Raw genomic sequence first — 72,089 nt, forward strand, 5'->3', positions numbered from 1 at the left:
TGCTTTAGGATTCTCTGTTTGTCTTTGATATTTGTCATGTTAATGATGATTTGTCTTGGAGTGGGCCTCATTGGGTTCCTCTTGAAAGGGACCCTCTGTGCTTCCTGAACTTGTGTGACTTTTTCTATCCTCAAATGAGGGAAGTTTTCCATCATTACCTTTTCAAACAGGCTCTCGATCCCTTTCTCATCCTCCTTTCCTTCCGGAATCCCTATTATATGGATATTATTACATTTCAGGTTGTCCTGCATTTCCCTCAATGCCTCTTCATTCTTTTTGAGTCTTTTTTCATTTTCTTGCTCTTTCTGGGAGCTTTTTTCTACCTTGTCCTCCAGTTCGCTGATTCAATCCTCAGCTTCATCTAGCCTGGTTTTGATTCCTTCTACTGTGTTCTTCAATTCAGAAATTATATTCCTCATTTCCTCTTGTCTCTTATTGATAGTTTCTATGTCGTTTTTTATGCTGGTATAGTTTGCAGTAAGTTCTTTTTAGTTTCCTTGTAGTTTTTTGTAATTCTCTGTGAGCTCACTGAGCTCACTGAAATTCCTTAGAACCATTATTTGGGACTCAATATCTGATAGTTGACTTGCTTCTATTTCATTTAATTTTCTTTGTGGGATTCCTCCTCTCCCTTCAAGTGGAGCATATTTCTTTGTCTTCTCATTATCTGTGAGACTCCTCTTTTGCTTCTGATTCTAAAGTTGATCTGTCTTGATTTCTTGACTTTGTGGTGTGAATTTCTATGGTTAGAGACTACACTTCTTTCTTTCTGGATCTGCCTCTGATGATGTCAGATGTTAACCCTGTCTGACCTTAGGCAGTCTGTTCGAGACCTCCAGTAATATACTATTTGTGGCTGTCTCCTTCAGCTGTTAATCTAGTCTGGATTCAGCAGGCTGCCTTAGACAGCTCATTGTGGGGTGGGGTTCCTCCTCGGGGGTTGGTATTGGGTCTTCTCATGGTGCTGCTGTATGGGGGAGGAGTCCGCACTTGGATCCTGCTGGCTAGTCTCTCTGTTCTCTCCCCAAAGCCTCCATCTCCCATCTCTTTTCAAGTGTCATCAGACCTCTCTGCACCCCCTTTAGCCAGGGATCTACTGTCTCTGGATGCCACTCTGCATTCAGCAAGCAGCTTAGACAACACTGGGTGGGGTGGAATCTCCCTGGGGGTGGAGCTATTGGGTCCTTTGACCCTGGTGACACTCAGGGGTGTGGTCTCTGCCTCAGGAAGATGGGTGCTGCCGCATGGGGGATGAGTCAGCATTGAGATCCCGCTGGCTACTCTCCCAGTTCTCTCCCCAAAGCTTCCTTCCCCAGTCTCTCCTCAGGCATCTCTAGCCCACTCTGCCCCCCGCCTTTGCCAGAGACCAGGGTAGGTGGCTACAAATAAAAATTTTGCATTGGCCCTTTAATAGGCTCTTTGCACCTCCAGCCACCTGTCTCTGGTGGAGAGCAACCCTCCTGCTTTTCACAGCTGGCTGTATTCTGTGTACTTTTTGGACTCTGGTGCTATAGGCTAGAGATCTCCACTTTTGGTTTAGACTCCACTCTTCTCAGGAGGATCCAACTGACCATTTCAATATCCTTCTGGTGTTGCCACCCATGGATGCCCCGCCCGCCTTCTGAGGTCTGTACCACACTCTTTACCAGTTGGATTGTGCTAAAGTCAATTCTTCTGTCTCCGATGTTACAAGGCACCCTCTCTCACCATTTTTTAGTTGTTTGTTCCAGGTGATTTCTCCACAATTTAGTTGTAATTCCAGGTTGCTCATAGGAGGAAGTCAATGTGACTTCCACTCACTCTTCTGCCATCTCAATCTCCTCCTTTTTTCTTGATGAGTCTGGTTAAAGGCTTGTCTGTTATTTTTTCAAAGAACCAGCTCCTAGATTTGTTGATCCTTTGAATTGTTCTTTTAGTCTCTATGTCATTCAATTCTGCTCCAATCCTTTTTAAAAAAATTATTTATTTATTTTTCCAAATACATTTGTCTCTGCCTTCCCCCCACCACTTTCCCTGCCCCTTCCTCCCTCTCCCTCCCTCAGTTCTTCCCCACTTTGGCTTTGTCTATGAGTCCTTGCTATATGTCCCTTGACTTGCCCCTTCCCTTACTTTCCCCCGCCTACCCCTCCCTCCTTCTCTCTAGTTTCTGTTGGTTTCTTTTTCTTTCAGTGTTGCTGGTCTTATTTTCCTTGTATCTTTGTTTTGTTGGTTAGGTCCTGCTTATAGGTGAGATCATATGGTATTTGTCTTTCACCCCCTCGCTTATTTTGCTTATCTGCTCCAATCTTGATTATTTTGTTCCTTCTTCTTGTTCCAGACTTTGTTTGTTATTGTTCCTTCTTTTCTTGTAGATTTAAGGTTAAGTTGTGTAGTTGAAATGTTTCTCTTTTTAGGTATTCTGGTATTGCTAGGAACTTCCCTCTCTGTACTACCTTCACTGTGTCCCTTTAGTTTTGAACTGTTGTATGTTCATTTTCATTTGCTTCCAGAAACTTTTTTATTTTTTCTCTTATCTCATTATTGACCCATTCATTGTTTAGTAGTATGCTATTCAGTTTCTGTGAGTTTGAATATTTTTTAGTTTTTTCTTGAGATTGGTTTCTAATGTCAAACTCTTGTGGTCCATGAAAATGTTTGTTATGATTTGAATTTTCTTGATTTTGTTGAGGCTCATATTGTTTCCCCTCATGTGGTCTATCTTTGAAAATGTTCCATATGCACTTGAAAAGAATTTGTATTTTGCTTCTTTGGGATGAAAGGTTATGGATAGATAGATAGATAGATAGATTATATTATATAGATATAAAATCTATATAATATTATATATTATATATAATATATAATTTATATATATATATATATATATAAAATCAGTTAAGTCCATTGATTCTAATTCATTATTCAGATCCACAATATCCTTGTGAAGATTTTGTTTGGAAGATCTATCCATTGTTGTCAGTAGGGTGTTAAAATCCCCTACTATCAGTGTGTTGCTGTCCATATGTTTCTTGAATTTGTCCAAGATTTTCCTTATATATTTGGGTGTTGCTTTGTAGGGTGCATGTAGTTTTACAATGTTTATGTCTTCTTTATGGATTCTTCTTTGGAATATTATGAAGTATCCTTCTTTGCCTCCTTTTATGGACTTTGTTTTAAAATCTATTTTCTCTGATATAAGTATTGCTACCCCAGCTCTTGTTTCCTCCTGTGTTCTTGGAATATTTTTTTCCAACACTTACTTTCAGGCTGTGTAGTTGTTCTCTTCCAAGGTGTGTGTCTTGTAGGAAGTATATGTGTGTGTCCTGTATTCTTATCCATTTAGCTATCCTCTGTCCTTTGATTAGAGCATTTATTCCACTTATATATAAGGTTATTATTGGGAGGTACTTATTCATTTTCCTCCTTTGTGTCTGTGTCCTTCTCTCTCACTCTTTGTCTTCCTCTTCATATAGGAGTCCCTTTTGCATCTCTTGCAATGCTGGGATGTACTCTTTTAGCCTTGTTTTGTCTGGGAAAATCCTTATTTCTCCATCAATTTTAATTGAGAACCATGCTGGGTAGAGTAGCCTTGGTTGTCAGCCTTTACTGTTCATTACTTGGAATATTTCTTGCCATTCCCTTTAGGCTTGTAGTGTTTCTCTTGAGAAATCAGCTATTAGCCTTATGGGAGCTCCATTGTATGTTACCTCCTGTTTTTACCTTGCTGCCTTTAAGGTTATAACTTTGTCTTTAAAATTTGGCATTTTAATTATAATGTGCCTTGGAACAGCACTCATGTTTCATCTTCATTGGTACCATCTGTGCTTCTATAACTTGAGTGGTTTTTCCTCTCTCCAGTTTTGGAAAGTTTTCTGTCATTTTTTCAAACAGGTTTTCTATCACTTTTTCCTTTTTTTCCCTTTTTGGTATTCCTAGAAATCAAATGTTGTGGAGTTTTATGTTGCCCGGCAGTTCCCTCAAGCTCTCTTCTTATTATTTGTGTCTTTCTTTCATGTAACTGCTCTGCATGGGTATTTCTTTCTACTTTGTCTTCCAGCTCACTAATATGGTCCTCTGCTTCACGCACCCTGCTTGTGATTCCTCCTAATGTATGTTTTTATTTCAGGTATTTTATTTTTCATTTCTTCCATTTTCATACTGTCATAGTTCCCACTTACTTCCTTGTAGTTGTTGGTGAGTTCCTTGAGCATCCTTATTACCATTCTTTTCAATCTATATCTGATAGTTTGCTTGTCTCCATTTCATTTAGCTCTTTTACTGGAAAATCTTCCATTCCTTTCATTTGTGGATTCTTTCTTTGTATCCCCATTTTAGGTGATTGTTTTTGTTTATTTGTGGGGTTATAGATGTTTTGTTTTGTCAGCTTTCTTCATAGGATGAACTTCTGTGGTAGGGGTTCTGTGGGACTCAGTGGTGCAGTTCTTTGATCTCCTTGTATGAATGTTCTAGAGTTTCCCTTTCCTACATTTGTGTAGGTTTTCTTGTTGTACTTGGGTGTTACCTGTTGGTGGCTCCTTTATTGATGGGTTCTCCCCTCTAGTGGGTTGAATGGTATTCACAACTCCCACCTTCTATTGTATGCTGTTGTACAGGTATTGGTTAACTCAGCACTATTACCAGGCAACCAAACCTACACAAAAAGATTGCTAGTAGGCCTAGCACATCAGCAGTCTCTATCACTATTGAACTAAGATTAATAAAGGTGAAGAGATATTGTGCATATTATAACATATGACAAAGAGAATATGAGATGACTAAAAGAAGAGATAATCTGTAGTAAGAGAGAGGAGAATTGATAAGAGTTGGGGTTGAACCGATGTGAAGAAAGGGAGAGAGCAAAATTTACAATGTTAGTAAAACACAAAGGGTGATGGGAACAATGGGGGTAAGAAGAGGAGAGGGTATACTATGAGGTTTGAAGTAAAATTGAAAAAGTACTGGATCAACATGAGCATTATTGCAGAAAAACCACAGAAATGTCAATAGCGGTGACTGCTGAATGAAGTTTAACAAAGGTGCAACAGGAATAAGAATATTGTAGAAAAGTAAAAAGAATATGAGATGCCTACAGTAAAGAAAAGTGATTATGAGAGGATGGAGGAAGCAAACTAATAAGAGTAAGGAGTAAAACCCAGGTTGTGAGAGGAGGAATAAAGAAAAGAAAAAGAAAAAAAGGGAAAGAGAAAACAATGAAATAAAATTCTTTACTCAACTGATTATAGGCAGGGAAAAGGCAAAATGGAGTAAAACAACAGGAAAGTATTCTATGGGATTTAAAGTACAAACAAGTAGTGAACAAATAGAAGTTTTTTTGGAGAGTACAGCAATAACCATGATATTTCACCAAACAAGCCACTGTTTATAGAATGTGAAAAAGAAAAAAGACTCTTAGTAGAAGAGAAGTAGAATGTGAGGTGACTTATGAAAGAAGAACTCTTATGAGAGGTCAGATGAGGAGAAATAGTGAGAGTAAGGGATTGAAAATTGGTGAGGGAGAAAATAAACTTAACCACAACAGTAATAAAGCTCAGTAAAATGATGAAATGGATTAAGACTAGGGACGGGTGCTGTGTGGGATTTGAATCACAATAGTATGCTAATAAATATGTAATCTGAATAAAAAAGTAGAAGACCAAGAGGAGTGTGTTATTTGGAATATGAGTGAAGTGAAAGAAGAAAAATTAAAATGCAATATAAAAGAGAGGAAAATCAAACAATAAAGACAAACAAAACAAAAAAACTATATAAATGGAAAGAAGAGAAATAAAACATGCAAGTTTTGAAAAATAGGAAAGTGAAATTTGTCTCAGCTGTTGGTGTCCTTCTGACTTCTTTCTGTATCTGTGCCTTTTTTTTTTCCACAACTCCAAGGTCTTATAGTCTTACTCTTGAAAAAATTATAATAAAATCTCTCCTGCTGATTTTACACCTGCCCAGTTTTGCAAGTGTTCTTGGATCCTGCAGAGTGGGACTGAGCTCCCTTCTTTCCTTTCTTGTGTGTCCACAAGGATGAGGGCTCAGTCTGGGCTATGATAATGACAGGTTCTGCCTTCCAACCCACACCCTCAGAGCACTGTACATCTTGCACTGTCTACTCTGCACATTTGTGCCAGACCAGCACCGATAATCCACCTTGTTTTGTGACCCTTTGATCAGTCTATGAGGTTCATTGAGTGAGAGCAAATCATGACCCCCTCCCTCTTTGTTGGCCTCGCCACTGTGTGCATGTGAGGTCCCTACACCAAGGCTCAGCTCCTCTATTAAAAGAAGTCTCTGGGAGCCAATGCCTCTCTGAACCCCTGCTGCCCCACTTAGATCAATCTTTGAGGCACTCTTAGTGTGAGTAAATCACACTCCCACTCCTCCCCCATCGCTAGACCATCTGCTGCAAGCAAGTTGCCTGCATGTGTGAGGTCCCTGCACAGCTGCAAAGTTTTCTTGTTGTATTTTGTTTCTTTGAGAAAAGTCCCCTTGGGTACCACCTGACACTCTTAAGAAGCACTCAGTTTTCCACACAGTCCAACTCTCTGACAAGCCCACAGTCTATCTAAGTCACAGCCAGTCACTGCCCATCTCTAGGTGTCACCTGGCTCCCCAATTTCTCTCATACTGTCCAGCTGGCGAACTTTGCTCCAGTCGGGGTATGACACTGGCTGTGTGCCACTTACTGCCTTTTTATCTTCCCAGCAACTTTACTCATCCAGGTGTCTGCTGGACATGGTCTGAGACTTCCCCACTCTGGGATGGAAGGGAGCAGCTTGGTTGCTATCACTGACCTGGCTCTCCTCCAGTGCTCTCATGGCAGCTTCAATCTCAGGTACACGGCCTGAGGACCTTCCTGTGGGCCTACAAAATCTCCTTACCCCCTGTTTTTAAGAAACCTGGGCACACATTGGTTTCCAAACTTCACATCAGCTGGGATTCTGTATGCTGTTCACTCCATTCTTTGGAAGATCAGCTAGCTGTCCCAGTTGGGAGCATGAGCAAGCGGGCTCAGCTCCCACCTACACTGCCACCATCTTCCTCTTCTTAAAATTTGTTTGGCTTTAGTTGATTTAGTTTTTTGTTTGTTTATAAAAAATGTATTATGTGTTTTAACAATTAATAATTTATCTGAAATTTATATAGCAAATTATTTTTTAGCTCTGATAGTTTTAATATTTTGACTTCAATGTGTTAAATGTAACGATATTTCCATATTAATTATATTTTGATATATTGACATATTTTGATATATTCATTTTAATCTATGTTTTGATACATGTGAAGTAACAAAAACTCAGTCTCTCCAAATAATTAGATGATTTCCCAACACCATTAATGAAACAATCCAATTCCCTTTAGTTTTCTTTATTACACAGATGCATATATCAGGTGGGGGGTGGGGAGAGAGAGGTTGACTCATATTTCTTTTCTTCTGTCTGTTGCAGCCAACGGTGGAACAACAATGTTTAAATATAACTGTTAAATAAGAAAAAATCTCATTTATCATAGCAACAAGAAAAACAAAGTACCTAGGAATAAATTTAAATAGGATGTTAAAGACCTGTACTTGGAAACTATAGAACACTGCAGAAAAAATCTACAACATACAAATAAATGGAAACATATACCATGTTCATGGATTAGAAGAATTGACATCATTAAAATGTTCATACTACCCAAAGCAATCTATAGATTTAATGTGTTGAAAAACACTCAGCTTGGTTTCAGGAGCTGTAACTCTGCCAACAGGCTGGAGAGCCCCAAGGCTGAAATAATCAAGAGGACTTGGAGAAACAGGCTCCTGAGGCAACATGACTTGTTCTTCCAGGCAGGGGCATAGCCCCTGCCCCTTCACTTTGCCTTGGGATGGTCCTTGCCAATGAAGGGTAAGATCCCTCAGGGGAGGAGCAACCTAAGACAGGCACTGGCTGATAAAGGCAGCAGATAAGAAATTGGGTGACACAGAGAATGGGCAAAAAGGCCCCCACACTTCTCTGCTTGGCTTGGACACGGGCAGAGTCCTCATTGCAGCCAAGAAGCAGTCTACTTATCTTTTGGTAGCTCCCTCTTCCCACCTGGCTCAGGCTTGAAACATTGCAGGAAAAACAGTCCTAAATCAGACCTAGAGGTTGCTAGGGTAATCAGGCCTAAAAGTAAATTCTTCAGAATGTGCTCTGTTCCTCCCTCAGATCTCTGGTCAGCTCATGCTGTGAAGGACCTTCACATTATTCACACCTCTTATCTTTTATCATTAAGGTGCTTGCCCTTATCTTCTTCTCTTTTGTTTAGACTGGTCTCCTCTCAGACCCATGTTAACCAGTGAATTCATGTCACTTGTTTTCTTAAAGGTATCTATTCTCTATGAAACTTAACATGCTAATGTAATGAATGAATGCATGCATGCATTCCTGTTACCTAGCCCACTGTTAAGTTTTTCAATAAAAGCCTTGGAACCAAGGGCGATGGGGCCTTCTTCATTAGGGGGATGTGCCTTGGTCTTCCCCACTGGAGGGATGTACCACGGCCTTATCCAGTGAGAGGGAGTGCCCCTGTCTGCGCTCCTGGCACAGAGAAATGTTTGAGACTTTTTGTGTTTTATCCCCCTTATCTGTGACAACCCCGGGACAGGCTTTGCAGGTTTCAGAGCCCTGATCCCACCTCATCTGGACCCAGCTGGTTTCCCTCAGGTTTCAGGGAGCACTACACTCTCTGCAGCACTATCCCACGGTGGTGTGCCCCTCTAACCACTGTGCAGTGTGACATTAATGCAATTCCTACTAAAAGACCAATGGCATATTTCACAGATCTAGAACAAATATTCCACAAATATATATGGAACCAGAAAAGACCCTGAATAGCCTCAGAAATCCTGAGAAAGAAGAACAAAGTTGGAGAGATCACAATGACTGATAAACCTTGCTACAAGGCCATTGTAATCAAGACAGTCCTGTGCTGACATAAGAACAGGCACATAGATCAATGGGACAGAATAGAGAGCACAAATATAAACCCACGTCTCTAGGGTCAATCAGTATTTGACAAAGAGGCCACAAGCATATAATGGAATAAAAACAGCCTCTCAATAAAAGATATTGGGAGAACTGGACTGGTACATGCAGAAAGAAATAAAGAGAAAGAAGAAAGAAAGAAAGAAAGAAAGAAAGAAAGAAAGAAAGAAAGAAAGAAAGAAAGAAAGAAAGAAAGAAAGAAAGAAAGAAGGGAGGGTGGGTGGGAGGAAAGGAAGGAAGGAAGGAAGGAAGGAAGGAAGGAAGGAAGGAAGGAAGGAAGGAAGGAAGGAAGGAAGGAAGGGAGAGAAAGAAAGAGAGAGAGAAAGAAAGAAAGAAACTAGACCACCAACTTCCACCATACACCAGAAAAAACTCAAAATGGATAAAGGACTTAAGTATTATTCATGACACCATAAAAGTCCTAGCAGAAAACATAAGCAGTAAAATTTCAGACATCCCATGTAGCAATATTTTTGCTGATATATCTCCCAAGGGAAGGAAATAAAGGAAAAATAATGAAATGGGACTCATCCAATTAAAAAGTTTCTAGACAGCTACAGAAACCATCATCAAAATGAAAAGGGAACTGACTGTGTAGGGGAACATATTTGCAAATGGTACACAGCACAAAGGTTTAATCTACAAAATATATAAAGAACTCATATAATTAAACACCAGCAAGACACACAATCCAATTTTAAAATGGGCAAAGGACCTGGATAGATACTCCTCCAAGGAGGACATAAAAATGGCCCATAGACATATGAAAAAAAGCTCAACAACAATGACCATCAGAGAGATGCAAATTTTAACCACAATGAGATACCACTTTACACCAGTCAGTATGGCTATCATTAATTAATCAATGAACAACAAGTGCTGGCAAGGATGTGGAGAAAACAGAACCCTAGTGCACTTATTGTGGGAATGCATACTCATGCAGCCACTGTGAAAACAGTATGGAATTTCCTTAAAAAATTAAAAATTGGCTGCTTTATGATCCAGCAATTCCACTCCTTGAAGTATACCCTAACAATCCTGAAACATGAATTCAAAAGAACTTATGCACCCTATGTTCAGAGCAGCACAATTTAAAATAGCTATGTGTTGAAAACAGCCCTAATGCCCATCAGCAGATGAGTGGATTAAAAATTGTAGTACATTTACACAGTGGAATGCTACAAAGCAAAAAGAAAGAAATCCTACCTTTGCGACAGCATGACTGGAACTGGAGACATGATGCTACATGAAGTAAGCCAGTCAGTTGGTGAAAGACAAATACCATATGACCTCACTTATAACTGGAATCTGAAGAACAAAATTAACTAATGAGAAAAATAGAACTTGAGAAATGGAAATGTGGACCAGACCAATAGCAGTAGGAGGGGAGGTTGGAAGGGGGTATGTTGGGAGAAAGGGGAAAGGATTAATCAAAGAATATATATGAATGATTCATGGAAATGGACCACAGAGAGGGGATTGACTATGGTCAAGAGGTCTGGGTGGGTGGAGGGAGGCAAAAGGGAAAAAAACTGGAGCAACTTCAATTTAATAAAGAAATCAACAGAGACAAGAGGGAAGGAGGGAAGGGGGGTCGGGGAAAAGGAAGGAAAGGGGAAAGTCAAGGAACATATAGCAAGGACTCATGGACAAAACCAAAGGGGAAGAGCTGAGGGAGGGAAGGAGGGAGAGGTCAAGGGAAAGTGGTGGGGGGTAGGCAGAGACAAATATATTTGAAAAAATAAATTAAAATAAAATTTAAAAAAATTTAAATACACACACAAGAAAGAAAGTATAGGCTTTAGCTCATTCTATAAGACTAGTATAACTTGTATGCCAAAACAAGACAAGGATTGTACAAAACAGGAAAATTATTGCTAAAATTAAATTATAAATATAGATCCATAAATTCAAACTGAATCCAGCATGTATTAAAAATTAAACCAAAAAATAAAAAATAAAAAATAAAATAAAAACATAATAGAACTAGAGGAACATATTACCAAACTTTTAGGGGAGGTATATTTATAGGAGAATTTTCCTTTCTAAATAATGCAAAGAACAAAGTAAAACTTTTGTAAGTTGTTTTAAAAAGTATATGTTAATAAAGACATGGATATATTTATTTGTTAATTAGTCAACTAGAACGCTCATCGTTTATACATATTAATTTTCTTAGAGATATATTGATTTTTAAGTTGACCATTCCTCTTATTGTTCACATGGCTGTGAATATATTTTGACAATCTTCCCATACCTCCCCCCACCAAAAAAAAAACAATAAAAACATTTTATTTATTTATTTAAAAAAAATTTTTTTCAAATACATTTGTTTCCATATACCTGCCACAACTTTCCCCTGCCCCACCCATCCCCACCTCCCTGCCTCAATCCTTGCCAACCTTGGCTTCATCCATGTGTCCTTCACAGCTGTTCCTTGATCTGACCCTTCCCCTTCTCTTCCCCGCTACCCCACTCCCTCCTTCTCTCCCATCCCTGTTGGTTTCTCCTTTCTTTCAATGTTGCTGGTCATATTTTCCTTGCCTGCTTGCTTTGCTGCTTAGGTTCCACTTATAGGAGAGATCATATGGTATTTCTCTTCCACCACGTGGTTTGTCTCGCATAGTATGATGCTCTCCAGTTCCATCCATGCTGTCACAAAGGGTAGTAGCTCTTTCTTTCTGCTGTGTAGTATTCCATTATGTAAATGTACCATACCTTTTTTATCCACTAATTTACCAATGGACAATTAGGTTGATTCCAGCACTTGTCTACTGTAAACTATGCTGCTATGAACATTGGGGTGCATAGGTTCTTCTGAATTGATGTTTTGGGATTCCTAGGGTATAATCCAGCAGTGCAATAGCTGGGTCAGATGGCAGTTCAATTTTCAACTTTTAGCTTTTTGAGGAAATTCCAAAGTCTTTTCCACAGTGGCTGCACCAGTCTGCATTCCCAACAAGAGTGTACTAGTGTTCCCTTTTCTCCACAACCTCACCAGCACTTGTTGTTTGTTGATCTGTTTATGATGGCCATTCTGACCAGTGTGAAGTGGTATTTCACTGTGGTTTTAATTTGCATTTGTCTGGTGGCTAGTGATGATGAGCAACCTATCACATGTCTCTGGACCCTGTGTATGTCCTCCTTGAAGAAGTGTCTGTTAGGGTCCTTTGAGCATTTTTTAATTGTTTGTCTTCCTGGAGTAGAGTCATGGGAATTCTTTATATATTTATAGATCAAACTCTTGTCCAAGGTATCATTGGCAAATATATTTTCCCATATGGTTGGCTCCCTTTTTATTTTGCTGATGTTTTCTTTAGCCATGCAGAAGCTTCTTATTTTGATAAAGTCCCAATTGTTTATTCTTTCCTTTATAGCCCTGGCTATAGGGAGCATATCAGTGAAAATATTGCTACATGGAATTAACTGAGATTTTCCTGCCTATGTTCTCCTCTAGGACTTTTATGGTGTTGTGACTTACATTTAAGTATTTTACCCATCTTGAGCTTGTTTTTGTGTATTTTAAGTGGGTGGCTGAGTTTCATTATTTTTCATGTAGCTGTCCAGCTCTCCCAACACCATTTATTGAAAAGGTTATTTTTACTCCATTTTATGTTTCTTTGTTGAATATTAACTGACTGTAGTGGTGACAAAGAGGCCACAAGCATATCCTTTTGTTGAATATTAATTGACCATATAGACATGGGTTTATTTCTGGGCTCTGTATTCTGTTCCATTGATCTGTGTCTGTTGTTATGCCAGTACCAGACTATTTTTATTACAGTGGCCTTGTAGTAGAGTTTTATGTAAGATATTGTGATCTCTCCTATTTCATTCTTCCTTCTCAAAATTTCTGCGGCCCAACGTGTTTATGGTTCCACACAAATTTTTGAAATATTTGTTCTATCTATGAAGACGTCACTATTTAGCATATAATAATAATGTGTTACTTTTTAAAATTATTTTTTTCTGGAGCATTATCATTAATTGTTTTTTAACTTGCATTTGTTTGCAATGTATTTTCCTATATCTTGTCTACACTGAATTTGTATTTTTCATCAATGAATTTTCCAGTGCTTGTCTACTTTGAGTTCTTTTTTTATACAAATGGAAACATTGTTTCATTCACTAACATTTTATTATAATGATCTCTTTTCTAACTTATTTCTTGTTTTTGAATGTATTATCATCATACTTTTAATTTTCTTGGTTTTATGTCAATGTTTTTATCTGACCTCTGACTGTTTGAGTTATACTTTTTATCCTTATATTTAAAGTGAAATATTTCAAAGCATAAATGTGGCTTTTCTGACTATAATACTTTTTTATCAATAACCATTTTTAATATTTTTAATAATCTACAATTTTACTCCTTGTGTCTTCTTTTGTCTCAACAGATATTTGACTTGTTTTTGTATGTTTTGGGTTTTCAAATAATTGAATACAAATTTTTCTAATTAACTTTTATGAGTTTTTACAAACTGTGGTCATAAAATAAATGTACATATTTTTGTTTATGGATTTTTTCAGTTTATGTACCCTAACAGATGATGTGTTTTTAAATGTTTTAACACTCTTGAAATGAATGTGTGTGTGCGTGTGTGTATATATATACACAAATATATATATATATGTAATACCCAAAGTTTAGTGATTTACATGAAGCCTATCAGTTGTATTATTCAAACATTTTCTTTACATATATATTTCTTTGAGTATATGCCTTACTATTGTTTTTGAATAACCTTTTTTCTTTTTTCTTTCTTCTTTTTTATTTAAAAAAATTTTTTTAATTTATTTTTCAAATACATTTGTCTCTGCCTACCCCCCACCACTTTCCCTTGCCCCCTACCTCTTTCCCTCCATCAACTCTTCCCCATATTTCTTTGAGTATATGCCTTACTATTATTTTTTTAATAACCTTTTTTCTTTTTTTCTTTCTTCTTTTTTATTTATTTAAAAAAATTTTTTAATTTATTTTTTCAAATACATTTGTCTCTGCCTACCCCCCACCACTTTCCCTTGACCCCTCCCTCTTTCCCTCCTTCAGCTCTTCCCCTTTGGTTTTGTCCATGAGTCCTTGTTATATGTTTCTTGACTCTCCCCTTCCCTTCATTTTCCATGCCCACCCTCCTTTCTTCCCTCTTGTCTCTGTTGATTTCTTTTCCTTTTAGTGTTGCTGGTCTTATTTTTCTTGCATCTTCGTATTGTTCGTTAGGTTCCATTTATAGGTTAGATCATATGGTATTTGTCTTTCACTCCCTGGCTTATTTCACTTAGCATAATGCTCTCCAGTTCCATCCATGCTGTTGTGAAGTTTAGTAGTTCTTTTTTTCTTTCTCCTGTGTACTATTCCATTGTGTATATGTACCATGACTTTTTGATCCAATCATCTACTGATGGGCATATAGGTTGCTTCCAACACTTGGCTATTGTCAATTGTGCTGCTATGAACATTGGGGTGCATAGATTCTTTGTATTGGCGTTTCGGGATTCTTAGGGAATAGTCCCAGCAGGGGAATCACTGGATCAAAAGGCAGTTCCATTTTCAGCTTTTTTAGGGAATTTCACACTGCTTTCCACAATGGCTGCACCAGTCTGAATTCCCACCAACAGTGTACTAAGGTTCCCTTTTCTCCACAGCCTCACCAGCACCTGTTGTTTGTTGATCTCTTTATGATAGTCATTCTGACCGGTGTGAGGTGGTACCTCATGGTGGTTTTGATCTGCATTTCTCTGATGACTAGTGATGCTGAGCATCCTTTCAAATGCCTCTGGACCCTCTGTATCTCCTCCTTGGAAGAGCATCTGCCCAGGTCCTTTGCCCATTTTTTGATTGGATCATTTGTCTTCTTGGTGTGGAGTTGAGTGAGTTCTTTATATATCTTGGAGATCAAACATCAATCCGATTGGCTCCCTTTTCATTCTGCTGATATTTTATTTAGCTGTGCAGAAGCTTCTTATTTTGATGAGGTCCCTCTTGTTTATTCTTTCCTTTATGTCCCTTGCTGTAGGAGACATCGGTGAAAAAAATGCTGCGTGAGATATCTGAGAGTTTCCTGCCCATTTTCTCCTCTAGGACCTTTATGGTGTAGTGACTTACATTTAAGTCTTTTATACAGCTTGAGTTTATTTTTCTGTATGGTGTCAGCTGATGATCCAATTTCAATTTTTTGCATATAGCGGTCCAGCTTCCCAACACCTTTTGTTGAAGAGGCTATTATTGCTCCATTTTATGCTTCTGCCCCCTTTTTCAAATATTAGATGCCCATAGTGACCTGGGCTTATTTCTGGACTTTCTATTCTGTTCCCTTGGATCTGTTCTTCTGCCAGTACCAGATTGTTTTGAGTATAGTGACTTTATAGTAGAGCTTGATGTCTGGTATTGTGATCCCACCCACTTTGTATTTCTTTCTCAAAATTGCTGCAGCTATTCAGGGTCATTTATGGTGCCATACAAATTTTTGAAATGTCTCTTCTGTTTCTGTGAAACACGTCATGGCTATCTTAATAGGGATTGTTTTGAATCTATAAATTGCTTTGGGTAGTATGGACATTTTGATGATATTAGTTCTTCCAATCCATGAGCACAGTATAACCTTCCATTTATTTGTGTCTTCCTTAATTTCTTTCTTCAATGTCTTAGTTTTCTGTTTACAGGTCTTTTACCTCTTTGTTTAAATTTATTCTAGGATACTCTACTTTTCTTCTTGCTATATTGAATGGTAATTTTTCTAATTTCTTCTTCTTCTATTTCTTTGCTGGTGTCCAAAAATGCCTTTGATTGCTGAATGTTGACTTTGTATCCTGCTGTTTTGCCAAATTCACTTATTAGGTTGAGGATTTTTTTGGTACAGACTACAAGATTCTCTATGTACATTATCATGTCATCGGCAAACAATGATAGCTTTACTTCCTCCTTTCCTATTTGAATGCCTTTTATTTCTTTTTCTTTTCTGACCGCTGTGGCTAGGACTTCCAATACAATGTTGAAAAGAAGCGGTGGATGTGGACATCCTTGTCGTGTTCCCAATCTTAGTGGGAAAGCTTTCAGTTTATGTCCATTGAGTATGATGTTGGCTGTAGGTTTTTCATATATGGCCTTTTTTACATTGAGGAATGCCCTATTTATTCCCGTTTTGGTGAGTGTTTTGATCATAAATGGGTGCTGTACCTTATCGAAAGCTTTTTCTGCGTCTATTTAGATGATCATGTGGTTTTTGTCTTTTCTATTATTTATGTGATGTATCATGTTTATTGACTTGCATATATCGAACCACCCCTGCATTCCTTGGATGAATCCCACTTGATCGAGGTGGATAATCTTTTTAATGTATTGCTGGACGTGAAATGCCAATATTTTATTGAGGATTTTGGCATCTATATTCATCAGCAAAATTGGCCTGTAGTTTTCTTATTGTATGGTCTTTTTCTGGTTTTGGGATAAGGATGATGCTGGCCTCATAGAAAGAGACTGGTAGTCTTCCCTCCTCTTGGATTCTTTGGAATAGTCTGAGAAGGAGAGGGGTTAGCTCTTCCTTAAGTGTTTTGTAAAATTCTCCTGTGAAACCATCCAGCCCTGGGCTTTTGTGTGCCGGCAGTTTCTTGATTACTCCTTCAATTTCCCCAGCAGTTATCGGTCTGTTCAAACTTTCTGTTTCTTCAGTGTTGGAAGATTATACTTTACCAGAAATTTGTCTGTTTCATTGAGGTTTTCAGATTTCTTGGCATATAATTGTTCATAGTAGTTTCTGACAATCCTTTGTATTTCTTTGGTATCAGTTGTTACTTCTCCTCTTTCATTTCTGATATTATTTATTTGGGTCCTCTCCCCTTTTGTCTTGATGAGTCTGCTTAAAGGCTTGTCAATTTTATTTATCTTTTCAAAGAACCAGCTTCTGGATTGGTTGATCTTTTGAAATGTTCTTTTTCTTTCTATTTCATTCAGTTCTGCTCTAATCTTGATTATTTCCTTCCTTCTACCTGCTCAGGGATTTATTTGTTGTTGTTTCTCCAATTTTTGAAGCTGTAGTGTTAGGTCTTTTATTTGAAATGTTTCTATCTTTTTTAGGAAGGCTTCTATTGCTATGAACTTCCCTCTCAGGACTGCTTTTGTTGTGTCCCTTAGGTTTTAGACTGCTGTCTGTTCATTTTCACTTGTTTTCAGAAACTTTTTGATTTCTTCTCTTATCTCATTATTGACCCATTCATTGTTTAATAGTCTACTGTTCAGTCTCCATGAGTTTGCAAGTTTTTGAAGTTTCTCTTTGAGGTTGATTTCCTGTTTCAAACCCTTGTGGTCCAAGAAAAAGTTTGGTATTATTTCAATTTTCCTGAATTTGCTGAGGTTTGCTTTGTGTCCTATCATGTGGTCTATCTTTGAAAAACTGCCATGAGCATTTGAAAAGAATGTGTATTTTTCTTCTTTGGGATGTAAGGTTCTATATATGTCAGTTAAGTCTCTTTGATTCAGTGTGTCATTCAGCTGCACAATATCTTTATTGATATTATGTTTGGAAGATCTGTTCATTTTTGACAGTGGGGTGTTGAAATCCCCTACTATCAGTGTGTTGCTGTCTATATCTTTTTTGAAGTCATCCAACAATTTCCTTATAAACTTGGGGGCTCCTATATTGGGAGCATATAAGTTTACAATGCTGATGTCTTCTTGATAAATTCCTCCTTTAAGTATTAGAAAGAGCCCCTCTGGGTCTCTTTTTATGGCCTTTGCAAATCTACTTTGTCTGATTCAAGTATGGCAACCCCAGCCTTTTTCTCTTGCCTATTTGCTTGGAATATTTTGTTCCATCCCTTTACTTTCAGTCTGTGTAGGTCTCTGGCTCTAAGGTGGGCCTCTTGTAGGCAGTATATGCACAGGTCATGTTTTCTTATCCATTCAGCTACCCTGTGTCTTTTGATTGGGGCATTTAGGCCCTTCACGTTGAGAGATATTACTGATAGAAACTACTCATGTTTTCTCTCTGTACCTGTGTTCCTCTCCCTCTCATTTTTTTCCTTCATCTGCTTAAACCAGTCCCCTGAGCATATCTCAGAGTGCTGGTTTGGTAGAGATGTATTCTTTTAGTCTTCTCTTGTCTGGGAACCTCCGTATTTCCCCTTCTATTTTAATGGAGAGCCTTGCTGGGTAGAGCAGCCTTGACTGTAGGTCCTTGCTTTTCATGGCTTGGAATATTTGTTGCCATTCCCTTCTGTCTTGTAGTGTTTTTGTTCAGAAGTCAGCTCCTAGGCGTATCGGGGAGCCCTTGTATATTACTTTCTCCTTCTCCCTTGCTGCCTTGAGGATTCTCTCTTTGTCTTTGACATTTGCCATTTTAATGATGATGTGTCTTGGAGGGGACCTCCTTGAGTCCCTCTTGAGTGGGGTCCTCTGTGCCTCCTGGATCCATGAGAGCCTTTCTCTCCTCCAATTAGGGAAATTTTCCATCATTACTTTTTCGAGGAGGTTCTCTATCCATTGCTCCCTCTTCTCCTTCTGGTATCCCTATTATATGGATATTGTTGAGTTTCAGGTTGTCCTGCATTTCCGTAAATGCCTCTTCATTCTTTTTGAGACGTTTTTCCATGTGTTGCTCTTTCTGGGAGCTTTTTTCTACCTTGTCTTCCATCTCACTGATTCGATCCTTGGCTTTATCCAGCCTGCTTTGGGTCTATCTACTGTGTTCTTCAATTCAGAAATGGTATTCTTCATATCCTCTTGTGTCTTCTTGATAGTTTCTTTGTCCTTTTCCAGGTTGATATAGTTTGTTGTAAGATCCTGATAGTTTCTCTACAGTTTCTCAGAGTTCTCTTAAAGCTGGCTGAGCTCATTGAGCTTCCTTAGAACTATTGTCTTGAATTCAATATCCGATAGTTCCCTTGCCTCTATTTCATTTAGCTCTCTCTGTTGGGAGTCCCCTTTCCACTCATTTGGGGGAAACTTCTTTTTCTTCCCATTTTTGTAAGAGTCTATTAGATAATTTACTTACTTATTTATTTATTTATTTTTGCTTCTTCCTTGATTGGGTCATCTAGATTTCCTGACTTTGTGGATTAAACTTCTATGGTAGGAGGTGGTTCTTTTTATTTATTTGTTTGTTTGTTTGTTTTTCCCAATTTTCTTTCTCTTCCTGCCTTTGATGATGTCAGTTGTTGACCCTATATGACCTTGGGTCGTTTGTTTGAGCCTTCCAGGAGTCTACTGTCTGTGTCTGACTCTTGCTTGGGGCAGCCCTGTGACCCCTTTGCTCAGGGATGGACTATTTCTTTGGATCGCTCTGCTCACTCACGCCAGCTCCTTGAGCATGTTCCCAGGCGCAGCAGGATCCCTGACCCACCTAGGCTCGCACGTGCTTGCCCCAGACCAGGGGACTTATTTGCGACCTCAGGTACTCGTCTGGCCCCCCTGACAGGTGGGCACCCTGGCACAGTCAGATTAGGTTCTTCTATTGTTTGTTTTCCCTTCTTTTGGCTCTTTTGGTGTGTTACTTGCCCTTGCCAAATGGAGACTACGGAAATGGGAGGAAGTCAGCTCCAGGACTCTCAGGTTAATCCTGTCTCTGGTCTCTCCTCCAGGTTCTCTGGGCAGCTCTGTGACTCCTTCATCCTGAGATCTAGTAATAATGTGAGCCACTCCACAATCGCGGGCCGCGTGGGTCAATTTATGCCTGCCCTTGCCACTCTGCACACTCCCTCAGAGGCCATATGGGTGCCAATCTGTGGGAGGCCCGCTCGGGTCACACACACTCTCGCCAACCCTTGCCGGCCACTCGGAGCAAGTGTGCGTGCCTAAACTGGGTGGTTTTGGGGTATCTATGTGTGCTTTTCGGCTTTTGGCTCTTTGGGGGTTTGGCCTCTTCCCACACAATGGAGATTAAGGAATAGGGAAGGAGTCAGGACTCCCTGGTTCCTCCTCCCATTCTTTCCTCAATGCCTCCATTTCCAGTCTCTCCTCAGGGTTCTCGAGGCAGTTCCATCACCCCTTCGGCCAAGGATGCACCCCCTGTGCAGACTGTGTTTTAATCGCAGGCAGTCTGGTTCATGTGCGCCCCGCTTCTGCCTCTTTGGGGTTGCGCCTTTCCAGCCCACAGTGGAGACTACAGAACGGGGAGGGAGTTGGGACTCCCCGGTTCCTCCTCCTGTTCTTTCCCAATGCCTCCATCTCCAGTCTTTCCTCAAAGCTCTCCCAGCCAGTCTGCACTCAGCCCCCCTGCTCACATGCACAAGCTGTGTGCGGAGTGCACAAAAGGCAGGTTAGTTGATTCTCTTATGCCTGAGCGAGATGGTAGCTGCAGAGTGGGAGGTGTGTTATCCCCGGGGCTCCACTGGCAGCTGTCTCAGTTCTCTTCACAAAGTTTTCCTCACAAGTCTTTTCCCAGGAACCAGCCCACACTGCTGCCACCTCTACCCAGAGATCAAGGAGGGTGGCTGCCACTGCAATTTTTGCACTGGCCCTTTAAATGTCTCTTTGCATCCCCAGCCACCTGTCTCTGGCAGAGAGCACCCCTAAGCTTTTTGGGGTGCGTTTTGTCTATATTATCGTGGCTTTAGCTGCTGTAGTTTAGGGGTCCCTGTTTATGATTCAGACCCCGTTCTTCTCGGGGGGAGCTAACTGGCCATTTCAATGTCCCTCTGGTGCTAGTGTCCATGGGCACCAAGCCTACCCTCTCCAGCCTCCACCGCACTGTGTGAGAGTCTAATCTACTGTCTGTGGCTCCAAGGCTCTGTTTTTATATATTTTATGATCTTTAAAAACCAAATAAAAATCAATGTTTCTTTTGAATTCTCTGTATTTCTGTTTTTATTTATTTTGCCAGTTTTATTGAGATATGATGTATAATAATGTGTAAGTTTAAGACACACAACATGTTGATTTGATTCATTTAAATATTTCAAAACAATTATCACCAAAACATTGGCTAACACCTCCATGTCATAATATAATCAGCATATTTATTTCTGGTAAGACCATTTAAGAACTACTCTGTTAATAACTTTCATGTATATAATATAATAATATTAGCTATAATTACCATGCTGCTTGTTAGATTCCCAAAACTTATTCCTCATATTATAATCAGAAGTTTCTACTAACAAACATCACCCCATTTCCTCCACCTCTCCTCCTCAGCAATCACTGATCTGCTTTCTCTTTCTGCAAGTTAGACTTTTTTAAGATTCCACAGATAAGTGATATCATACAATATTTGTCTTTGTCTGATTTATTTTACTTATTATAAAGTCCTCAAGGTCAACCCAAATTGCCACAAATTGCAGGATTGACCTCTTTATCAAGGCTGAATAATATTTCATTGGGTGTGTATATGTATAACACATCATCATTTTACATTGACAGAAACTTATGTCAGTCCATATCTTGGCTATTGTAAATAATTCTGCAATGGACATAGGGGTGCAGATGTCTCCTTACACTTTAGTTTTCATTTCCTTTCAATGTATGCACAGAAGTGGGATTGCTGGATCATACGGTAATTTATTTTTAATTTTTAGTGGACTTCCAAACTGTTTTCCACAGTGACTGACCCAATATACATTCCTAGTAATAGTGCATTAAGGTTTCTTCTCTACATCCTCATCAATTCTTGCTATTACTTGAATTTTTAATGATAACCATTCTAATAGGTGTGAAGTTATGTTTTATTTTGCTGTTGATTTGCATTTCCTTAATGATTAAGTATGTCAAACACCCTTTCATGTAACTTTTGTTCATTTGTATGTGTTCTTTGGAAAAATGTCTATTCAGTTTGCCCTTTTTTAAATCATGTTCTTTGTTTACTTGTTATTAAGTTATATAAGTTCCTTTTATAATTTTATTTACTTATTCTTAGAGAAGAGAAGAAATAGAGGGAAAGAAACATCAATATGTGGTTGCCTCTCACACGTCCCCCTGGTGAGGACATAGCTAGCAACCCGAGCATGTGCCCTAGATTGAGAATCTAACTGACAACCCTCCAGTTCACAAGTCAATGCTTCATCCACAAAGCACTGGTAGGATCATGAGTTCTTTACATATTTTGGATGTATCTCTTATCAGATACATGATTTAATTTTTTTTTCATTCCACGGGTTGCCTTTTCATTTTTTTTTATTGTTTCTTTTGCTGTTCCAGAAACCCTTTAGTGTGGTGTAAGAACATTTATTAATTTTTACTTTTGTTGCTTGAGTTCTTGGTGCCATATTTAGGAAATTACTTTCAAGACCAATGTCAAATAGCTTTTTCTCTTTTTATGTCTTTATTTTTAAATTATGTTTATTCTATTACAGTTTTCTCAATTTTCCCCCTTTCCCTTCCACCCTGCCCCCCCGTCAATTACCACCCTTTCACCCATGTCCATGAGTCATTCATACATGTTCTCTGTTTAGTCCCTTCTCTTCATTCCACCATTGTCCTCCTTCTCCATCCCCTCTGATCACCTTCAGTCTGCTGCATGTTCCTTTGCCTGTGGTTTATTTTGTTCATTAGTTTACTGTGTTGAATAGATTTCACTTATGGGTGAGATCATATGGTATTTGTCTTTCACCAACTGGCTTATTTCACTTAGCATAACATTCTCCAGTTCCATCCATGTTGTCACAAAAAGTAGGATATCTTTCTTTCTTTCTTTCTTTCTTTCTTTCTTTCTTTCTTCTTTCTTTCTTTCTTTCTTTCTTTCTTTCTTTCTTTCTTTCTTTCTTTTTTGTAAATGCAGATTGATTTCATTTTTTTAAATGTCAAGATCCATTACAAAATATTAAAATATTTAAATCCATTATAAAGTCTCAGCAATTAAAACAACATGACATCAGTACAGAAATAATCAACTAGAACAATGAAATAAAATGAACATAAAACAAATATATATATATATTTGTTTCTAGATATATAAAATCTGTCTAACAATGTAACATATGATAAAATTGATATTTCAAATCAATGGGGAAAATAAGACATTCAAAAACTAAGGTGCATGGGCCAGTATTACTTAAAATTAAAAAAAATATATAAAGCCCTGTTTCACAGACTATATGACAGATATTCAGGTGAGTTAAAAGTAAATATGTAAAATCTAAGGAGTTTCCTGAAAAAATTCAAAATAATAATTCTCTTACCCAGAAGTAATAGAATAACATATTCAAATCCAGAAACTATAAAGTAAAATATTGACAATATGACCATATTAAACATTTAAAACTATACAGTAATATATCTATAAAGAAAGTTAAAGGAGAAGTAAAAAAATAGAAAAATATTTCAACACATCTGTAATAGTGTACCTAGTTATTTTTTCCTTAAGGCTTAAATTCTACAAACATTTAATCAAAAAATGGATTAAGAATACTAAAAAAATAATTTAAAGCTTTTGAAATATAATAGAAATAGATAAAGATATACAAAAACAAGTACAGTTTCAACAAATAATAAAGTAACACTTAAAATAACACATCATTGTCACAATCAGATTACTAAGTATTAAAAATATTGGTAATATCAAGTGTTGGTGACTGTGAAAGGAACTGAATTTTCATAGACTCTTTTTCTTTATATTCTTAAAGAAGTCCCTTTAGCATATTTTGGAATGCTGGTTTGGTGGAGATGTATTCTTTTAGACTTCTTTTGTCTGGGAAACTCCTTATTTCACCCTCCATTTTAACTGAGAGCCTTGTTGGGTAGAGCAGTCTTGGTTGCAGGCCTTTGCTTTTCATGACTTGGAATATTTCTTGCTATTCCCTTCTGGCTTGCAGTGTTTCTGTTGAGAAGTCACCTGCTAGCTGTATTGAGGCTCCCTTATATGTTACTACCTCTTTCTCCCTTGCTTGCTTTAGAATTCTCTGTTTGTCTTTGATATTTGTCATGTTAATGATGATTTGTCTTGGAGTGGGCCTCATTGGGTTCCTCTTGAAAGGGACCCTCTGTGCTTCCTGAACTTGTGTGACTTTTTCTATCCTCAAATGAGGGAAGTTTTCCATCATTACCTTTTCAAACAGGCTCTCGATCCCTTTCTCATCCTCCTCTCCTTCTGGAATCCCTATTGTATAGATATTATTACATTTCAGGTTGTCCTGCATTTCCCTCAATGCCTCTTCATTCTTTTTTAGTCTTTTTTCATTTTCTTGCTCTTTCTGGGAGCTTTTTTCTACCTTGTCCTCCAGCTCGCTGATTCAGTCCTCAGCTTCATCTAACCTGCTTTTGATTCCTTCTACTGTGTTCTTTAATTCAGAAATTATATTCCTCATTTCCTCTTGTCTCTTATTGATAGTTTCTATGTCATTTTTCATGCTGGTATAGTTTGTGGTAAGTTCTTTGTAGTTTCCCTGTAGTTTCTGGTAATTCTCTCTGAGGACCATTGGTTTGTACTCAAAGTCTGATACTATACTTGCTTCTATTTCATTTAGTTCTCTTTCTATGGATTCCTGCTTTCCCTTTGAATGAGTAGTATTTCTTCATCTTCCCATCCTTTGTGAAGCTCTGCTTTTTTGCTCCTTCTTCTTCAGTTGATCTGTCTTGATTTTCTGACTTTGTGGCATGAACTCCTATGGCAGGAGACTGCTGGGTTTTTGTTTTGGGTTTTATTTCTCTCTTTCGGGATATGCCTCTGATGATATAGATCTTGATTTCGTCTGACTTTAAGCAATCTGTCTAAGACTTTCAGGAATCTACTGTTTGTGGCTGTCTCTTTCAGCTATTAATTATTCCCTCTGCAATCAGCTGACTGGTTTAGAGACACCACAGGGTAGGACAGAGTCCGTCTTGGGGGTGGGGTTATTGCATCTTTTCGTGCTGCTGTTGCTCAGGGGAGTGGTCTGTCTGAGCCAGAGAGCTGCTTCTATGTAGGAGAGGAATCAGCACCAGGATCCTGCCAGCTACTCTCTCCATTCTTTCCCCAAAGCCTCCATCTCCAGTCCTTCCTCAAGTGTCTCTAGACCATTCTGTACCCCCCTTTAGCCAGGGATTCACTATCTGTGGATCCCACTCTGCACTCACAAGCCAGCTTAGGAACACCACAGGACAGGGACAAGACCCTTCTGAAGGCAGGGGTTATTGGACCCTCTCACTTTGTTGCTCATCAAGGTAGTGGTCTGCCTGAGCAGTATGGCTACTGCTGCATGGGCAATGATTCAGCACCAGGATCCCGGTGGCTACTCTATAAGTTCTCTCCCCCAAGCCTTCTTCTCCAGTCTCTACTCGGGTGTTTCTAGCTCACTCTGCCCCTGCCTATGGAGAAGCCCAAGGTAAGTGGCAGCAAATAAAAATCTATGTGTTGTCCTTTTATACAGCTCTTTGCATCTCCAGCTGTCTGTTTCTGGTGGAGAGCAAGCCTGATGCATTTTGCAGCTGGCTGTTATCTGTGTACTATTTAGGCTCTTGTGCTGTTGGCTGGACATCCCCACTTATGGTTTAGAACTCGTTTTTCTCAGTGGGATCCAACTGGCCATTTCAATATCATTCTGTTGCTATGGGTGCCCCACCTGCCTTCTTGAGTCTGTACCACACTTCTTACCAATTAGATTGTGCTAAAGATGATTCTTCTATTTGTCTGAGGTTATAAGGCTTCTCTCTCACTATTGTTCAGTTGTTTTTTCCAGGTGATTTCTCCCCCATTTAGTTGTAATTCCAGATTGGCCCTGGAAGATCAGTGTGACTTCCACTCACTCCTCCACCATGTTGATTCTCTCCTGATTCTCCCCTTTTTAAAAGAAATTTTTATGATTACAGACCTTCTATTCAGCCCTTATTATGTGAAATATTAAAGGGACTTGTCTAAGAAAAAGAATATCAAAATTATAAACAGTAAAATGACAACAAACTCACAACTATCAACAACTGAACCTAAAAGATACAAAAGCAAAAACAATCTGAGCAAACAACTAGAAGAAGAAGAGAAAAACAGAAATATAGATAACATGCAGCTTCATCAGCAGGAAGGGGGAAGGAGGAGAAGAGAGGAAAAGTGAAGGGAATAAGAGGCATAATTTATAGGTACAAAATAGACAGGGGAGAGGTTAAGAATACTATAGGAAATGTGGTAGACAAAAAACTTATATGTGTGACCCATGAACATGAACTAAGGGAGATAAATGCTGGAGGGAATGGGGGTTGCCAGGCTGAAGTGGATAAAGTGGAAAAAATGGGACAAGTGTAATAGCATAATCAATAAAATATACTTAAAAATAAAAATAAAAAAATAGTGAAAGAGGACTGCAAGATGACAGAGGAGTGAGTGGAAGTCACATTGACCTCCTCCCAGGACCCATCTGGAATTACAATTAAATTGTGGAGAAATCACTTGGGACAAACAACTGAATAGTGAGGAAAGAGCTTTAAAACCTCAGACCAAAAGAAAAATACGCTTTAGTACAATGTGGTAAGGAGTGCAGTAGAGACTCAAGAAGGCAGTCTGGGCACCCACCGATGGCGGTGCCAGAGGGATATTTAAATGGTCAATTGGATCCCTCTGAGAAGAGTGGGATCTGAACCATAGTCCGGGATTTCCAGCGTATAGCACCAGAGTTGAAAAAGGACACAGATAACAGCCACTTGTGAAGAGTGGCAAGGTTGTTCTGTACCAGAGATGAGCAGCTGGAGACGCAAAACAAGTGGCTGAAGATCCACTTAAAGGGCCAACAAATAAGTTTGTATTAGCATCCACTTACCCTGGGCTGTGGCAAAGACCAGGGCAGAGTGAGCTGGAGCTGCCTAAAGAAAGAGTGAGGAAGGAGTCTTTGGAGCGAGAACTGAGGGAGTAGCAGGCAAGGACCTGGTGCTGACCCCTCTCCCATACAGCAGCACCCATCTTGTTCAGGCAGACCACTCCCTTGAGCAGGAACAACATGAGAGGACATGATAGCCCCTCCCCCAAGCGGCTCTGCCTCAGTGGTAGTACTCAAGGCCAACTGTTGAGTACGGTGTGGCAGTAACAGATAGTAGCTCCCTGGCAAAGGGGGCACCAACTGATCTAGAAATGATTGAGTACAATCTGGAAATGGAGGCTTTGGGGAGAGAACTGATGGAGTAGGCAACCAGAACCTGATGCTGACTTCTGCCCCATACACCAGCAGCCATCTTGCTCAGGCAGACCACTCCCAGCCTGACTGCTGAGAGCAGAGTGACTAGACTAACAACAGAAGGGCAGAGCCACAGAGAGTAGATTCCTGGAAGTCAAAAAAATCACTGCCTAAGGTCAGTCAGTCTCAAAAGCTGAAATCATCAGAGGCATCCAGACAGAAAAAAAAAGAGTGATCTCCTCCCATAAAGTTCTCACCACAAACAGAGGAAGTCAAGATGTATCAATTTAAGAAACAAAAGCAGAAAAGAGTAGTCCCACAAATAATTGGAAAACAAAATAACAACCGCCATATGAAGGGAAAGGAGAGATCCCCACAAAGAGAAGTACATGAAATAGCGACAAGTAAACATTCATATATTGAGATGAAAACATTGGTTCGAAAGAAGCTCAGTGAGCTCAGTGACCTGAAAGAGAATTACCAAAAACTACAGGGAAACTATGAGGAACTTACTGTAAACCATATCGGCATGAAAAAAGACAGAAAATGTCAATAAAAGACAAGGGGAAATGAAAAATACCATTTCCGAATTGAAGAACACAGTAGGAGGAAATAAATGAAGGCTCGATGCAGCAAAGGATCAAATGACTGAGCTGGAGGACAAAGTAGGAAAAAACTCCCATAAAAAAGCAAGAAAATGAAAAAAGACTCAAAGAATGAAGAGGTGTTGAGGGAAATGCAAGACAACCTGAGACATAATAATACTCGTAAAATACAGATATGAGAAGGAGAACAAGAGGAGGAAGGGATAGAGAAACTGTTTGAAAAGTAATGATGGAAAACTTCCCTAATTGGAGGAGAGAAAAATTCTTACAAGACCAGGAAGGAAATAGGGACCCATTCAAGAGGAACTCAATAAGTTCTACTCCTACTCCGAAAACATCATCATTACAATGACAAATATCAAAGAAAGAGAGTCATAAAGGTAGCAAGTGAGAAATGGGTAGTAACATTTAAGGGAGCTCTGATATCGCTAGCAGCTGACTTCTCAACAGAAACACTACAAGCCAGAAGAAAGTGGCAAGAAATATTCCAAGTCATGAAAAGCAAAGGCCTGCAATCAAGACTGCTCTACCCAGCAAAGCTCTCAATTAAAATGGAAGGCAAAGGAAGGAGTTTCCCAGACAAAAGAAGTTTAAAAGAATACAGCTCCACCAAACCAGCATTGCAAGATATGATAAAAGAGCTGCTTTAAGAAGATGAAGAAAAAGAGTGAGGAAGAAAGGATCACAGGTAGAAAGGGAAAGAATGAATACTTACCTATCAATAATGACTTTGTGTAAATGAATTAAATGCCCCAATCAAAAGACATAAGAGAGCTGAATGGACAAGAAAACATGAGCTACAGATATGCTGTCTACAAGAGACCTACCTCAAAACAAAGAACCTGCACACACTGAAAATAAAGGGATGGAAAAAATATTCCAAGTAAATGTACAGGAAAATCAAGCCGGGGTAGCAATACTTATATCATTCAAAGTAGATTTCTAAACAAAGGCTATGAAAAAAGACCAAGAAGACCACTTCATAAAACTCAAAGTAAGAATCTATCAAGAAGACATAAACATTGTCAACCTTTGTGCACCCAACACAGGAGCACCCAAAAATATAAGGAAAATCTTGGAGGTTGTTGCTGTCTTCAAGAACGATAAAGACAGCACAATGCTGATAGTAAGTGATTTTAACACCCAACAGTTAACAATGGAGAGATCTTCTAAACACAACATCAACACGGATATTGTGGAACTGAACAATGTTTTAGATCAAATGGACTTAACTGACATACATACAACCGTTCATCCCAAAGAAGCAAAATGCAAATTCTCTTCAAATGCACAATTAACATTTTAAAAGATAGATCAGATGGTAGGATACATGTGTCTTAACAAATTCAAGAATATTGAAATCATAACAAGCACTTTCTTGGACCACAAGGGCTTTAAACTAGAAAATAACCACAAGAGAAAAATGCAAAAAAAGTTTGAAAATTCAAACTTTTCGACTCTTTGATGACGAAGGCTCGCAGGGGTGTCCAATCTTTGGTGTCTCTGGGCCACACTTGAATTGGCTATTTCCACTTTGGTTCTCGCCATGGCAGCTGCCCTTTGTGCGCCTTCTATAGCTCTGTCCACCTTCTCCCTAGTTTTTGTATTTCTTATTGGTATAAGCTGCTTCCTTATTCCACGGACCAAAATATTATTTTTGTATTTCCCCTCTTCCTTGGAGCCATCGGGAAACACGGTGCAGCCGTAGCCATGCCTCTTGTTGACCCACTCGCCCTCATACTTCATGCCATAAGAGCGCTCGCTGATGCCAAAACCATTGCGTTTGTCGTTCTTCCATTCCCCCATGTAGGTTTCCGTGGTGGTGGCGTCCACATGGTCTTCCACGGGGCAAAAATCACAGTCGACGTTGCCAAAGCTGATGGTGGAGTTGGCATCACTGGAGCTAATTCTACTCATGGCCGCGTCGCTGCGGACCGAGCTGCGCTTGCTGGAAATGGAAGACTTGGATTCGGACTTGCGAATTTTCATGCTCTCCAGGAGGGAGCCCCTGCGGAAGAGGCCGCCCTTCTTCTTGCCCACGAGCTCAGCATCGGCATGGAAGTTGAGCACGAAGCCACCGCGGGTGCCGGCTGGACTATCGGCAGCTGCAGCTGCGTCGTGGAGCACGCTGCCATTGCTTTGCTCACTGCGCAGCGAGGCCAGCGAGGTGCGCAGGGGCGAGCGGATCACCGTAGCCATGCCATAGGGCACGCTCTGGCGCACGCCGTAGCCATGCCGTATGCCACCGGCCCACTGGCCTTGGTAGGTACCTGGTAATGAAGGCGTGGCTGCATGCCTGCGTGGAGATTCAAACTCATGGAGACTGAATAGCACACTATTAAACAATTAATGGGTCAAAAATTAGATAAGAGAAGAAATCAAAAACTTTCTGGGAACAAATGTAAATGAACATACAACAGTCCAAAACCTATGGGACACAGCAAAAGCAGTTCTGAGAGGGAAGTACATAAAAATCCAGGCCTACCTTAAAAAGATAGAAACTTTAAAAAAAAAATGACCTAACATGACAGCTACAAGAACTGGAGAAACAACAATAAAGAGAGCCCAGAGCAAGTAGAATTAAGGAAATAATCAAGATCACAGCAGAACTGAATGACACAGAGACTAAATTCAAAGGATCAACACACCCAGGAGCTGGTTCCTTGAAATGATAAACAAAATCAACAAGCCTTAAAGCAGACTCATCAAGATAAAAAGGGAGAATACCCAAATTAAAAATATCAGAAATGAGAGAGTGCAATAACAACTGATACCACAGATATAAAAAGGATTGTAAGAATTTATTATGAAAAATTATATGCCAAAAAATTGAAAACCTGGGTAAAATGGACAAATTTCTAGAAAAATATAACATTTCAACATTGAATAAGAAGAAACAGAAAGCCAGAACAGACTGAAAACAGCTACTGAAATTGAAGCAGTAATCAAAAAACTCCCTGCACACAAAAGCTCTGAACCAGACAGTTTCACAGGATAATTTTAGAAAACATTTAAGGAAGACCTAACCCCTGTCCCTCCCAGACTGTGTCAAAATTGCAAGAAGACAGAAGACTCCCAAGCTCTTTTTGTGAGGCCAGCATCAACATAATCCCTACACTTATTAAAGACACAACCAAGAAAAAAAAACTACAGGCCAACATCACTGATAAAATAGACACTAAAATCCTCAATGCAATATTGGTAAACCACATCCAGCAATACATTGAAAAGATCATCCACCATGATCAAGTGGCATTCATCCCAGGGATGCAAGGACTGTTCAATATTCACAAAACAATAAACATAATACATCACATAAACAAAAGGATAGTAAAAAAAAACATGATTATATCAATAGATATTGAAAAAGCATTTGATAAGGTACAGCAGCTGTTTATGATAAAAACTCTTAGCAAAATGGTAACAAAGAGGACATTCCTCAACATAATGAATGCCATATATGAAATACCTACAGACAACATCATACTCAATGGGTAAAAACTAAAAGCTTTCCCACTACTATCAGGAACAAGACAAGTATGTCTGCTTTCACTACCCCTATTCAACATAGTATTGGAAGTCCTAGCCACAAGGATCAGACAAGAAAAAGAAATGAAAAGCATCCAAATTGGAAAGGAGGAAGTAAAACTATCAGTGTTTACAGATGACATGAAAGTGTACATAGAAAACCCTATAGACTCCACCAAAAAGCTACTCAACCTAATAACTGAATTTGGCAAAACAGCAGGATAAAAAGTCAATATTCATCATTGAAGGCATTTTTGTACACCAGCAATGAAATATCAGATTAGGAAAATAGGACAAAAATCCCATTTGCTGTAACAACAAGAAAAATAAAGGACCTAAGTATAAACATAGCTAAGAAGGTAAAAGACCTCTTCCCAGAAAACTGTACAACACTGAAAAAAAGAAATTAAGGAAGACACAAATAATTGAAAGGATATAGTGTGTTCATGGATTGGAAGAATTAACATCATCAAAATGTCCATACTGTTCAAAACAATTTATAGACTCAATGTCATCCCTATTAAAATACCAATGATGTATTCACAGACATAGAACAAACATTCAAAAAAATTTATGGAAGCACAAACAACCCTGAATAGCCACAGAAATTTTGAGAAAGAAGAACAAAGCAGAAGAGATCACAATATCTGACATCAACCTTTATTACCTAGCCACTGTAATCAAAACTGTTTGGTACTAGCGTAAGAACAGACACATAGGTCAATGGAACAAAATAGAAAGCCCAGAAATAAACCCATGTCTCTATGGTCAATTAATATTCAACAAAAGGGGCAGAAGCATAAAATAGAGTAAAAATAGTCTCTTCCAAAAATAGTATTGGGAGAACTGGACAGCTACATGAAAAAAAGTTGAAATTACACCACCAACCTATACCATACAGAAAAATAAACTCAAGATGGATAAAAGACTTAAATATAAGTCACAACACCATAAAAGTCCTAGAGGAGAACATTGGCAGGATACTCTCAGATATCCCATGCAGTAATATTTTCATAGATATGTCCCCTATATCAAAGGACATAAAGGAAAGAATAAACAAGTGGGACTTCATCAAAATAAGAAGCTTCTGCGAGTCTAAAAAAATACATCAGCAAAATGAAAAGAGAACCAACCATATGGGATAATATATTTGCCAGTGATACTTTGGACAGAGGTTTGCTCTTCAAAATATAGAAAGAACCTACAAAACTCCATCCAGGGAGACAAACAATCCAATTGACAAATGGGCAAAGGACTTGAACAGACACTTCTCCAAGAAGAACATACACAGGGCCCAGAAACATATGAACAGATACTAAGCATCACTAGTCATCAGACAAATGCAAATTAAAACCACAATGAGATACAATTTCAAACTGGTGCAGAATGGTCAGATAAACAAATCAACAAACAATGGGTGCTGGTGAGGTTGTGGAGAAAAGGATACTCTAGTACACTGTTAGTGAGAATGCAGACTGGTGCAGCCACCATAGAAAATAGTTTGGAATTTCTTCAAAAAGCTAAAAATGGAACTGCCTTTTGACCCAGCTATTGCACTGTTTGGATTACACCCTAAGAATCCCAAAACACTAATTCAAAAGAACCTATAGCAAGGACTGATGGACAAAACTAAAGGGGAAGACCTGAGGGAGGGAAGGAGGGAGGGGGCAAGGGAAAGTGGTGGGGGGTAGGCAGAGACAAATGTATTTGAAAAAATAAATTAAAAAAAAATTAAAAAAAAAAGAACCTATTCATCCCAATGTTCATAGCAACACAATTTACAGTAGCCAAGTGCTGGAAGCAACCTAAGTACCCATCAGTAAATGAGTGGTCAAAAACTATGGTACATTTAAGCAATGGAATACTATGAAGCAGAAAGGAAGAAAGAGCTACTGCCCTTCACAACAGCATGGATGAAACTGGAGAGAATTATGCTAATGAAATAAGCCAGTGGGTGAAAGACAAATACCATGATTTTATGTATAAGAAGAACCTAATCAACAAAACAGTCAATCAAGGAAAATATAAACAGCAACTTGGAAAGATTAAAAAAAATGTGACAGTGGTGTTAGGGAAGGAGGGAAGGAAGTAACAGGATAGAAAGGGGCAGGGTCAAATCAAGGAACATGCGTAAGGGACCCATGGACAAAGCCAAAGTCAGGAAAGATTGATGGAAGGAGGTGGGGGTGGGTGGTGAAGGGTTAACTGGTGGTGGGAAAATGGAGACAAATGTATTTGAACAGTAAAAGAAAAATATTTTAAATAATGAAACATACAATTACAACTTTATTTTTTTCATGAGTTTAATCAAGTTTTCTTTACAAAATTTATTGAAAAGATTATCCTTCCCCCTTTTAGTAGTCTTGACTCTCTTGTCAAATATTATTTTACTATATATGGAAGGTTTTTAACCAAAAATAATAATTAGAGACAAAAATTGGCTATTATATGATAAGGGATCAAATCATCAAAAAGCTCTTACCAGCATACATATATATACACCTAACATTGGAACATTTAATATGCCAAACAAATATTAACAGAACTGAAGAGAGGCATAGACCACAATAAAATAATTGTAGATAGTTTTAATATCCCGCAAACAGAAATGAATTAATATTTTAAACAAAATGAACACCACAGCAGAAACACATCGCCTCAGGAATGTGCATGCTCATTCGCCGGTGCGCGCGCGCGGGCGCGCGCGCGCGCGCGCGCACACACACACACACACACACACACACACACACACACACACAGCATTCTTCAGAATATATCATGTTATAGGTCCCAAAAAAATCTTCTCAAAATCAAGAAGAATTAAATTATACCACCTTTTTTTCCTCACTGTGATGATATGAAACTAAAAATATATAACAGAAGAAAACCTGAAAAAGTCACAAAAATGTAGAAATTAAGTAACATGCTCTTGAACAAAACTAGGGCAAAAAAAAAAAAAAGTAAATATCTTGTAACAAATGAAAATAGAAGCACAATATATCAACCCAGGGGATGTGGCAAAAGCAGTTTGAAGAGGGAAATTGATAGCTATAAACACCAAGAAACAAGAAAAAAATATCAAATAAACAACCTAACTTTACACCTCAAAAAACTAGCAAGAGAAGAACAAAGAAACCCAAAGTTATGAAAAGGAATAGAAGTTCACAGCAAAAAATCCATGAAATAAAGACAAGGAAAAAAGCAATAGAAAGGCTGAGTGAAACAAAAAGCTGACATTTTGAAAAGATGATCAATGACAAATTTTAGCTAGAATAATTCAAATAAAAAGGAAAGACTAAATAAGGAAATTCAGAAATGAAGGAGTAGACATTATAATTGATACAATAGAAATGCAAAGAATCATGAGAGACCACCATGAACAACTATAAGTCAACAAGCTGCATAACTCACAAAAAATGGATAAACTCCTAGAAATATACAACCTACCAAAACTAAATGACAATGAAATAGAAAATCTGAATAGACCAATATGATTAAGAAGATTTAATAAGTAAACAAAATTCTCCCAATTGATGGTTTCTCAGGTGAATTATACCAAACATCTAAAAAATATATTAATATCAATCCTTCTCAAAGTCTTCCAAAAAACTTAAGAGGTGGGTACTCTCCCAAACTCATTATGAGGCCAGAATTGCCCTGTTACCAAAGGCAGATGACAATTGTATAAGAAAAGAAAATTGCAAATCAATATCCCTAACAATACCGAGGCAAAGATTTCCAACAAAATATTTAAAATACCAAATTCAGCAATGAATTAAGTGGATCACTCACCAAGTAGGTTTATCTCTGGAATGAAAGGATGATGCAACTTATGTAAATTAATAAATGTATTACTGGTATATCACATTTACAAAATAGAAGAGTAAGATCATATTATCTCAAGAGGTACAAGAAAAGCATTTGACAAATACAACAATCTTTTATAATAAAAAATGCACCAAAAATGGGCATGGAAAAAAAATACCTCAACACAATAAAGGCCATATATGACAAACCCACAATCAGCATCATATTTAATGGTGAAGCATTAAAAGCATTTTCCTTCAAGATCAGAAACAACACAAGGGTGCCTGCCCACTCTCACCATTACCATTCAATATAACCCTAGCCAAAGAAGTCAAACAAGAAAAAAATTAAAATCTTCCAAATTAGAGAGAGGACATTTGTCTTTGTTTGCATATTATATGACCTTATATAAAGAAAATTCTAAAAACTCCACACAAAAAAAAAAACTGCTAGAACTAATCAACAAATTTAGTAAAGTTGCAGAATACATCAACATACAAAAATCTGTTGCATTTCTATATACTAACAACAAAACATCTGAAAAAGAAATAAAGAAACCATGCCATTCACAACAACATAAAAGGAATAAAATACTCAGAAATAAATTTAACCAAGATGGTTAAAGATCTGTACACTGAAAACTGCAAGTCTTTGATGAAAGTAATGGAAGCAGTCACAAGGAAATAGAAAGACATCCTGTTTTAATAGATTGGAAGAATCAATATTGTTAAACTACTCTTATTAACCAAAGTCATTCATAGATTCAAAGCAATCCCTATCAGAAACTCAACAGCGCTTCTCATATAAATTTTTTAAAAATCCTAAAATTTGTATGGAGCCACAAAATCACAAATAGCTAAAGAAACCCTGAGAAAAAAGAAAAATCTGGAGGCATAACATTTTTTTTCAATCTATATTACCAAACTACAGTAATCAAAACAGTATTCTTTTTGCCCTGACTGATGTGGCTCAGTGGATTGAGTGCCGATCTGTGAACCAAAGTGTTGCTGAATCAATGACTAGTCAGGACACATACCTGGTTTCTGGTGAGATCCCCAGTGGGGGCACTCAGAAAGCAAGCACATATTGATGTTTCCCTTCCTCTCTGCCTCCTTCCCTTCCTCTCTCTCTAAAAATGAATAAATAAAATCTTTTCAAAAACAGTATGCTCTGATTGATTTGATTCATTGATCTCTAATTTATTGACTTTATTTTTGGCATGAAACTTCTGGAACATTTTAATTTTGACTATTAATTTTAATCAACGTAAAAGGACTCTCAACTTGTCACTCATAGAACTGTTGACATTGTTAAGTCTATTTCAAAATCCATTCTTATTTGTTCTTATTTTATATGATACTTTATAAAAATAACATATAAAAATCTGTTGCACTTGTATATACCAGCAACAAAACATCTGAAAAAGATCATATCATATCTTTAAAATATCATTTAAAAAGATATCATAAAATATAAAATATCTTTTTGACTTCCATTTTACCAGTGATTTAATGGTATTAATGTTGTTTTTAATTTAGTTTTCAAAATATATATGAAATAAATTTTGTTCATTTAAAAACTCTAAGTTAAAATATGCCTTCACCCACTCATGAAAATTAAGAAACTTGACACACTTTAGAATGAGAGAGTATGGCAGAGAAGTGAGTGGAAGTCACACTGAACTCCTCCCAGGACCAAACTGGAATTACAACTAAATTGTGGAGAAATCACCTGGAAAGCAATGAAATGATAGTGAGAGAGGAGCCTTAGAACCTCAGACAGACAGTAGAATCAGTTTTCATACATCCTAACAGGTAAGAAGTGTGGTGGAGGCTCGAGAGGGTAGGCTGGGCACCCACAGGTACCAGCACCAGAGGGATATTGAAATGGCCAGTTGGATCCCCCTCAAAAGAACAGGGTCTGAATCATAAGCAGGGACCTCTAGACTACAACATCTGAGCCCAAAAAAGGATACAGAAAACAGACAACTGTGAAAAGCGTAGTGGTGCTCTCTGCCAGAGACAGGTGGCTGGAGATGCAAAGAGGTTTAAAGGGTGAATGCAATAATTTGCAGTGGCAGCGACCTTCCTTGGTCTCTGGGCAGAGACAGGAGCAGAGTGGGCTGGAGCCAGAGGAAAGATTGATGAGGAAAACTTTGTGGAGAGAACTGAGATGGTGGCCAGTAGGGCCCCCGTGATGGCTCACCTCCCACTGTGCAACTTCCTTCTCACTCAGGCATAAAGGAAACATTAGCAAAGGTGACACAAAGCTTCTGAGAGACCTTGAGGAGAAACTGGAGTTGGAAGCACTGGGGAGAGAACTAAGGCAGTAGCCAGGGGAATCCCAGTGCCGACTCCTTTCCCATTCCATGGTCTCCATCTTGCTCAGGCAGACCACTCCCTTGAGCAGCCTGTAAGGACACAATAGCCCTCAGGAGGCACAGCCCTGCCCTGTGGTGCCCAAGCCTAACAGCTGAGAGCAGAACGACTAGATTAACAATTGCAGGAGACAGACACAGACAGTAGATTCCTCAAAGTCTCAAACGCACTGCCTAAGGTCAGACAGAGTCAACAACTGAAATTGTCAGAGGCAGACCCAGAAAGAAAAGAAAAAAAAAATGACCATCCTACTACCATAGAAGTTCAATCCACAAAATCAGGAAATCAAGACAGATCAATTTAAGAAGCAGAAACCAAAAAGAAGAGTCTCACAAATAATGGGAAGGAAAAGAAACACACCCAGATGAGGAGAAAGGAGGAATCCTCACAGGGAGAACTAAATGAAAACGAGGCAGGTAAACTATCAGATATTGAATTCAAAACAATCATTCTAAGGAAGATCAATGAGCTCAGTGAGCTCAAAGATAAATATGAAAAACTACAAGGAAACTATGAGGAACTTACTGCAAACTATATCAACATGAAAAAGACATAGAAACTATCAATAAGATACAAGAGGAAATGAAGAATACCATTTCTGAATTGAAAAACATAGTAGATGGAAGCAAAAACAGGCAGCTGAAGCAGAGATTGAATCAGCAAGCTAGAGGACAAGGAAGAAAAAAGCACCCAGAAAAGGAGGATATGGAAAAAACTCAAAAAAAAGGAGAAGTGTTTAGGGAAATGGAGGACAACCTGAAACATAATAATATCTGCATAACAGAGATACAAGAAGGAGAAGAAGAGGAGGAAGGGATAGAGAAACTGTTTGAAATATTAACGATGGAAAACTTCTCTAATTGGAGGAGATAAAAAGGCACACAAGTCCAAGAAGCATAGAGGACCCCATTCAAGAGAACGTCAATGAGGCCTATTCCAAGACACATCATCATTGAAATGGCAAATATCAAAGACAAAGAAAGAATCCTACAGGCAACAAGGGAGAAACAGGTAGTAAGATATAAGGAAACCCTGATACGGCTAGCAGCTGACTTCTCAACAGAAACACCACAAGCCAGAAGGAAATGGCAAGAAATATTCCAAGTAATGAAAAACAAAGGCCTACAACCAAGACTGCTGTACCCAACAAGGTTCTCAATTAAAATGGAAAGTGAAATAAGTAGTTTCCAGGACAGAAGAAGATAAAAAGAATACATCTCCACCAAACCAGCACTACAGGATACGCTAAAGAGAATGGACTAAAAAAAAAATGAGTGAGAAAGAACACAGGTACAAAAGGAAAAAAATGAATGAGTACCTATCAATAATAACTCTAAATGTAAATAGGCTAAATGCCCCAATCAAAAGACACAGAATAGCTGAATGAATTAGTAAACATGAGCCACATATATGCTGCCTACAAGAGACCCAACTCAGAACAAGCGACATACACAGACTGAAAGTAAAAGGATGGGGAAAAAATGTTCCAGGCAAATGGTAGGAAAAAAAGAAGGGGTAGCATACTTATGTCAGACAAAAAGACTCAAAACAAAGGCCATAAAAAGAGACACAGAGGGCCATTTTATAATACTCAAAAGAAGAATCCATCAGAGAGACATAAACATTGTAAGGTTATATGCACCCAACATTAGAGCATCCAAATTTATAAGAAAAATCTTGGAGGACTTCAGGAAAGATATAGACAGCAATGCACAGGGAGTAGGGGATTTTAACACTTCACTGTAAACAATGGATAGATCTTCCAAGCAAAACATAAACAAGGATATTGTGGAACAAAATGATGTATTAGAGCAAATGGACTTAACTGACATATATAGAACCTTATATCCCAAAGGAGCAAAATACACATTCTCTTCAAATGCATATGGAACTTTTTCAAAGATAGACCACATTATAGGACACAAAGCAAGCCTCAACAAATTCAGGAAAATTGAAATAATAACAAACAATTTCTCAGAGCACAAGGGCTTGAAACTGAAAACCAACCTCAAGGATAAACTTCAAAAACTTCCAAACTCATGGAGACTGAACAGTAGACTATTAAACAATGAAAAGGTCAATAATGAGATAAGAGAAGAAATCAAAAAGTTTCTGGAAACCAATGAAAATGAACACACAACCGACTAAAACCTATTGGACACAGCAAAGACAGTCCTGAGAGGGAAGGTCATAGCAATACAGGCCTACCTAAAAAAATAAAAAATAAAATAAAATAATATAAAATAAAATAAAAGACCTAAACCTACAATTTCAAGAACTGGAGAAACAACAGCAAACAAATCCCAGAGCAAGTAGAAGGAAGGAAGTAATCAAGATCAGAGCAGAATTGAATGACATAGAGACTAAAAGAACAAGTCAAAGAATCAACCAATCCAGGAGCTGGTTCTATGAAAAGATAAACAAAATTGACAAGCCTTTATGCAAACTCATCAAGATAAAAAGGGAGAGGACCCAAATAATAATATCAGATATGAAAGAAGAGAAATAACAACTGATACCAAAAATACAGGACTGTAAAAAATTACTATGAGAAATTATACACCAAGAAATTTGAAAACCTCTATGAACTGGACAAATTTCTAGAAAAGTATAATCTTCCAACACTGAATGAAGAAGAAGCAGAAAGCCTGAACAGATCAGTAAGAGCAGGAGAAATTGAAGTAGTAATTAAAAAGCTCCTGGCAAACAAAAGACCTGGACCAGATAGTTTCACAGGAGAATTTTACAAAATATTTAAGGAAGAGCTAACCCTTGTCCTTCTCAGACTATTCCAAAAAATCCAAGAAGAGGGAAGACTACCAAACTCTTTTCATGAGGCCAACATCATCCTAATCCCAAAACCAGATAAAGACACAACAAAGAAAGAAAACTACAGGTCAATTTTGCTGATGAACATAGATGCTAAAATCCTCAACACAACATTGGCAAACTGCATCCAGCAATACATCAAAAAGATCATCCATCATGATCAAGTGGGATCCACCCCAGGGATGCAAGGATTGTTCAATATATGCAAATAATAAATGTAATACATCACATTAAAAAAGGAAAGACAAAAACCACATGATTATCTCAATAGATGCAGAAAAAGCATCTGATAAGGTACAATGCTGATTTATGATAAAAAAAAACACTCAGCAAAATGGGAATAAACAGGACATACCTCAACATAATAAAGGTCATATATGAAAAACCTACAGTCAACATCATACTCAACAGGCAAAAACTAAAACCTTTTTCCCTAAGATCTCAAACAAGACGAGGATGTCCACTTTCACCATTTTTATTCAACATAGTATTGGAAGTCCTTGCCACAGCGGTCAGATAAGAAAAAGAAATGAAGAGCCTCCAAACTGGAAAGGAGGACATAAAATTATCATTGTTTGCAGATTACATGAAAGTGTACATAGAAAACCCTATAGACTCCACCAAAAAAATGACTCAACTTAATAAGTGAATTTGGAAAAACAGCAGGATACAAAGTCAATATTCATCATCAAAGATATTTCTGTACATCAACAATGAAATATCAGAATCAGAAATCAGAAAAAAAATACCATTTTCTATAGCAAAAAGAAAAATAAAGGGCCTCTGAATAAATTTAACCAAAGAGATAAAAGAGCTGTATGTAGAAAACTATACACAATGGAGAAATAAATTAAGGAAGACACAAATAAATGGAAGCATATAGGGTGTCTATGGATTGGAAGAATTAACATCATCAAAATGCCCTTACTACCTATAGCAATTTAAAGATACAATGCAATCCCTATTAAAAATACCAATGACAATACAAAAGAACCTATGCACCCCAATGTTCATAGCAACACAATTTACAATAGCCAAGTGTTGGAAGCAACCTAAGTGTCCATCAGTAGATGATTGGATCAAAAAATTATGGTACATATACACAATGGAATACTACGCAGCAGAAAGAAAAAAAGAACTACTAAACTTCGCAACAGCATGGATGGAACTGGAGAGCATTATGCTAAGCGAAATAAGCCAGGGAGTGAAAGACAAATACCATATGATCTCACCTATAAGCGGAACCTAACCAACAATACAAAGATGCAAAGAAAATATGACCAGCAACACTGAAAGGAAAAGAAATCAACAGAGACAAGAGGGAAGGAGGAAGGGGTGGGCAGGGAAAGGAAAGGGAAGGGGAAAGTCAAGGAACATATAGCAAGGACTCATGGACAAAACCAAAGGGGAAGAGCTGAGGGAGGGAATGAAGGATGGGGCAAGGGAAAGTGGTGGGGGGGAGGCAGAGACAAATGTATTTAAAAATAAAGAAAGAAAGAAAGAAAAAAAATACCAATGACATATTTCACAGACATAGAACAGACATTTCAAAATTTATATGGAGCCATAAATGACCCCAAATAGCTGCAGCAATTTTGAGAAACAGAAAGAAAGTAGGAGGGATCACAATACTGGACATCAAACTGTATTACAAGACTACTGTAATCAAAACAGTCTGGTACTGGCATCAGGACAGGCCCATAGATCAATGGAACAGAATTGAGAGCCTCAAAATAAACCCATGTCTCTATGGTCAATTAATATTCAACAAAGCATGCAGAAGCATAAAATGGAGTAAATAAAGCCTCTTCAACAAATGGTATTGGGAGAGCTGGACAGCTACATGCAAAACATTGAAATTTGGTCACCAACTTACACCATACACAAAAAATAAACTCAAGATGGATAAAAGACTTAAATATACATAGCGACACCATAAAAGTCCTAGAGGAGAACATAGGCAGTAAACTCAGATATCTCAACCAGCAATATATTCACCAATATGTCCCCTAGAGCAAGGAACATAAAAGAAAGAATAAACAAGTGGGACCTCATCAAAATAAGAATTGTCTGCATGGCTAAAGAAAACATCAGCAAAATGAAAAGGGAGGCAACCCTATGGGAAAATATATTCGCTAATGATACATCAGATAGAGGTTTGATCTCCAAGATATATAAAGAACTCACTCAACTCCACTCCAAGAAGACAAACGACCCAATCAAAAAATGGGCAAAGGACCTGGGCAAATGCTTTTCCAAGGAGGAGATACAGAAGGCCCAGAGGCATTTGAAAGGATGCTCAGCATCACTAGTCATCAGAGAAATGCAGATCAAAACCACCACCATGAGGTACCACCTCACACCGGTCAGAATGGCCATCATAAACAGATCAACAAACAACAGGTGCTGGTGAGGCTGTGGTGAAAAGGGAACCCTAGTACACTGTTGGTGGGAATGCAGACTGGTGCAGCCATTGTGGAAAGCAGTGTGGAATTTCCTCAAAAAGCTGAAATGGAACTGCCTTTTGATCCAGTGATTCCCCTGCTGGGACTATACCCTAAGAATACCAGAACGCCAATACAAAAGAACCTATGCACCCCAATGTTCATAGCAGCACAATTTACAATAACTAAGTGTTGGAAGCAACCTAAATGCCCATCAGTAGATGATTGGATCAAAAAGTAATGGTACATATACACAATGGAATACTACGCAGCAGAAAGAAAAAAAGAACTACTAAACTTCGCAACAGCATGGATGGAACTGTAGAGCATTATGCTAAGTGAAATAAGCCAGGGGGCGAAAGACAAATACCATATGATCTCACCTATAAGCGGAATCTAACTAACAATACAAAGATGCAAGGGAAAGTGGTGGGGGGGAGGCAGAGACAAATGTATTCAATAAATAAATACATACATACATACATACATAAAAGATGCAAGGAAAATAAGACCAGCAACACTGAAAGGAAAGGAAATCAACAGAGACAAGAGGGAAGGAGGGAGGGGGGCAGGGAAAAAGAAGGGAAGGGGAAAGTCAAGGAACATATAGCAAGGATTCATGGACAAAACCAAAGGGGAAGAGCTGAGGGAGGGAAGGAGGGAGGGGGCAAGGGAAAGTGGTGGTGGGTAGGCAGAGACAAATGTATTTGAAAAAATAAATTTAAAAAAAATTATATTTAGAATTAAAAAAACAAAATTAAAAAAAGAAAAAAGAAAGAAAACATCAGCAAAATGTAAAAGGAGCCAACTGTGTGAGAAAATATATTTACCAATGGTACTTCAGATAGAGGTTTGATCTACAAAATATATAAAGAACTCACACAACTCCACTCCAAGACAAAGAATCCTATTTAAAAATGGGCAAAGGACCTGGGCAGGCACTTCTCCAAAGAAGAGAAACAGAGGTCCCAGAGACATATGAAAGGATGCTCAGCATCACTAGTCATTGGGGAAATGCAAACTAAAACCACAATGAGATACCACTTCACACCAGTCAGAATGTCCATCATAAAGAGATCAACAAACAGGTACTGGGAAGGCTGTGAAGAAAAGGGAACCCTATTCAACTGTTGGTAAGAATGCAGACTGGTGCAGCCAGTGTGGAAAACAGTTTGGGATTTCTTCAAAAAGCTAAAAATGGACTACCTTTTGACCCAGTGATTCCACTGCTAGGATTATACCCTAAGAATCCAAATCACCAATTCAAAAAGAAGTTATGCACCCCCATATTCATAGCAGCACAATTTCCAATAGCCAAGCATCAAAAGCAACCTAAATACCCATCAGTAGATAAGTGGATCAAAGAACTATGGTAAATTTACACAATGGAATACTACACAGCAGAAATAAAGAAAGAGCTACTACCCTTCATGACAGCATGAATGGAACTAGACAGCATTATGCTAAATGAAATAAGCCAGGGGGTGAAAGACAAATACCATATAATCTCACCTATAAGTGGAACCTAATCAACAAAACAAACAAGCAAGAAAAATATAACCAGCAACACTGAATGAATAAAGAAACCAACAGAGTCAGAGGAAAGGAAGGAAGGGGGCGGGGAAAGTGAAGGGAAATGTCAAGTAAGGAAACATTTATGGAATACCCATGGACCAAGCCAAGGTGTGGTGAATCGAGGGAGGGAGTTAGGGAAGGGGAGCAGGGGAAAGTGCTGGTGGGAAGGTGGAGACAAATGTATTTGAACAAAAAATAAAATTTTTTATAAAACCCATGGTAATGGACCAGGAAGTATGGATTGACTGGGAGAACAGGGAGGTGGACTGGGCGGGAGAGAGCAATGGGGAAAAAAATGAGACAGTTGTAATTGAAGAACAATAAAAAAATTAATGCTTCAACAAAAAGAAAGAAACTTGACACTCTAATAAATTTAACTGTCCTTTTAATTTAGTAATGTTATTAAATAAAACTGAGATTTTTTCTTATATTGACCATACGCAGCTCTCAGGCCATTACAATCCAACAATATGGTGAAAAACAATTATCTTGGCTACTAGGCCTTCTATGGAGTATTTCTTTTACAGATGAATAGATTTGTTGAAATAGAAGAAACTTCTGTGAATCATTTACTCTTGTCTCTACAAACAGGTGTCGTTTGCATAAATAATTTTTAAACATTCATGTTGGGTATCCACTACAGTATTGAATACACAACAAATCATCTTCAATAAACTCTTCTGGAATTGAAAATAAATAAGTAAGTAAATAAATAAATAAATAAAACTGAGATTTTTATATTCTGGTTATCTTTCCTGAATTACCCCTTTTCTAACATAGATAACATCTTTGTCAAGAATGGTTAATAAATTTATATTTTATTTTACCATGTTTATTTATTTGTCTTTTTATTTATATTCATTAGTGCTTCACTCTGCAGCTTTTGAAGACAAATCTCAATTATAACTACATAATGACATGCAAATGCAAAATATACTTTAATGCCATGTAATAAAAATCTAGTCAGTGATCAAATTTTTAATTATCTTATAAATGGCATAGTTATTATGAATTTTATGAGTTTATTGATTGGAATAACATTTAATAAGGATGCAAATAAAACATATTTTGAATTTTTGCTATATTTTAGAGTCTCGTTTAAGCTATCTTCACTATCTATCCTGTCTTTTGCCTTTAAATTTTAAGAAACAAGATTATTTGTTCCTTGAAGTTCCCCATAATATAATTTTTGCTTACCTGCATGTGTACAGGGCAGACAACCATTCCTGTATCTCCTGTACTGTACATTCTATAAAATAGAATTTCAGTGAAGAGGCTTCATGAGATTCATGTTTGTTTGAGGGGTTTATTTGTTAATTTATTTGGTATTTATTTTTGGTGGGGACAAGGTCAAGATTACTTCATATATGTTATGTTTTCTCTTCAAGAGGCATAAGATTTCTATGTCTCCCCCTTTAAGATGGATTATTTACTTTACATTAAGTTATTCTTGCATTGGAAAGTTTGTTTCTTTAACATTAATAGGAACAATACATTGTTATAATGTCGGAGCTTATAAATGTTTCAAAATGACTTCTTATTGCCTTTTTAATGTGATAGATTATGTTATTTGTTAAAATTTAAAGTTCTGTAAGTTTTGGTCACAGTTGTCAGTTCTATGAAGCATTCTCCCCTTCCTGAAATCTAAATTAGGGAAAGCAAGATTCCTGAGTTCCAGTTTTTTCATCCATTATATATTCAACCAGTAAGTCACTTAACTATTCTGGGTCTCAGATTCACCTAATCGAAATTGTAAACACTAAATATCAATTTAACTTAAAAAAAAAGTCATGAATTAATTAAAGATATTAAAGGCAGAAGTGTGTATGTATATTTGTACATGAATGTTTATGTATATAACATGTGTGTTTGGGTGGTAGCTGAAAGGATGAAGAGTGTAGTGAAACTTAAATCCATAATTGAGTATTTAAGAAATACTAATTTAAGTCTATTATTTAAAATATACAGCTAAACCAATTAAACTGAACGTGATTGTACTTGAGAGGAGGGGCTTGGGCAAAAGGATGAATGGAGACCGCACTGCTCTTTAGTTGTAGCTCTACCTTTTACATGTACAGGTACCACTTTGATTAAAAACTTCAAAAACAAATTAAACTGAAAAGATGAATTAATGTATCAAAATGAGACTTAGTCACCTGCATTTGACTTAACCTATAGTGTGTTCTGATGTCTTCCCTACAAATCAGGATAATATTTCTCTCAAGTTTGTGCCTGTAAAATCTATCATAGTGCCTAGCATCTGGAAGGCATCCAATAAATACTTTGAATTAAGTATGTAAATCTGATTATCATGAAATAAGCCTGGGTTTAACAAAAAATAAAGTGTAAATTATAGATCACTAAAATATTAAAAAGAACATGAATAAATATTTTAGCAAGAAAGGTTCATTTTGAAAAACTTTTCTAAAATTCATCTTACTACTTATCATCTGTATGATATCAATGATTCATAAAACTAATATTTTGATTTCCCCCTGCATGAATAGTAATTGTAATAGTCCATTCATAGAGTTGTTGTGAAGATTAAAAGAAATTACATGTATCACAGTTTGTGGTTTCTATATAGTATACATTAAGTAGATGTCAGTTTTCCCTTTCACAACAGTGATAAACGGTATAATGTCTTCAGTAAAAATATAAAATTCATGGGCTTATATTTCTTAGTGAATTGATTTACCTAAAAGAAATATGTAATAAACTGAGTGGTGCAATATAGCAAACACATTGCAAAATCAAGATTGAAACTATAAAGGGAATATGTGCTAATCAACAATAACAACAACAAAAGATACATAAACACTTTCACTAATCTGTAAATATTCCAACAGAATCTTAGACTTAACTAGAGGACAACTTCTCTCTCTATGCCCTACCCAAAGCTAGAGCTTCTCTCAAGTGCTCTTAGTCTAAATCAGCCTAACCAAAGACAGAAATAAAGAAGAAACATATACACACATAAATGGAACTCGGATATTTTTAAACCCAAAGCTTGTGCTTACAAAGGTTAATGTCCCTGTCTCACAAGTTGAACTGCATGCATTGCATGAACCTCCAGGTTGGACCCTCCAGTGTCAGAGCTATTTCAGGATTTAGAGAGAGTCCTATGAAAAAAAAGAAACGTATGGTTCTATTGGAAAAAATATCAACATTCCTTAAATATGTTTCCTATCAATTACAACTCCAGTGTTGAACACAAAAAGAAACAATTTCCCATTCAAGACTTTTAAATCCAGTTTAGTTTAACGTATTCATCTAAACTGGGTTAATTCTTCAAAGGTCTTTAGCATAGCATGCCAGCATCCCCTCTGTCAACCTCCACCCCCAAGCTCTGAAAAGAACACATATGACACTGGACAATGCACAATGGAATGAGTAGGGAGACAGAAACAAATGGCTGTTGTGATGAGAGAGTCAAGAGATTCCTGATCAGGCCAAGGGTCTAGGAAAAAGACAGGCAACAGAGGATGGCAACAAGAGAGCATTGTATCCCCCAGAAAACTACTTTGTTCATGAGGGGACACAGTCAAAACTATTGTAAAAAATTCTCTAATTTCCCATAACACAAATATTTTATAAAACCAAGAATAGCTGAATGAAATGGCAGTTGATAAAGCAGAAAAGTCTAGATTGATGAAGTCCAGACATGGTCAATAGCTAATTAAATTCAACACACAGTTTCTATCATCCTTGTGCTTTGACTTTCTGATATTTACCCTCTTTTTAGGGAGTTTCTTCTTGGCTGAAGTCCCTGAAGAATAAGAATAAGAATAATCTATTTAGTCGAAAGTAGCAGTGAAGTGGGTCACTTTGATCATTTTAGTTAAGACAGAAAAAAAAGCATCATAAAAACCTTTTTTTAACCAGTGACTAGTCTAATTATATCACCATTTTTCATTATCAGCTATAAGCTGTGCTATGTCATCAGAGAATTGAGTGTTTCCATATATGTGTGGGTGGGGAAAGGGCTTGGAGAATAATGGAGTAGGTGAAAGGTTTGAAAGAAGAGGTAAGAAGTGGCCACACTTTCCTGTTGCATTTTTTTTTTTATTCAGCCTTTTGTGAATAGCTACCAGTATTTACAAGCTTCTGCATTTTATTTTTTGTTGTTGTTGTTGTTGTTGTTGTTGTTGTTTCCTAGCTTTTTGGTTGTTTGTTTGGTTTTATTTTATTTTTTTTTAATTAATTTATTTACTTTTTAAATACATTTGTCTCTGCCTTCCCCCCCTCTTTCCCTTGCCCCCTCCCACCTTCCCTCCCTCAGCTCTTCCCCTTTGGTTTTGTCCATGAGTCCTTGCTATATGTTCCTTGACTTTCCCCTTCCCTTCCCTTTCCCTGCCCCCCCCCTTCCCTCTTGTCTCTGTTGATTTCTTTTCCTTTCAGTGTTGCTGGTCATATTTGCCTTGCTTCTTTGCATTGTTGGTTAGGTTCCGCTTATAGGTGAGATCATATGGTATTTGTCTTTCGCCCCCTGGCTTATTTCGCTTAGCATGATGCTCTCCAGTTCCATCCATGCTGTTGCGAAGTTTAGTACTTCTTTTTTTCTTTCTGCTGCGTAGTATTCCATTGTGTATATGTACCATTTTTTTTTAATTTATGACACTATTATAGAGGCTCCCCATTTTCTACCTCTTTTCCTGCCTCCACCAAGCCTCCAACCTCTGTTGTATTCTGGACCTATATAAATGTCATTTTGAGGACTAAAATAGGACACATTACTACCTGTTTTGAAATTTGCATGAAAGAACATCTGTTCTATTCCTAAGGGGAGAAAAATCTCTGTGTAGGACTAAATATAGGAACACAGATGCAACAGTAGAAATCACATGTATTTATTCATCTAAAGTAAAGGAATACTTTATAAGTCAGTGAGAATATTTTCTATATATGACTTTAATATATCTAAAAATAATTTTACTCTCCTTTAAACAATTCATTTCTTTTTAAAAATTTATTCATTTTAAAAAACTTTTTCACATACATTTGTCTCCCTTTACCTGCCACCACTTTTACCTGCCCCACCCACCCCCACCTCCCCACCTCAATCCTTCCCCAACTTGGCTTCCTCCATATGTCCTTCAAGCCTGCTCCTATATCTGACCTTTCCCCTTCCCCTCCCAGATACCACCGTCCCTCCCTCCCTCAGTCCTCCAATTCCAATCAGTTCCTTCTTTCTTTCAATGTTGCTGGTCATATTTTCCTTGCCTGCTGGCTTTGCTGATTATGTTCCACTTATAGGTGAGATCATATGGTATTTGTTGTTCACCATCTGGCTTTTTCACTTAGCATAATGCTGTCCAGTTTCATCCATGCTGTTGTGAAGGATAGTAGCTCTCCCTTCCTGCTACATAGTATTCCATTGTGTAAATGCACCATAGTTTTTGATCCACTCATTTACTGATAGGAACTTAGGCTGCTCCAGCACTTGGCTATTGTAAATTGTGTTGTATAAATATTGGGGTACATAGGACTTTTGAGTTGGTAGTTTGGGATTCTAATCTCAGCAGTGGATTTTCTGGGTAAAAAGAGTTCCATTTTTAGCTTTTTAAGGAAATTCCAAACTGTTTCCACAGTGGCTGCGCCAGTCTGCATTCCCACCAACAGTGTACTAGGGTTCCCTTTTCTCCACAACCTCACCAGCACACATTGTTTGTTGATCTGTTTATGATGGCCATTCAGACAACTTTGAAGTAGTATCTCATTGTGGTTTAACATTGTGGTTCTCTGATGGATACTGATGCTTGAGCATTCTTTCATATGTCTCTGGGACCTCTGTATCTACTCCTTGGAGAACTGTCAGTTCAGGTCCTTTGCCCATTTTTTAATTGGATTACTTGTCTTCATAGAGTGGAATCATGTGAGTTCTTTATATATTTTGGAGATCAAACCTCCATCTGACATATCATTGGCAAATATATTTTCCCATACATGTGGTTCCCTTTTCATTTTGCTGGTGTTTTCTTTAGCCATGCAGAAGCTTCTTATTTTGATTAGGTCTCACTTGTTTATTCTTTCCTTTATGTCCCTTGCTCTAGGAGACATATCTATTAAAATATTGCCAGTTGGGATATCTGAGTTTCCTGCCTGTGTTCCCCTCTAGGACTTTAATGGTGTCATGATTTATATTTAAATCTTTTATCCATTTTGAGTTTATTTTTTGTGTATGGTGTTAGTTGGTGGTCAAATTTCAATGTTTTGCATATAGCTGTCCAGTTCTCCTAACACCATTTGTTGAAGCAGCTATTTTTACTCCAATTTATGCTTCTGCTCCCTTTGTCAGACATTAGTTAACAATAGAGACATAGGATTCTTTCTGGGCTCTTTATTCTGTTCCATTAATCAATGTGTCTGTTCTTCTGCTAGTGCCAAACTGTCTTGATTACACTGGCCTTGTAATATAGTTTGATATCAGGTATTGTGACCCCTCCTACTTTGTTTTTCTTTCTTGAAAGTGCTGCAGCTATTCGGGGTCATTTATGTTTCCATATAAATTTTTAAATGTTTGTTCTATGTCTGTAAAAGTGCATTGGTATTTTAATAGACATTGCATTGAATCTATCAATTGCTTTGGGTAGGATGAACATTTTGATGATGTTAATTCTTCCAATCCATGTACACAGTACATGCTTCTATTTATTTGTGTCTCCCTTAATTTATTTCTTCAGTGCTGTACAGTGTTCTACATAGACGTTTTTTACCTCCTATGTTAAATTTATTCCCAGGTACATTATTTTTCTAGTTCCTATAGCAAAGAGGATTTTTTTCTTGATTTCTGGTTCTGATATTTCATTTTTGGTATTCAAAAATGCCTTGGATTTCTGAATATTGACTTTGTATCCTGCTGTTTTCCCAAATTTACTTATTAGGTCAAGTAGTTTTTTGGAGGAGTCTATGGGGTTTTCCATGTGCATTATCATATAATCTGCAAACAATGATAGTCTTACTTTCCCCTTTCTGATTTGGATGTCTTTTATTTCTTTTTCTTGTCTGACCATGGTGGCTATGACATCCAAGACTGTGTTGAATAGAAGGCATGAAAGCAGACATCCTTGCCTTGCTCCCGATCTTGGTGGGAAAACTTTCAGTTTTTGCCCACTGAGTATGAGGTTAACTGTAGGTTTTTCATATATGGCTTATTATGTTGAGGTATGCACCATTTATTCCCACTTTGCTGACAGTTTTTATCATAAATGGATGCAGTACCTTATCAAATGCTTTTTCTGCATCCATTCATATGATCATGTGGTTTTGTCTTTCCTTTTGTTTATGTGATGTAATACTTTTATTGATTTGCCAATATTGAGCTTTCTTTGCATCCTTGGGATGAATCCCACTTGATCATGGTGGATGATCTTTTCTATGTATTGCTGGATGTGGTTTGCCAATATTTTGTTGAGAATTTTAGCATCTGTGCTCATCAGCAATATTGACTTGTAGTTTTCTTTCTTGGTTGTGTCTACAATAGGTGTAGGGACTAGGATGATGCTGGCCTCATAAAGAAAAGTTTGCCAGTGTTCCCTCTTCTTGGACTTATTCAAATAATTTGAGAATACAGGGATGAGCTCTTCCTTAAAAGTTTTGTAACATTTTCCTGTGAAACTGTCCAGTCCAGGGCTTTTATGTTCTGGGAGTTTTTTGATACTACATCAATTTCACCAGCTGTTATGAATCTGTTCAGGTTTTCTGCTTCTTCTTCATTACATTCTAGAAGGTTATATTTTTCTAGAAATTTGTCCATTTCATAAAGGTTTTCAAATTACTTGGCATGTAATTGTTCATAGTAATTTCTTATAATCCTTTGTATTTCTGTGGTATCAGTTGTTATTTCTCCTCTTTCATTTCTGATATTATTTATTTGGATCCTCTCCCTTTTTATCTTGATGAGTATGCATAAAGGCTTGTCAATATTGTTTATCTTTTCATGGAACCAGCTCCTGGATTAGTTGATCCCTTGACTTGTTCTCTTAGTCTCTATGCCATTCAATTCTGCTCTAATCCTGATTATTTCCTATCTTCTACTCATCCTGGTCTTTGTTGTTGTTTCTCCAGTTCTTAAAGCTGGAGGGCTAGGTCATTTATTTGAAATGTGTCTTGCATTTTAAGGTAGGCCTGTATTGCTATGAACTTTCCTCTCAGGACTGCCTTTGCTGTGTCCCATAGGTTTTGGACTGTTGGATGTTCATTTTCATTTGTTTCCAGAAACTTTTTTATTTCTTTTTTTTTAAAGTTATCAATGGGTTTATTGATAATATTACAGCAGAAGGGGTCAAACAGCTCCACGTGGTGTTTTGAAATTCATCCCAACTGTAAGCTGAGTGACCTGCAGGTTGGACAGACTGCCAAAGTCCAAGAACTTCAGCATCTCCTTAGTGTCAGGGTCAACTTCATTGATCTCCTGATCCAGGGCTGAGACCTTGGGAACATAATTATCTCTCCTCTCTCTCTCCTCTTCCTGCAGCTTGATGGAGATGTCTCTCACAGGGCCTCTCTGGATCCACTTCATCAGATGTGTGACATAGCCCACTATCTTGTTTCGGAGCTTCTTGTTGGGGATAATGGCGATCTCCTCACACACGCGCTTGTTGGTGTGGAAGTCATTGCCCAGGCGCATGTAGTACTTCTCGATGATGACCCAGGCCGCCTTCTTGACAGCCTTGGTGCAAACACGGCCCATCTTCATGGGTCCCTGATAAAAGAGGTGAAACTTTTATTTCTTCTTCTACCTCATTATTGTCCCATTCATTGTTTAATAGTGTACATTCAATATCCATGAGTTTCCATGTTTTTTAGTATTTTCCTTGAGGTTGGTTACTAGTTCAAGCCCTTGTAGTCCAAGAAAATGCTTGTTATGATTTTGATTTTCCTGAATTTATTGACTCTTGTTTTGTGTCCTATCATGTGGGCTATCTTTTAAAATGTTTCATGTGCATTTGAAAAGGATGTGCATTTTGCTTCTTTTGGATGAAAGGTTGTATAAATATCAGTTAAATCTATTTGATCTAATGCATTATTCAATTTCAAAATATCTTTATTGATGTTTTGTTTGGAAGATCTATCCATTTTTGACAGTAGGGTATTAAAATCCCCTACTCCCAGTATCACTGTCTGTATCTTTCTTGAAGTCTTCCAAGATTTTCCTGATATATTGGGGTGCTCCTATGCAAAGTTCAGTTATGTTTACAATGCTTATGTCTTCTTCCTGTGAGTATTATCAAGAATCCTTCAGGGTCTCTTTTTATGGCCTTTGTTTTGAAATCTATTTTGTCTGATATAAATATTACTACACACCCCCTTTATTTTTCCTGTCCACTTTCTTGGAATATTTTTTCCATCCTTTTACTTTCAGTCTGTGTAGGCCCTTTGTTCTGAGATGGGTCTCTTATAGGCAGCATAGTGTGGGTCATGTTTTCTTATCCATTCAGCTACCTTGTGTCTTTTTATCGAGGCATTTAATTCCATTACATTTAAAGTTATTATTGATAGGTACTTTTTTTTCATTTTGTATCTGTTCTACTCTTTCTCACTCTTTTTCTTCATCTTCTTAAAGCAGTTCCTTTATCATATCTTGCAGTGCTGGATTGATGGAAGTGTATTCTTTCAGCCTTCTGTTGTCTGGAAAACTCCTTCTTTTGCCTTCCATTTTAATTGAGAGCCTTGCTGGGTAGAGTAGTCTTGGCTATAGGCCCTTCTTTTTCATGACGTGGAGTATTTCTTGCTGTTCTGTTCTGGCTTGTAGTGTTTCTGTGGATAACTCAGCTTCTAGCTGTATTGGGGTTCCTTTATCTCTTACTACCTGTTTCTCCCTTGCTGCCTTTAAGATTCTCTGTTTGTCTTTGATATTTGTCATTTTAATGAAAATGTGTCTTAGAGTAGGCCTCCTGGTGTTCCCTTGGAATGGTACCCTCTGTGCTTCCTGAACTTGTGCAACTTTTTCACTCTTCCAGTTAAGGAAGTTTTCCATCATTACTTTTTCAAACAGTTTCTCTATCCTTTCCTCCTCTTCTTCTCCTTCTGGAATCCCTATTATATGGATATTATTATGTTTCAGGTTGTCCTGCATTTCCCTGAATGCATCTTCATTTTTTTAGCCTTTTTGGCCATTTTCTTGCTCTTTCTTGGAGCTTTGTTTACCTTGTCCTTCAACTTACTGATATGATCCTCTGTTTCATCAAGCCTACTTTTGATTCCTTCTACTGTGTTCTTCCATTCAGAAACTGTATTCTCCATTTCCTCTTCCCTCTTATTGATAGTTTCTATATCTTTTTAATGTTGATATAGTTTGCAGTAAGTTCCTCATAGTTTCCCTGTAGTTTTTGGTATTTCACTTTGAGCTCACTGTTCTCACTGAGCTTCCTTAGAACCATTGTTTTTAATTCAATATCTGATAGTTTACTTGCTGCTCTTTCATGTAGTTCTCTTTGTGGGAATTCCTCCTTTCCTTTCAATTGAGGGCATTTCTTTTTCTTCCCATATTTGTGGGTTCTGTTTCTGAAGTTGATTTCTCTTGATTTCATGACTTTGTGATGTGAACTTCTTTGGTAGGAGGCCACTTTTTTTCTCTTTCCTTCTTTCTGGATCTGCCTCTGATGATGTCAGCTGTTAACCCCATCTGACCTTAGGCAGTCTTTAAGAGATTTCCAAGTATCTACACTCTGTGTCGGTCTCCTCCAGCTGTTAATATAGTCACTCTGCCCTCAGCAGTCAGGTAGGGGCCACGTCCCTCCTTGGAGGGGGTGCTATTTTGTCCTTTCACGCTGCTGCCCCTCTGGGGAATAGTCTGCCTGGGCAGTATGGCTGCTGCTGTACAGTGGAATAGTCAGCACCAGGGTCCCCCAGGCTACTCCCTTAATTCTCTCCCTAACACCTCCATTGCCTGATTTTCCTCAAGCATCTCTAGACCACTCTGCATTCCCTTTCACCTGGGATCTACTATCTGTGACTACCTCTCTGTACTCAGCAGTCAGGCTTGCCCAACACCAGGCTGGACTGAGCCTCTTGGGGGCAGGGCTATTGTGTCCCTTCACACTGCTGCTGCTGGGTGGAGTGGTTTGCCTGAGCAAGATTGCTGCTGCCACATGGGAGAGGAGTTAGCACCAGGATTTCCTTGGCTACTCCCTGAGGTCTCTCCCCAATGCCTTTGTCACCAGACTTTCAGCAAGTGTCTCTAGACCACTCTGCTCTCGCTTTAGCCAGGGGTCTACTATCTGTGACTGTCATTCTGTGTTCAGTACCTGGGAATGAGAAATACCGGGCCAGGGCCGAGCCTCTTGGTGACAGGGCTATTGTGTCCTTTCATGCTGATGCTGTTTGGAGGAGTGGTCCAACTAATAAGACGGCAGCTGCAGAATGGAGGTTGAGTCACCACGTGGCCCCTGCTATCCACTCTCTCAGTTCTTTTTCCCAAGTCTCTTTCTCCAGTCTCTCTTCAGGTGGCTCCCACTGCTCTGCCCCTGCCTCTGCCAGAACCCAGGGACAGTGGCTGCCACCACAAATTTTTGTATTGGCCCTTTAAACAGCTCTTTGTTTCTCCAGGCACTTGTCTCCAGCAGAGAGCACTCTGAGGCTTTTCACTGCTGGCTGTTATGTGTGTTTTGGGGGCTCTGGTGCTGTAGGCTGGAGATCCCGACTTATGGTTTATACTCTGCTCTTCTCAAGAGGATCCAATGGCAGTTTCAATATCCCTTGGTGCTGCACCCATGGGCACCCAGTCCACCTTCTCGAGCCTCTACTGCATGCCATACCAATTAGACTGTTCTGAAGCTGATTCCTCATTTCTTTTTTGAAACAGCTATAATAATAATTCATTTTTAACTCCATCTCACTATATCATGACTAATTTGAATAAAATATGAGCCCACAGAATATCCAAAAGATAAATCTCTGCAAAATGCAAGGGAAATGCTTTTCACTAACTCTCTAATTTCTATGCCATATCTAAAAGCAGTTGTGATTTTACTTGAGGACTTAATGATATGTCAGTGGGTTCTTCTATAGTTAGTCAAAAGAGATTATTTAAACTGGTTCAGGGTGATCACCTGGACATGAAAATTGCTATGCTCATCCTGGATGGTTGTGTATTGGGAATCGCCCCATCTGGTTTCAGGGACTGTGGCCTCACCGACAAGCGAGAGGGCCCCAAAGCTGGAAATAATCAAGGAAGCCTTGGGAAAACAGGCAACTAAGGAGATGAAGCCTGTTCCCCTGTCAGCAGTGCATCCCTTGCCTCCCTCCCATCACCCTGCTTAGCTCTGTGATGGTCGGATGTTTATGATGGGTAAGTTCTCGCAATAGAAGGGACAACCTAAGCCTGACATTGGCCGGTATGGGCAGCAGGACAAGGACTTGGGGGACATTGAGAAAGGGCAAAAGGCTTATACCCCTTGGCTCAGGTTGGATATGGCTGACATTGGGAAACACCGTGTCTGGTTTCAGGAACTGTAACCCCGCCTAGAGGCTGGAGGGCCCCAAGCCTGGAAATAATCAGGGAGGCCTTGGAGAAACAAGCTCCTGAGGAGATATAACCTGCCCCTCCTGGGAGGGGTGTAGCTCCTGCCTTTCTGATTTTCCATGTGATGATTGGTAATCCATGACAGGTAAGTTATCTATCTCAAACTGGAGATGACAACCTAAGACAGATATCAATCAAGGTATTGGCAGAAGACAAGAAATTGGGGGACATGGAGGAAGGACAAAAAGTCTGTACCCCTCAGCTCATCTTGGACATGGATGGAGTCCTCATTCTATCTGGAAGAAGTCTCCTTGTTTCTTGGTGGCTCCCTCCCCACACTTGGCTCAGGCTCAAAACAATACTGGAGTCAGTCCTAAACCAGATCTGGTGGTTCCCAGGGGAATCAGGCCTAAAAGTAAATTCTTTAAAGTGTGCTTTGTTCTTCCCTCAGAAGCTACAGCCAGCTCATGCAGGGAAGGAAATTTACATTATTTACAGACCCTAACCTTATACCCTTAGGCACTCATGTTTCCTACGCTCTCATGTTTAGTCATCTCTATTGTTTACTAGTCTCCTCTCAGACTCATGTAAATTGGTGTGTTCTTGCAATTTACTTTCTTCAAAACATCACCTATTCTCTGTGAACATTAACATACTGATGTAATGCGATAACCTGTGCATTCCTGTTACCTAGCCCCACTGATAACCTTTTCAATAAAATTCTTTGAACAAAGGGACTCAGGGCCTTCCCTACCAGAGGGATGTGCGACATCCCTTCTCCTGGCAAACAGAGAAGTGTTTGTGATGACTCATGTTGATTACCCCCACCTGTGACACCCCTTGGATGGGCTCTGAGGGATTCAGAGCCCTGCTCCCTCCTCAGCTGGTCCCAGAGAGTAACCCTCAAATCCAGGAGTGCCCACACCCCATGTTCCTTGTAATGCATTGCCCCCTGCAACAGTTATTGAGGAAGAACCTGCCAGAATGTGAATCAGAAAGATAAAAGATTCAAGTCTTCCAGCCGCCTCCACTTGCTCTTGTCCATGGTCTTTCCTCAAGTGAGTACACACATGGCCAGATAGCAAGATCAAAACTTCAGTGACTTAAAAGCCCTCTCCTACACACAAAATCAAAATATAGCAAACAAATAAAGCAAATGACATCATTGATGAATTTACATGTATTTAAGGTCATATTACTTATATATTATTCTATATTATTTCCCCAATATTAGTATTTCTGATTCATTCAACAAGTAATCCTTGGGTTCTATAACAGCAAGGTGTACTTCTCGGTGCCAAGCAGACTGCAGAGAACAAAGCATTGACAACTCCTCCTCACTGAAACTTTTAGTGAAGAGAAAAGCAGACAACATCAAATCAAAAAATGCATTTTAAAATGTAATTGTATGCAAGTTATAAAATATTAAACTAGAGTAAGAGAGTGGGAGGATGTGGTAGGAGAAGCTGATATTTTAGACAGGATCTGTAGGAAGTGAAGGTGGACTATGTGCAAAGCCTGGATATGAGGCAGGGGAGTGGAAATCAAGGAAGGGGGTGGGGGAGTAAACATGACAACTCCAGACTAAAAGCCAGCCCCACAGCACCAACAGCCCTAACTTCTTTGAGGGAGATTAGCCGCTGAAAAGTTTTAAGCAGAGGAGTGGCAGAATTAGCTCCACCCAACTCTAGCAGTTCAGGGGTCTTTACATGCATCCAGGTAAAAGCTGGGAGTAACTGGAAGTTACAGGTGTTGAGAAGTGGTCATGTTGGGTTTTTTTCCATATTCATACTTAAAGGAAGATCCTAAGAAATTAGCTGGTGGGTTAGAGTGGGATATGAAAAGAAAAAAAGAAACTAGGGAAAGTCATGGCTGAACAGCTAGAGGTCACAGTTGCAACTTACAATAATAGGAAAAATTGTAGGAGAAACAAGTAAATGACCGTTATATATGCAAAAGAGATAGAGCTCAAGGGAGAAGTCTGAGCTAAAGATAAATATTGGGATTCACCAGCTTACAGAGAAGATTAGTGGCCATAGACAAAGTGAAATCTCCAAGGGAATAAGTGTAGACAGAGAAGTTGGAAGCTCAAGCCCTTGGATATGGTCTAACTATGGAGATGGTAGTTCCTGAAGAGCCAGCCAAGGAGCCTGTCAGGAGCTGTCAGAAAGGTAAGGAAATGAGAAAGAATGTTGGACCAGAAAACAACTTGACAAAGAGTGAAAATTAGAGCAAGAAGTACCTTTACCAAATGCTATTGATACAGTAAAATGCAGAGTAAAATAAAGACTGAGAATTAGTCATTTGTTGATTGATAGAAGCCATTAAATTAAATTAAAAGTCATAAATATATCTATTTCTTGTATATGTGAAAAAGGCAACATCAATTTGCTATGAAGAAAAACAAGATAAAGGAACTTATTAGTGTAACTTAATCAGAGTTATGATGCAGTCCCTTGGTGAACTCCAAAGTGTATGTGGTAATGACATCCCATTTCTATAAGCCAGTATCACATCAGAAGTGAAATTAGCAATGTGAAATAATTGTTTTCTTTCCTATGAAAATACATTTTGGTAGCACTTCACCAAGTCAATTACATTATCATTGCTCCTATCAATTTCTCAGCATCATTCAAATGGAAAAGTCTTCCACCCTGCCTAGTGTGGCTCAGCGGATTGAATGCCAGCCTGCAAACCAAAGGGTCACTGGTTCGATTCCCATTGTAGGGCACATGCCTGGTTTGCAAGCCCAGTCCTCATCAAAAGGCACACAAAATGTTACCACACATTGATGTTTCTCTCCCTATCTTTCTCCCTCCCTTCTCCTCTCTAAAAATAAGTAAATAAAATCTTTTAAAACATAAAAAAAAGGAAAAGTATTCCATAGAAAAAGGTTACTTTCTTATGTTACACATCAATACTTTCATCATAGATCAAAACATTGACTGATACACTGAGCTGCAGAGAAAATACTTTGGTGTGATGCCATTCTTAAGAAAAGAAGTAATATAAAGCTCACCAAATGACACTAGTAAAATATGCACATACACACACACAAACACACGGCTTAGTCTGTGCATACTAAATTATTGAGAATTCTGTATTAATTTTTTACACTTTGACCACATTAATTGTGTGCATGCAAATCTGTGACATAAAACAGAGAATTAAAGGAATAGGAAAGCAAGCTATGACAAAGTTGCTATATCAGTTCTGACTCTGTGAAGTAGCTTTTTAACCCTATGGCTTCAGATTATGTGTTATGATAAAATCATCAATGAAGTCTCTACCTCTTCAGTAGAAAACTATAAAGAAGAGGATATAAAATACATAAAAATTCACAGACATTTCTTTAAATGTACAGAAACTATCATCATGTAGTTTTATTTTAATCTAAAAGAAGTTCTGGCAGGAGTCCACTATCACACTGAAAAACAGCTCTAAGTCATCATAGTTTTTCTTCTGTCTTCTACAGAATATCACTTTATATTCCACCCATGAGCATAACCAATAAAACAAGTACAATGTGGCAGATAAAAATCCATCTTTCCTAATGGATTGAATCAAGATCAATAGTTGTGTGAGTTCAGATCTGGCAGAAACTGATACATGTGCATAATTCTATTATACTCCCTTAAATGTGGGGCAGGGGTTCTTATTTGTCCCCAACCCGAATAATCTGGTTCCTCCAAAGTTTTAAGGGGAATTCCTGTGCCTAATATCTTACTGTGAGTTTTACTGTTTCTTTCAGTTTTACACAAACAATAGATGGTGTAAATAGAATGATTATAACTAATTTAATGCTTTTTAAATGTCAGGCATTAAAAGAGCATTAACACTGGAACTCAAATGGTAGAAGGAAATATCTTCATAGGAATTTCATTTGGAAAAGAATGTGCTTATGGCCTTTTGGCTGGTCTTAAAATCAACTCATTTCTCTGCCTCACACCTGTTTTTTTTCTTGAGCTCAGCCACATAAGCAACTAAGTCAGAATTTAAGTTTCAGACAATTGGAGGGGGAAGGATTGAATATGGGTGGGAACAGCGGGGGAGAGTAAGGGGGGAATGGGGACAACTGTAACTGAACCACAATAAAAAGTATTAAGGAAAGAAAGAATGGCTAAAACTCAAAATATTGACAGTACCAAATGTGTGGCAGGTTGTGGAACAATGGTTACTCATTCATTGTTTACAGAAATGCAAAATGCCACAGACGCTTTAGAAAATAACAGCGTTTATTACAAAACTAAACATATTACTACCATACAGTCCAGCAATTATGCTTCTTGGTATTTACCCAAATAAGCTGAAAATGTAGGACCACAAAAAAAAACTGTCCATGAATGTCTGTAACAGCTTTGTTCATAATTGCCAAAACTTGAGAGCAACAAAGATGTACTTCAAGAGCTGAATGTATAACCAAACTGTGGTACATTCACACAATAGAACATTATTCAGTGGTTAAAATAAATGAGCTATCAGGCATGAAAAGACATGGAGAAATATAAAATTCATATCTTTAAATTTAAAAAAAGACACTGGAAAAGCTACATACTCTATGCCATACATATGTCCAACTATATGACATTCTAAAAAGCAAGATTGTTGATATGGTAAAAATATCAGTAGTTGCCAAAGAATCAGGGATTGATAAGAAGGGGTGAATAGGTAAAGCTCAGGGGATTTTTAGGGTAGTTCCTTTTAGGATGGGTACATGTCAATATACACTTGTAAAAATATATAGAATGTACAACATGAAACTTCACCCTAATGTAAACTATGGACTTTAGTTAATAATAATGTATCACTATTAGATCATCAATTGTATCAAATATACCACACTAATACAACATATTATTAATTGAGGAAATTGTGTATGCATGTGTTTGTGTGGGGGGGGTGAGAAAAGGGAGTGTATGAGAACTCTCTGTATTGTACTTTCTCAGTTTTTTGGTGAATCTAAAATTTCTCTAAAATATAATCTATTTTTTTCAAACAATAAAGTGATAAACAGATCCTTCACAAAGGAAGATAAACAAATGAGCAATAAGAGCATAAAAGATGCTGAACGTCACTAAACATTAGGGAAATGAAAATCCAAATCCCAAGATAACATTTTACACCCAGTAAGATGATTGCAGTAAATAAGACAGACAATGGCAAGCAATGGTGAGACATGGAGAAATGAGAACCCTCATATGTTGCTGGTAGGATCATAAGATGATATAGCCACTTTGGAAAAAAGTTTGGTAGCTCTTCACAATGATAATGATGGAATTAATTACCATGAGACCCAGTAATTCCTAGATATACACACATGCAAAATAAAAACATATTGATAGAAATTCAAGATGGAGAAGGAGTGGAAGTCACACTGACCTCCTCCCAGGACCTATCTGGAATTACAACTAAATTGTGGAGAAATCACCTGGAAAACAACTGAGCAATAGTGAGTGAGGAGCCTTAAAACCTCGGACAGACAGAGGAATTGGCTTTAGCACAACCTAACTGGTAAGGAATGCAGTAGAGGCTCAAGAAGGTGGGCTAGGTGCCCACAGGTGGCAACACCAGAAGGATATTGAAATGGCCACCTGGACCCCCCTGAGAAGAGCAGTGTCTAAACTGTAAGTGGGTATCCCCAGCCTACAGCACCAGAGACCAAAAAGCACACATAACAGTCAGCTGTGAAAAGTAGCAGTGTGCTCTCTGCCTGACAGGTGGCTGGAGACACAAAGAGCTGTTTAAAGGGCCAATGAAAAAAATTAGTGCTGGCAGCCACTTTCCCTGGGCTCTGACAGAGGTGGGAGCAGAGTGGGTTAGAGCCACATAAGTAGAGACTGGGAAAAGAAGCTTTGGGGAGAGGACTGAGAAAGGGGCTGCCAGGACCCAGGTGCAGGCACAGGCGCAGGTGCAGACTCACCCCCCATTCTGCAGCTGCCATATTCCTTAGGCAAACCATTCCCCTGAGCTGCAGCAGCATGAAAGAACACAATAGCCATGCTCTCAGGAGGCTCGGCCCCAGCCTGTATTGCGCAGGTCAAGGCACTGAGTACAGATCAGCATTCACAGACAGTAGGTCCCTGACTAAAGGGGACTCACAGTTGTCTAGAGTTGCATGAGGAGAGTCTGGAGACTGAGGCATTGGGGAGAGAACTAGGGGAGTACCCGGGGAGATCCTGGTGCTGGCTCCTCTCCCTTGCAACAGCAGCCATCTTGCTCAAACAGACCACTCCCTCGAGCAGCAGCAGCATGAAAAGACACAATACCCACACTCCCAGGAGGCTCGACCCTAGCCAGGTTTTGCGCAGGCACAGGTACTGAGTACACAGAGCTAGTAGCAGATAGTAGGTCCTTGGCTAAGGGGACGTGGAGTGGTGTTGAGGAAAGTCTGGAGATGGAGACATTGGGGAGAGAACTGTGGGAGTTTGCAGGGGGATCCCAGTGCTGACTCCTCCCCAAGAGGGCAGCTGCCATCTTGTTTAAGCAGACCACTCCCTGGAGTGGCACCAGCATGAAACGACACAATACCACCCTTCCAGGAGACTTGGCCCAGGCTCAAGTGGTGGGCAAGCTGGACTGCTGAGTACAGAGTGGCAGTCACGGATAGTAGATCTTTAGCTAAAGGAGATGCAGAGTGGCCTAGACTCATTTGAGGAGAGTCTGGGTATAGAGGCCTTGATGAGAGAACTGAGGGAGTAGCCAAGGGTATCCAGGTGCTGACTCCTACCAATACAGCAACGGTCCTCTTGCATAGGCACACTACTCACCTGAGTGGCAGCAGCATGAAAAGGCACAATAACCCTGCACACAGGAGGGATTCTGTCAGGCCCTGACTGCTGAGGATGGAGTGACTAGAGTAACAACAGTAGAAGACAGACACAGACAGTAGATTCATAGAAGTCTATTAAAGACTGCCTAAGGTCAGATGGGGTCAACAGCTGACGTCATCACAGGCAGATCCAGAAAGAAAGAAATAGAAAAAGGGGACTAATACCAAAGAAGTTCACACCACAAAATCAGGAACTCAAGACAGATGAATTTAAGGTGCAGAAGCAAAGATGAGTCTCACAAATAATGGAAAGAAAAAGAAACACCTCGAAATCAAAGGGAAAGGAGGAATCCCCACTAAGAGAACTACAAGAAATAGAGGCAAGTACATAATCAGATATTGAGTTAAAAAAAAAGTTTCTGAGGAAGCTCAGTGAGCTCATGAGCTCAAAGAGAATAACCAAAAACTAGGGAGAGAGAGAAGATGGCAGAGGAGTGAATGGGAGTCACACTGATATTCTCCCAAGAACAAACTGGAATTGCAATTAAATAGTGGAGTAATCACCTGGAAAACAATGGACTGATAGTGGGAGAGGAGCCTTGGAGCTGCAGACAGTGGATTTGAATCTCACACACCCCAACGGGTGAGAAGTGCGGTGGAGGCTTGAGAGGGTGGGCTGGGTGCCCAAGGGCACTAGCACAAGAGGGACATTGAAACAGCCAGTTAGCTTCCCCCGAGAAGAACAGGGTCTGAATCATAAACAGGGAACCCTAAACTACAGCAGCTAAAACCAAGAAAATACAGACAAAAAGCAACCCCGAAAAGCTTAGGGGCGCTCTCTGCCAGAGACAGGAGCTGCGGATACAAAGAGACATTTAAAGGGCCAACGCAAAAATTGCAGTGGCAGCCAACCTCCTTGATCTCTGGGTAGAGGCGGCAGCAGGGTGGGCTGGTGCCTGGGAAAAGACTGGTGAGGAAAACTTTGTGAAGAGAACTGACACGGTGGCTGATGGAGCCTGGGTGATAACATACCTACCACTCTGCAGCTACCATCTCACTCAGGCATAAGGGAATGAATTAACCTTCCTTTTGTGCACTCCACACACAGCTTGTGCATGTGAACTGGGGGACTGAGTGCAGACTGGCTGGGAGAGCCTTGAGGAGAGACTGGAGAGGGAGGCGTTGGGGAAAGAATGGGAGGAGGAATCGGGGAGTCCCGAATCCTTCTCCTTGCCATAGTCTCCATTGCGTGGGAAGAGGCCACACCCCCAAAGAGCCAAAACCCAAAACGCACACATAAACACCCCAAAAACACTCAGTGCAGGCAGGCACACTTGCGCCGAGTCACCTGCGAGGGTTGGCGAGCATGTATGTGACCTGCGCGGGCTGGCGAACAATTGCACCTGACAGCAAGACCTCCCACAGACTGGCACCGATATGGCCTGAGAGGGAGTGCACAGAGCTGCAAGGGCAGCATAAATTGGCCCACACCCACGATTACAGAGCGGCCCACAAAATTAGTAGAGCTGCCCAGAGTCCCTGGAGGAGAGACCAGACACAGGATTAACAGGAGAGTCCTAGAGCTGACTTCCTCCCATTTCCGTAGTCCCCATTTGGCGAGGGCAAGCAATGCACCTAAAGAGCCAAAAGAGGGGAAAACACACAATAGAAGACCATAAACTGACCAGTGCCGGGGAGCTCACTGGCCAGGGGGGCCACATAAGTACACGAGGTCGCAAATAAGGCCCCTGGTCTAGGCCAAGCACATGCGAGCCCAGGCAGGCGGTGGATCCTGCCAGGCGGGGAGCACGCTCAAGGAGCTGGCGTAAGAGTGCAGAGACATGCCAAAAAATAGCCCAGCCCTGACGGAAAGGGTGACAGAGCTGTCCCAAGCAGGAGTCAGACACAGACAGTAGACTCCTGGAAGGCTCAAACAAACAACCCAAGGTCATATAGGGTCAAAAACTGACATCATCAGAGGCAGGCCAAGAAAGAAAAGGACAAAAATACTTAACAGACTCTCACAAAAATGGGAAGAAAAAGAAGTTCCCCTCAAATGAGTGGAAAAGGGGACTGACTCCCCACAGAGAGAGCTAAATGAGATAGAGGCAAGGGAACTATCAGATACTGAATCCAAAACAATGGTTCTAAGGAAGCTCAATGAGCTCAGCCAGCTCAAAGATAACTATGAGAAACTCCAGAGAAACTATCAGGATCTTACAGCAAACTACGTCAGCCTGGAAAAGGACATAGAAACTATAGAGAATGCACAAGAGGATATGAAGAATACCATTTCTGAATTGAGGAACACAGTGGAAGGATTCCAAAGCAGGCTGGATGAAGACGAGGATCGAATCAGTGAGATGGAGGATAAGATAGAAATAAGCTCCCAGAAAGAACAAGAAATGGAAAAACGACTCAAAAAGAATGAAGAGGCATTTAGGGAAATGCAGGACAACCTGAAAAGCATTAATATCCATATAATAGGGATACCAAAAGGAGAAGAAGAGGAGCAAGGGATAGAGAACCTCCTCAAAAAAAATAATGATGGAAAATTTCCATAATTTGAGGAGAGAAAGGGTCTCAGGGATCCAGGAGGCACAGAGGACCCCACTCAAGAGGGACCCAAGGAGGTCCACTCTAAGACACATCATCATTAAAATGGCAACTATCAAAGACAAAGAGAGAATCCTCAAGGCAGCAAGGGAGAAGGAGAAAGTAACATACAAGGGGGCCCCGATACGCCTAGGAGCTGACTTCTCAACAGAAACACGACAAGCCAGAAGGGAATGGCAACAAATATTCAAAGTCATGAAAAGCAAGGGCCTACAGCCAAGGCACTTTACCCAGCTAGGCTCTTCATTGAAATAGAAGAGGAAATACAGAGTTTCCCAGAGAAGAGAAGACTAAAAGAATACATCTCTACCAAACCAGCACTCCAAGATATGCTAAGGGGACTGGTTTAAGCAGAGGAAGGAAAAGAATGAGAGAGGAACACAGGTACAACGAGAACAGATGAGTCAGTTTCTATCAGTAATATCTCTCAATGTGAATGGACTAAATGCCCCAATCAAAAGACACAGGGTAGCTGAATGGATAGGAAAACAAGACCCACACATATGCTGCCTACAAGAGACCCACCTCAGAGCAAGAGACCTACGCATATTGAAAGTAAAGGGATGGAACAAAATATTCCAAGCAAATGGGCATGAGAAAAAGGCCCGGGTTGCCATATGTGTATCAGACAAAGTAGATTTCCAAACAAAGACCATAAAGAGAGACCCAGAGGGGCACTTTATAATACTTAAAGGAGGAATCTATCAAGAAGAATTAATCTATCAAGAAGACATCAACATTGTAAACCTATATGCTCCCAATATAGGAGCCCCCAAGTTTATAAGGAAATTGTAGTATGACTTCAAAAAAGATACAGACAGCAACACACTGATAGTAGGGGATTTCAACACCCCGCTGTCAAAAATGGACAGATCTTCCAAACAAAACATTAATAAACATATTGTGGCTCTGAAAGACACACTGAATCAAAGAGACTTAACTGACATATATAGAAACTTACATCCCAAAGAAGAAAACCTTACATCCTGAAGAAGAAAAATACACATTCTTTTCAAATGCTCATGGCAGTTTTTCAAAGATAGACCACATGATAGGACACAAAGCAAACCTCAGCAAATTCAGGAAAATTAAAACAATACCAAACTTTTTCTCGGACCGCAAGGGCTTGAAACTGGAAATCAACCTCAAAGAGAACTTCAAAACTTGCAAATTCATGAGGACTCAACAGTAGACTATTAAACAATGAATGGGTCAATAATGAGATAAGAGAAAAAATCAAAAAATTTCTGGAAACAAATGAAAATGAACAGACACCAGTCCAAAACCTATGGGACACAGCAAAAGCGGTTCTGAGAGGGAAGTTCATAGCAATACAGGCTTACCTAAAAAAGATAGAAACATTTCAAATAAAAGATCTAACACTACAACTTCAAGAACTGGAGAAATAACAACAAATAAATCCCAGAGCAAGTAGAAGGAAGGAAATGGTCAAGATTAGAGCAGAACTGAATAACATAGAGACAAAAAGAACATTTCAGAGGATCAACCAATCCAGAAGCTGGTTCTTTGAAAAGATCAATAAAATTGAAAAACCTTTAAGCAGACTCATGAATAATAAAAGGGAGAGGACTCAAATTAATAATGTCAGAAATGAAAGAGGAGAAATAACAACTGATACCACAGAAATACGAAGGATCGTCAGAAACTATTATGAACAGTTATATGCCAAGAATTTTGAAAATCTTGATGAAATGGACAAATTTTTAGAAAAGTATAATCTTCCAACACTGAAGGAGGAAGAACTGAGAAAGTTTGAACAGACCAATAACAACTGGGGAAATGAAAGCAGTAATCAAGAAAATCCCAGCACACAAAAGCCCAGGGCTGGATGGTTTCACAGGAGAATTTTACAAAACATTCAAGGAAGAGCTAACCGCTGTCCTTCTCAGACTATTCCAAAGAATCCAAGAGGAGGGAAGACTCCCAGACTCTCTCTAGGATACCAGCTCACCCTGATCCCAAAACCAGATAAAGACCCTACAAATAAAGAAAACTACAAGCCAATTTCGCTGATGAACATAGATGCTAAAATTCTAAACGAAATATTGGCAAACCGCATCCAGCAATACATTCAAAAGATTATCCACAACGATCAAATGGGATTCATCCGAGGCATGCAGGGATGGTTCAATATATACAAATCAGTAATGTGATACATCACATAAATAAAAGAAAAGACAAAAACCACATGATCATCTTGATAGATGCAGAAAATGCATTTAATAAGGTACAGCACCCATTTATGATCAAATCACTCAGCAAAATCGGAATAAATGGCGCATTCCTCAACATAATAAAGGCCATATATGAAAAACCTACAGCCAATATCATACTCAACGGGCAAAAACTGAAAGCTTTCCCACTAAGATCGGGAACACGACAAGGATGTCCACATCCACCGCTTCTTTTCAACATCGTATGGGAAGTCCTAGACACAGTGGTCAGATGAGATAAAGAGATAAAAGCCATGCAAATAGGAAAGGAGGAAATAAAGCTATCATTGTTTGCAGATGACATGATAGTGTACATAGAGAACCCTGTAGACTCTACCAAAAAACTCCTCACCCTAATAAGTGAATTTGGCAAAAAGCAGGATACAAAGTCAACATTCAGAAATCAAAGGCATTTTTGTACACCAGCAATGCAATAGAAGAAGAAATCAGAAAAAAAAAATATACCATTCGATATAGCAAGAAGAAAAATAATGTACCTAGGCATAAATTTAACCAAAGACGTAAAAGACCTGTATGCAGAAAACTATACAATTAAGGAATTAAGGAAGACACAAATAAATGGAAGCATATACTGTGCTCATGGATTGAAAGAATTAATATCATCAAAACGTCCATACTACCCAAAGCAATTTATAGATTCAATGCAATCCCTATTAAGATACCAATGACATATTTCACAGAAATAGAACAGACATTTCAAAAATTTATATGGAACCATAAACGACCAAAATAGCCGAATAATTTTGAGAAAGAAAAACAAAGTAGGAGGGATCACAATGCCAGACATCAAACTCTACTACAAAGCCACTGGTCAAAACAATCTGATACTGGCACAAGAACAGACCCATAGACCAGTGGAACAGAGTAGAAAGCCCAGAAATAATCCCAGGATTCTATAGGTATCTAATATTTGACAAAGGGGGCAGAAGCATAAAAGGGAACAATAATAGCCTCTTCAAAAAATGGTGTTGGGAGAGCTGGATGACTACATGCAAAAAAATTGAAATTGGATCATCAGCTGACACCATACACAAAAATAAACTCAAGATGGATAAAAGAATTAAATATAAGTTGCAACACCATTAAAGTCCTAGAGGAGAACATTGGCAGGAATCTCTCAGATATCCCACACAGCAATTTTTTTCACTGATATGTCTCCTAAAGCAAGGGACATAAAGGAAAGAATAAACAAGTGGGACCTCATCCAAATAAGAAGCTTGTGCACGGCAAAAGGAAACATCAGCAAAATGAAAAGGGGGGCAACCCTATGGGAAAATATATTTGCTAATGATACATCAGATAGAGGTTTCATCTCCAAGATATATAAAGAACTCACTCGACTCCACTCCAAGAAGACAAACGATCCAATCAAAAAATGGGCAAAGGACCTGGGCAGATGCTTTTCCAAGGAGGAGATACAGAGGTCCCAGAGGCATTTGAAAGGATGCTCAGCATCACTAGCCATCAGAGAGATGCAGATCTAAACCACCATGAGGTACCACCTCACACCGGTCAGAATGGCCATCATAAACAGATCAACAAACAGGTGCTGGTGAGGCTGTGGAGAAAAGGGAACCCTAGTCCACTGTTGGTGGGAATGCAGACTGGTGCAGCCACTGTGGAAAGCAGTGTGAAATTTCCTCAAAAAGCTGAAAATGGAACTGCCTGTTGATCCAGTGATTCCCCTGATGGGACTATACCCTAAGAATCCCAAAGCGCCAATACAAAAGAACCTATGCACCCCAATGTTCATAGCAGCACAATTTACAATAGCCAAGTGTTGGAAGCAACCTAAATGCCCATCAGTAGATGACTGGATCAAAAAATTATGGTACATATACATAATGGAATACTACGCAGCAGAAAGAAAAAAAAACTACTAAACTTCATGACAGCATGGATGGAACTGGAGAGCATTATGCTGAGCGAAATAAGCCTGGGGGCGAAAGACAAAAAACATATGATCTCACCTATAAGTGGAACCTTTCCAACAATATGAAGATGCAAGGAAAATAAGACCAGCAACACTGAAAGGAAAAGAAATCAACAGAGACAAGAGGGAAGGAGGGAGGGGTGGGCAGGGGAAAAAAAGGGAAGAGGAAAGTCAAGGAACATATAGCAAGGACTCATGGACAAACCAGAGGGGAAGAGCTGAGGGAAGGAATGAGGGAGAGGGCAAGGGAAAGTGGTGGGGGGTCGGTAGAGACAAATGTATTTGAAAAAATAAAATAAAATAAAAAAGCCCAAAAACTAGAAGGAAACTATGAGAAACTTAATGCAAACTATATCAGCATGAAAAAAGACTGAAATTATCAATAACAAAGAGGAAATGAGGAATACACTTTGTGAATTGAAGAACACAGTAGAGGGAATCAAAAGCAGACTTCATGAAGCAGAGGATCATATCACTGAGCTGGAGGACAAGGAAGAAAAAAGCACCCAGAAAGAGGAGGATATGGAAAAACGACTCAAAAAAAGAGAAGAGGTGTTTAGGGAAATGGAGGACAACCTGAAACATAATAATGTCTGCATAATGGGGATACAAGAAGAAGAAGAGGCAGATGAGATAGAGAAACTGTTTGAGAAATTAATGATGGAACACTTCCCTAATTAGAGGAAAGTAAAAGTCACACAAGTTCAGGAAACACAGTGGGTCCCATTCCAGAGGAACACCAGGAGGCCCACTCAAGACACATCCTCATTAAAGTGGAAAATATCAAAGACAAACAGAAAATCCTAAAGGCAGCAAGGGAGAAACTGGTAGTAACATACAAAGGGAGCCCCAATACAGCTAGCAGATGACTTCTCAACAGAGACACTACAAGCCAGAATGGAACAGCAAGAAATACTCCAAGTCATGAAAAGCAAGCGCCTGCAGCCAAGACTACTCTCCTCAGCAAGCCTCTCAGTTAAAATGGAAGGCAAAGGAAGGAGTTTTCTATACAACAGTAGGCTAAAAGAATACACTTCCACCAATCCAACACTGCAAGATATGCTAAAGGGACTGCTTTAAGAAGATGAAGAAAAGAGCGAGAAAGAGAAGAGATACAAAATGAAAAAATCAATAAGTACGTATCAATAATAACATTAAATGTAAGTGGACTAAGTGTCCCAGTCAAAAGACACAGGATAGCTGAATGGATAAGAAAACATGACCCACACATATGCTGCCTACAAGAGACCCACCTCACAACAAAGGACCTACACAGACTGAAAGTAAAGGGATAGAAAAAAAATATTCCAAGCAAATGGACGGGGAGAAAAAAAGCAGGGGTAGCATTGCTTATATCAGACAAAATAGATTTCAAAACAAAGACCATAAAGAGAGACCCAGAGGGACACTTTTTAATACTCAAAGGAAGAATCCATCAAGAAGACATAACCATTGGAAACATATATGCACACAACATAGGAGCACCCAAATATATAAGGAGAATCTTGGAGGACTTCAAGGAAGATATAGACAGCAACACACTGATAACAGAGGATTTGACCACCTCAGTGTCAAAAATTCATAGATCTTCCATACAAAACCTCAAAAAGGATATTCTGCAACTGAGCTACACATTAAATCAAGTGGACTTAACTCATATATATAGAACCTGTCATCCAAAAAAGAAAATTACACATTCTTTTTAAATGTATGAACAGTTTAAATGAAACAGAACAGATTCAGAGCTATCCCATATGATTGGACACAAAACAAGCCTCAACAAATTTCAGGAAAATGTTATTTTTAATTTTTATTTATTTATTTTTGTTCAAGTACATCTGTCTCCACCTTCCCACCACCACTTTCCTTTGACCCCCTCCCCCACCTCCCT

The 72,089-nt window shown here is 38.8% G+C and overlaps 2 protein-coding genes across 2 annotated transcripts; both read right to left on the reverse strand.

Moving 5' to 3' along the window:
- Window positions 1-26,859: 26,859 nt before the first annotated feature.
- LOC129082252 (junctophilin-1-like) lies at window positions 26,860-37,312 on the reverse strand. Its single transcript, XM_054587934.1, has 3 exons — window positions 37,215-37,312; window positions 29,049-29,894; window positions 26,860-26,944 (listed from the first exon to the last, which is right to left on the reverse strand). Exons 1-3 carry the CDS (start codon window positions 37,310-37,312, stop codon window positions 26,860-26,862), a joined length of 1,029 nt encoding a protein of 342 aa, XP_054443909.1.
- Window positions 37,313-52,416: 15,104 nt separating this feature from the next.
- On the reverse strand, window positions 52,417-52,851 carry LOC129082284 (40S ribosomal protein S17-like). The gene has a single exon (XM_054587946.1). It carries the CDS (start codon window positions 52,849-52,851, stop codon window positions 52,444-52,446), a length of 408 nt encoding a protein of 135 aa, XP_054443921.1. The 3' UTR covers window positions 52,417-52,443.
- Window positions 52,852-72,089: the final 19,238 nt, after the last annotated feature.

This window comes from Pteronotus mesoamericanus, unplaced genomic scaffold (assembly GCF_021234165.1).
Source record: "Pteronotus mesoamericanus isolate MK-2021 breed Mesoamerican mustached bat unplaced genomic scaffold, CSHL_Meso_final scaffold_125, whole genome shotgun sequence".
In the NCBI taxonomy this organism is placed as follows: Eukaryota; Metazoa; Chordata; class Mammalia; order Chiroptera; family Mormoopidae; genus Pteronotus; species Pteronotus mesoamericanus.

What these genes read in the sequence shown, in the direction of transcription:
- LOC129082252 (XM_054587934.1), bottom strand. Translation starts at nt 37,312, where the DNA reads ATGGAGACCATGGAATGGGAAAGGAGTCGGCACTGGGATTCCCCTGGC. An exon ending in AACTCCAGTTTCTCCTCAAG is followed by an intron (nt 29,895 to 37,214) that starts GTCTCTCAGAAG and finishes ATCTCCACGCAG; the next exon opens with GCATGCAGCCACGCCTTCAT. An exon ending in CGTCATCAAAGAGTCGAAAA is followed by an intron (nt 26,945 to 29,048) that starts GTTTGAATTTTC and finishes AATCATTTCTAG; the next exon opens with ATCAGTTGGTGCCCCCTTTG.
- LOC129082284 (XM_054587946.1), bottom strand. Translation starts at nt 52,851, where the DNA reads ATGGGCCGTGTTTGCACCAAGGCTGTCAAGAAGGCGGCCTGGGTCATC.